This window comes from Paramisgurnus dabryanus, chromosome 18 (genome assembly GCF_030506205.2).
Source record: "Paramisgurnus dabryanus chromosome 18, PD_genome_1.1, whole genome shotgun sequence".
In the NCBI taxonomy this organism is placed as follows: domain Eukaryota; kingdom Metazoa; phylum Chordata; class Actinopteri; order Cypriniformes; family Cobitidae; genus Paramisgurnus; species Paramisgurnus dabryanus.
Window position 1 is genome coordinate 27,708,164 of NC_133354.1, and position 72,089 is coordinate 27,780,252.

Below are 72,089 nucleotides of genomic sequence, written 5' to 3' on the forward strand. Positions count from 1 at the left end.
TTTTTTCATTTGCACTTACAGAACAATGGGTTTTATCTACAATGACGTAGAATTAAATACACAAAACGCTATCAGTTTAAATTTAGCTTCGATTGGTTATTCATGTGTAGTGACACCAGCAAATGGTATTAGTGATGCAAAGATTCAACTTAAGTGTTATACTGTACATTTAGCCATCATCAAACCATACAAAATGTTTGTTAAAATTAGCGTGTGTGATTAAAGTTTGCAGTGAACTTTTCACATATTGCAATGGTAGTAAATTATTGCCTGGATATTTTCCAACTATCAGGCATACAAAAGAATCCTTTAAACCATTCCACTTCAAACTGTTCTTTAACTGTAATAAACAACAGTTCTTTCTGATCATTTTAGCATCAGTATGGAAGGCTTTGTTTTACCATTTGTGCCGTACGGTCATAGATGTGTGTATAGTAGAATGTGCCACAGACACTCACACATTCACCTGCCAAACCCTGTTTATAAACAAATTGTGTAATAAAAGTGTAGTAACCATGGTGTTTTGGTGTATTGAATACTATCAGCAAAACTGGTTTTACTACACTAACCATGTTTTTTTTTTTTGTTTAAACTGTAGTAAAACCACGGTTAATTTTCGTAAGGGGGTTAACTGACATTCTGGGCTTTTGTGTGGAAGGAAGTAGTTGACACAAAATAGGCTTTAAGACGCTCCGTTTTTGTTTTTTACACACGTGCCATTGAACTGTTGTATAAACAAAATATTGCTCTGATTGTTGTGTGATAAAGCACTATTTTAGTTTGATTATGATTGTCTACTGTACTGAACTTGCATCCTTATGCCTCTAATCACAGCTGTACTGATTTACATCTATATAACACTCCATTGATATTACTTTACCAACCATCAGCTATTAGTTCACCACAGTAATAAATCTGAAAGAAACTATTAAATGACCATCAAGACATTAAATATGTTGAAATTAACTTTTAATGTGTTTATTAAACACATGACATATGAGGTAAAATGAACCCCCAAAACAAATTTTCTTCATAAGAAAAAATAAAATAAATAAAAGAATAAAAAACACAAATTTAGAAATCGACAACAAAGAGTGCAAAACTCCGGTGTAGGTATTTATAAAACAACTTACCTCCAAAGTGCAAAAACAAGAAAATGGCAAAAAACAAAAACTGCCATACCAGAGAGTTGGTAACCTTCAAACTTATTTGCAATGCAAACTTCTTTTATAGGCAGTAATGCGGTTATATATAAAGAATTTCACGTTCTTCCAGTCACGTTTCTTTAGTGCTTCTGGTTCAGCCTTCAAACACTTCTCACAGTGACTCTTCGATGGTACGGTACAAGATGTGATGAACCGCATCATGTGCCTTTCCACTGCCTCCACCTCTGCCTTCTGCCAGGGATTTTTCTTGTTGTTAGTTTTACCTTGAAGTAGTCAGAGGAAAAAAAAACAGGATCAACTTCTTCACTTTAAGCATACATATTGTGTTGTCTTCAAACATAATAGTTTTTAGATTTTAGTAAATAGATAGAAACAGTAAATAGATTTTTTTAATACATTCCTAAAAATATTTAAAAGCTAAACTTTAAGAAAGAAGCTTCATTACATAAAAGTGACTCTGTCTGTAAAAACCCAGCTAAAGTTGTTTAATATTTACTATTTTCTACATAAATCATCCTACATAACATAAAGAACATTCTGTGAAAAATAATCTTCATTTATTTAATATTGACTGAGTAAGATCATGTCAAAGATTAAAATCAATTAAATTAATGTCTAAAATCAGACTTTTATTCTCATTATCTCAGAATTTGAGACTCTAGCCTGGTTTTCACAGACAGGGTCACAAATTATCTAGTTATCAAAGTGCCTAGTACAAGTTTATGGCTTTGGTAATTATTTATATTATATTTGATAGTAAATACTTTAAAAAAACGTTAAATCGTTTATACACTATCCCTCCTACCAGAGGTGGTTCTACATGGAATTACACCCCTGGCAAGACTCCCTTCAAACAAAAAGTTAGCACAGGGCAGGAAAAGGCTGAAAAAGCAATATATTTTGAAAAAAATATATTTATATTCTGATGGGAGAACATCTAGTGACTAATTAAGTTAAGTGACATCAGGGGCCGTATTCACAAAGAATTTTAAGGCTAAAAGTAGCTCCAAACTGGCGAATTAAGGAGCAACTCCTAAAAATAATGGGCGTTTCACTCCTAACTCCTAATTTTTTTCACTAAGAGTAATTCACGAAGCATTTTAGACGTAAAAGTAGCACCTAAGTCTGGGACAGCTTAACTCTTTCCCCGCCATTGACGAGATATCTCGTCAATTAAGAGAAAACGCTTCCCCGCCAATGACGAGATTTTCCGTCTTTCCGCAATACCGCTAGTATCCACCAGGTGGCGCACTTCCGAACTTTTTAAAACCGGAAGTATTGCCCTATGACAAGCTGCTGCATGTCCGTGTCTGTTTTAAAGATCACTCTGAATCGGATCTCTATGAAAAGTCCGTCATAAAAATGGAATTATCTCTGCTTTTTGCTCAAAATATGGTATTTTTGCAAAAACCTACCCATATTCAAAAGCTGATTGCAAAAGAACCACTAAAGGTAGGATGAAACGGTTTTTTTTGTTTGAAAGCAGAGGGTCTGTTCTTTCATTTGGTATATTGTATGTTTATATATTTAAAGAAGAACATTTTCTGGAAGGCATTAAACTTTGGTGAAAATCATGAAAAACGCTGGCGCTGGCTGGCAACTTTTTTTAAAAACGCTGGCGGTGAAAGAGTTAAAAGAAGTCGAGAGGACTCCTAACTCACTAAGACCTATTCACAAAGGATCGTAAAATGGCTTAACACGACAGTTTCACCTACTCAAAAGCATTGCATAGCCTACATAACATTTAAAAGCACACTTTAATGTAAGCATATTGTTAATGACATTTGTTTCATAATTCATTACATTCATGACAAGCAGGAAGTTTTTTAGAATTACATGAAACAATGATATTATATATTTAATATTATAGGCCAACCTGTTGCCATGCTTGCCCGTTTAAAGGCTGCAATCTCAACCCTCCACTGCGATTGTAGTGCATACCACCACCTCTCGCAGTCGTCTGGGGTCCATGACACAAGCGGGAATGCTGCATTGATCTGCAAACAAATCCTCTCCCCAGTGATGCGCGGGTTGATCCGAAATGAGCGGGTGCCTGCGGTCAACTGCAGTTACGAGTCATCCAAAAACATTTTTTATGATTTTCGGGTCGCGGTCGGTCGGGTCGTTTGAAATAAAGATGCCAGTTAACCATTTTAAACAAATACTACTTTTAAAAATTGTGTGCCAGGGAGCAGGTTGGGTACACTATTTATTTTTTATTTCTTTGCGGTCCGAATTGCGGCGGATTAGTTGAAAACGTCGGTCGGGTGTGGGTTGTTTATACATTGACCCGCGCATCACCGCTTGGCCGAATTTCCCTTTTATTATGTTTATTTTTTCCAGCACCAACTAGGCCAGCAGCAGTTATTGATTCTGCGTCCAGTTGGGCTTTCTTTTCCGTTTTGGCGAGTTCATAATCCACCGTCATTTAACTATTACATTAGGCTACTTCAAAAGGAGCAACATTTTCTTGCTTTAAGTAGTCTATTTAGGCTAATAGGATGTCAATTAACCAAGCAAGTGTTAATGCAATGTTGTTTTTCATTATTAGGCAATTTGTGGTTTTCATTAGGGTAATACGCTACTTTGATTTAATTTAATTCACAACATGACATTATATATGCATTTCAATGACATTACTATTATTATTTTGTGTAGGACACAGACATATTTCGATGTCATAATTCCATGATTTGGTGTGTCTGCGTTATGTTACGCATGATAGCCCTGTCATCTAACAACCAATCACCATGGTAATTGCGAGGAAGCTCCTGCATGAGAATTGACGTCACCCGTAGCAAGAAGACTCACTCTTAGTTTAGGAGTTATAATTTTCCTTACTAAGAGTAGGTCTGAAAGGCGTTGTGAATAACCTTTAAGAGAAAACTCCTAGCTAAAATCTTTTAGTGCGATTTAGGAGTACTCTTAGTGGTAAGATAAAATTCTTTGTGAATACGGCCCCTGGTCTATAACATGATTGGCTATAGTATAAAAGGGATATCTTTGAGATCTGTAAACAAGTGAGTAAAATTTTTTTTTTTTTTTTAAATTATGAAGTATTCCACAATTCCTCAACATCAAATTGCAAAGGCCTGCAAATTTCATAACCTACAGTGCATAACATCAAAGGATTTAGAAAAACAGGAGAAATGTCTGTGTGGACAAGGCCAAAGACCTTTATTGGATGCCCGTGGTCTTCAGACGACACTGCATCACTTATCGGCATGATTGTGTCATTACTAAATGGGCCCAGGAATACTTCCAGAAAACACTTTCGGTAAACACAATCCTGTGGGCCAAGGCTCATTTAAAAATGGACTGTTTTAAAGAAAAAAAGTGTTCTATGGTCAGAGAAGTCCAAATTTGACATTGTATGAAGAAACAGACATCATGTCCACTGGGCTAAAGATGAAGGATACCTTCCAACATGTTATCAGCATTGAATTCAAAAGTCAGAATATCTGATGGTATTAGGGTGCATGAATGAATATGGTATGGGTGGCTTATTAACCTATATCAGGCAAGAATGGGAAACTCCAGTTCTTTTCAGTGTCCTATGTCCCATTAGCTGCAAAGTATGTGATGCTGAACTTACGCTAATTTGCCCTGTTTAGTAAAACTGGCCCCAGGACTCGTTCTAGTTGTTGTCCTCCTCTGTAAGTGCAATCGGTTGGAGGACAAGAGGTCAAACAAAAACAGAAGTTCTAGTAAGTCTACTGCTTAAGGTTTGTCTAGGTCAGGGTTCCTCACATCCTACCCTGGAGAGCTGGTGCCCTGTAGAGTTTAGCTCCAACCTTAATCAAACACAGCTGAGCAAGCTAATCAATATCTTCATGATCACTACAAAATCACAGGTAGTAGGGCTGTCACGATTATGAAATTTGGCGGACGATTAATTGCCTAATACATTTTGACAGTTTTGATGATTTATTGCCTGTTTTAGGGCTTTGACGTTTAATTTTCAGATTTTTTTGTTAGTTCATGAAATTTTTTACACATTGTTGTGATTATTTAAATTCAATCTTTTGCAAGATTTACCAGGCAAGAAATAGGAATACACATAAAACATATTTAAAAAGTAATTCTTTAATGAATAAATCTTTAAAAAACTGAAAATTCTTCATAAGAAATAAAACACAATAAAGTGTAACTGAAAATACCAGAAAATAAAAATGCAATCAAAATAGACTGACTATACCAGAACAGGCCTTAAATAATAGACAATCTTACTATGGTCATATTAATACTGGACCACATGTCTGTAGTGGCTGCAAAAAAAAAAAAAATCCTTACAGATCCTTAAGAATAGCATCTAAATTTGGAATTTGATGTTTTGGAAATGTATGTTTTACCTGGCAATTCATACTGCTTATAAAAGTTCTGCAGCATTTCTTAAAATGCTGTTTTTTCACTGTATTAAATGGCTTTGCAATGCATTGCATTACAATGTCAGTCAAGGAGCACCATTAGATCCAGTCTCGTTTATACAGATGCTGCAGCTTCCCCTTGTGTTTTTAGAGAGATATGCAATCATTGCGGTGATCTAAAATATTTATTTGATAATTGTGACAGTCCTAACAGGTAGGTGTGTTTGATCAAAGTTGATGCTAAACTCTGCAGGGCACTGACTCTCCAGGGTAGGATGTGTTACCCTGGTCTAGATGGATGTTAAAGTCACTCAAATCTACCAATGGAGTGCCATCTTCAGGAAAAGAGGACAGCAGCATGTCAAACAACTGAATTTGACTAACTTGGAAATGCAAAGATAAAATCTACTTTATTTGAAAGCTAACTGCCAGTTCCACAGTCCAACAGCTAGAGATGTCTGTGCGGTACCACTACTGAGGATGCTGGTGGTGATTGAGTTTTTCCTCCATGTGTGAGAAGATCTGTGTCTGATTAGCAAGATGGCTAAATACTAGCAGCTTTTTAACAAAAGCTTATTAAGTAGTCCAGTAAAGATTCCTACTAACAAACATCAACTAGCTCAGTACAGATTAAACAAAGCAAGTACACTACAACTACAGCTAACTCCATATCAGTTTGTATCCAGACCATATGACAGCCCAAACAACCTCAAAAATCAGCAGAGACAACTACTTCACATGCGATCAGTTTCTACAGCTTGTCAAGACTTCATATCTGTAGCAGTCAATGTGCAGATCTTTGGTGAAGACCATGAGAATCAGACAAGCCCTCTGCAAAAACTCCTGGAGACAGTTAACTCCCTTCATATTCTGCTGAAGGAACTGGACAAAATATTGTAAAATATATCGTAATGCAGCCTGGAATTAAGTTCTGGTTAAGCTGGTTCATCTGGATTAAGGAGAAAAGGTCCCCTGACTAAGTCTATTATTGACTTAACTGCACAAAATCTACCGGATGAGAACTAAACCGAGCTGGAAGATATCACTGGTTTCTTAAGAGCTGGTTTATAGATAAATTAAACTATCCAATATTGGACTTTACTAAACAGTTATTGAACCAAACAGAACCAGCAATTAACTGACTTAAACAAATTGAGTCTCTACTATTTTCTTCTTTTTAGAGCTGCTTTACAGATTTTCAAAAAGGAGAATTTCTGTGGGCACAATTTATGTAATGTTGTATTGTATAAAACACTATATAAATAAAAGCCTTTGACTTGACAAAAATGTCTCAGATTCATGTGCAGGACTACTCAGCAGTTACTGAAACAGTTCAGTCCTTACTTATCAAGGGGTCACACCAAATACTGAACATACTGTACATTACTGGATCCTTTATTTCGGAATATAAATGAACAAGCATTGGATTGAGGCATTAGGTTTTAATTTACTAGTTGGATGCTTTTGCTTGGAAATCAGTGTCTAAAGAAATATCTGAATTAAGGGTGTACTCACATCTGGCACCCTCTCACATACCCATATTTTTAGTCGATCTCTGGCTTATGACAATCAGACATTTAATTGTAACTGTGCTGCACACTTCAGAAGGGCTTTTATGGAACCATATGATGTTGAATGACTGTCAGGCTACTGATGTCTTGCCTTGCACTCACACTGTTACTCAAACTGCGTCTGGGCACAGTACAAAGTGCTCACACTAGTCAAACGAACAAGGCTTTGAGGGTCAAACGCACTCAATTACGCTTTGGTTTGGATACTGTCACTACACCCTAACACCACATTCTGTAACTGCATGCTAATAGTTGGTTTAATGAGCTGACATCGGTATTTTAAGATTTTATATTCCCCCGTTTACAGCATTTGTCCAAAAAGTGGTAGACAATCATAATCAACTTACACTATATGGACAAAAGTATTGGGACACCCCCTTCTAATGAACAGGTTTGATTACTTTAATCTTTTCTGTGAGCACACATCTTAATGCTACAGCATTTAATGATATTCTAGAGATTTGTGTGATGCTAAATTTACAGCAACACTTTGGGCAGGGCCCTTTTCTGTTTCAAAATGGCAATGCCCCTATGTACAAAGCAAGGTTCAAACAGAAATGACTGATTCAGTCTGGTGTGGAAGAACTTGACTGGTATGCATAAAACCCAGGGGCCTCATTTATAAAGTGTGCATAGGGACAAAACTGAGCTGGAAACTTGCGTACGCCAGTTCCCACGCAAAGGTTGTGATCTATTAAAAAACAAACTTGACAGGAGAATGTGCGCACCTGTAAGCAAACTCGGAGCTGTGCGTACGCACATTCTGGAGACAAAGGGAATTGGCGACACAGATGGTGTGGTCATGAATTTAAGTGAGATTGAATAAGGAAATGTCAGACAAACGATTATAACTATAGATGCCACATACACATCAAGCAGTGTTATTCGTCCTTGTTCTGAGTGATAATTGTTTCATATAAGCCTACATCTTATTGTAAAATCTTAAATCAAAAATAAGTTTTAATAATTAACCTACGCGGTCTCATCGTCACAGTCCACTATGGGAGCGCAGGAGGAGAAATGGCCCGATTGCATCGAATACTATAAAGGATTAAATCATCCTACCATTAGATAACTGCAGAACACAGTGTAAATAACAATATATTTACCTTAATTACTATGCCTTTTATCATCAAATCTTAACATCTGGAGATATAGCTGTTTAACTCTTGGTACAAACGCTAGGCTACTCTACATGTCCTCATTATAATCTTCCTAACTGTGGTGTTCATAACAAAACCGTCATGTAAAATACACAAAAAAAATATTTTACCTACTCATGTGCAAGTATTAAGAAAGACAAAAATGGAGATCGCTAAAGTAAAAAGTCTGTTAGTAAAAGGAAATTATGATTTATGTTTTTTTAATTAAAATGATACATTTTTATATTTCTGCTCTTTGTAGAGCATGCTCATGCTGATGGAGAAGAACGCGCATATTAGACGCACGCACTAAAGCAGCATAAAACATTTATTTTATTTCAGTAATACCACTAATTTATGCTGTGATTTTAGCAATGTATTAACAATAAGTCTAACTCAGGGGTCTCAAACTCAAATTGGCTTGGGGCCATTTCTGAGATTGACATTTAATCGGAGGGCCGCAGAGCTATTTTAAGGTTAAAAAAGTACAATATTTCTGTAAATTTACTGTTAAAATTCTATTATTTAATGTATAATAAAAGCAGTGTTTTTTCTCTTTTAAATATACATTATTTTATATAAGTAAATCATTTCTTAACCTTCTCTTTAATAACTAAGGCCTATTAAAACCTTGCACTAAACTAACAAATATAATTTCTGTATACATTTATAAACTATTATAAAAAATTACCACAGTAAGTGTTTGTGTTTTGATTTATTTTGGATTGTGTACAGTCATAGTATTGACTTTATTATGTTCCATATTTGTTATTCCACAGTTTTAATGAATTTGCTTTTATATGTGGAAAAATATGAATAAGTGAAAGTGATCCTAAAACTTCTGAATGGGTAGTCAATGTTACATAAGCTAGTTAAACAGAAAAACATTATAATACTGCTAGGTGTAATTGCATAGCAAGCTACATAATAATATATTATACTTCATTAATATAGCAGTATTCATACTTTTATCCTCTGTATGTTTCTCCTTATCGTTCCTCTTTTAACCTGGGCACTTTGATGGCAATTTTTCTTATCTGTAGTTTATGTGTTGCATTACATTACATTACGGCTCTCCCTCATATTATGCGGTGTCTCCATTAGAAGCTGTGACTTGTTGATGTGAACCCCACCGCAGCTCTTCTCTGAGTAACAGCTGATATTAACCCGGAAGTAACAAATCTTCTCTGGATAAACACTACAAAGTACCGACCAGATTAACTGATCGCATGGTGACGATATGATTGACGCGAGGTTCAGATGAGGAATTAAAGTCCGATCACGCATTCCGTTATCCTCGCAATCACGGAGCGCGCGCGGCTCATGGCTGCGTAGCAACGGGTGACGCGACCGGAACGCAACTTCCGCTCCCGAGCACAGAAAGTAAGAAACGCCTTGACTCTTTTTAACGCGCGTTGTTAGACGCGACACGCGAACGAACCCTTAAACGTTTAAATAAAAAATTTAATGATTATGAAACAAAGTGAATAAAAATCTTTCTGCGGGCCAGATTATGTTGTATTGTTGAAAGGTGCCGCGGGCCGCAGAGAGGGGGAGGGCGGGCCGCAAATGGCTCGCGGGCCGGGAGTTTGAGACCACTGGTCTAACTGCTGTAAACATATAGGGGTGGTTGCCTGGAAAATGCTTAGCTTAAGGCAGGACTAGGCCTTAGTTAAATTAGGATATTTAAGAACATTTTAAAAACATAATTTATAAATAAACACTACTGGTGTGCATCTTGAGACACAACACTGGCACTAATATATTTTAAGATATGCCAGAGCAAGTTGTTTTTAAATCATGACAACACCAACATTTGAGTTAGTCTAATACTAGGCTTAAGCCTAAGCCTATATTTTAGGATATGTCAATGGAAGTTGTTTTCAGTTTGGACAGCTCTTACATATATTTTAGTCTAGGACTAGTCTAATTCCTGTCTGGGAAATTCCACCTATGGAGCGGTTTCCTAGACAGGGATTAGACTAGTCCTAGACTAAAATATATGCAAGAGCTGTCCAAACTGAAAACAACTTCCATTGACATATCCTAAAATACATCAGTTCTCTTTGTTTTGGCTCTATTTGCACACTAGTAATGTTTTTAGTAAGGCATTTCCTAATTAAACTAAGGTCTAGTCCTGTCTTAAGATAATCCCTGTCCGGAACACCCCCTAAATGCTGTAGTGATCCCTGTGTGTAATGCTGCGTGATTGCACTGCTGGATGATTACGCCAATGGCTTGCGTTTATTGGCAGAACGCATACCATAAAGTTGGATTTACTTAAAAAAAACTTCGTCAAGTGGGTTCCACATAGCTTTGTTAAGTAATGTCAACAAATAAAATGTAAGTTGTATTTACTAAAAAAGTTTGTGTAAAATTGACAATTTAAATGATGCATGGACTTAAGAAATCCTAGTAAAGTCACTATTATGAAACATTTAATTGATGAAAACAAAATTAAAAATAATTATTTAATAACTCCATAACAACAAATCAATCCATCAGAGTGCAGCTGCTCAATACAACCTTTATTTAATTACAGGAACAAGACTCACTCCCGAAAATGTGATGATTGACACAAAGATAACCATAGCAACGTTCTGCCGTCTCGCGTGCTTATCGCTCACAGCTTTGACCAAAATAATTAAACAGCATTGTGTTTTGCAATAAACCTCCGTCTTGGCGTTGTGTTTTGTGAGGCTGCTTCACAGCGCGCGGTTTTGCAGTGTTGTCAGGTCCTTGTCTGTTTTTGTACGTAAATACTGTTTTGGCGCTTAACCGTTTATTGCTTTTGGCTCAAGTTTTTGGTGTCAATAAAATGTGAAGGTGCCGGTCCCAATATTTTGATCTTTGAGGTAAAGCATTTAGATTTATTTCGGTTTATTATTGGATTTTTCTTGTTCGCTGTTTTTTTTAGTGCAAGATCTGGCAAGGCTTTTCCCCCTTCTAGGAATTTATTTTTTCAGAAGAGAGACCTGTCCTGTATATGATGCACGTTTAAATACTTGATTAACTACTAGTTGTTCAGTTCGGTTATGTACACACTATGCAGAGTTTTTGTAAAGGCGGTTGTCACTACCTGCATTTTGCGGGAGTTAATTCGGTTGTAGAATGCGGTTGTCAGTCCCGTAAATTGTGCGTACGCATCGTTTTATAAATCGGAATATTTTTTGGCATACGCCATTTTTGGCTTTTGGATGCATATATACTTTTAATAGGGATCCTACATACAGCAAGATCATCACTGATTCATAAAACTGTAAGGCAAAAGTGCTACCCACTGAGCCACTGTACCACGCCAAACATGTTTATTGGAAGGAGATGATGTGCCAATACTTTTGTCTATATAGTGTACAAAATGTTTAAAGTGCTCACCTTTGGAAGAAGGCCTCACACCACTGGCTCCTGCAGGCATCTCTTCATCTGGTGATGGTGGTCTTCGTCTCTTGGGTGGTGGTGGCGGCATTTCATTAATTTCTGCAGGATGTATAATCTCTTCTTGTGTTGGTTCTATGAAAAATTATCACCCATTAAACATGTTCAGAAAGATATACTTTACATGTACTACAGAAAGCAAACAATACACAACGTGTTATTTGTTGTACTAATGGTTCCCTTTTGAGAGTTAATTTGACATTGCTTCAGTTGCTAACGCTATAGGAAAGTTTCCTCCTCCTAAATCCAGAAATGTTTAAATGTGCAAATTGCATTCTAATACTGATTCCAGGGCATCATATAATACACTGCATGACTACATTACATCAAAATCTTCTACTTCACACTGGATATCATAAAGCTTCACCATAGACAGGACACGATCATAATGAATAGGCTTGAGTCCCTTATAGTGTTCCGGTGGACATTTACAAGAATGTAGAACACCTCTTGTGGAAAAGAGGCAAGCAAGGAGAACATCTACAGTCATTTCACAGATTGTGTACTTTAGATGGTGCATTTTTGTAGACAGATGCACTGACAATTGTGAATGTGCCTCTGATACAATAACCTAAAACTGTTATTCTATGAACCATTTGGTTCATACCTTTTTCACACAAAGGAACATCATTCTTCAGGAACTTGTAGATTGCGAAATCTACAGGAGGTTCTAAGAGTAACTATTGTTTGTAGCCCAACATACAACATTGGAGAACTGTGCTACATTAATACCTATGATAAATCTTCTCCCCATAAGAACTCTGGTCTAGTTTATTTTTTGCATTAGTGTAGTCAGTGTTCTCAATGTTATTCTTGGAGGCCCACTGCTCTGCACATTTGGTATGTCTCCTTTACTTAACACACATGATTCAAATCATCAGGGCCCGGTTCCCCGATAACGCTCACTCTTAGCGCGCTAAGAAGACTCAAAAAGATTTATCTTACCAAAGTTGTTTATGTTCGTAAGTGTGTTCCCCGAAGTGTCCCTTAGGAAGCTTTTTAACACGCTGCCTCTAAGATCGACGTAACAAAGGCGCTGTCCCAAGTGCAGGTGCTGAATTATTTGGGATCGATCGCTCTGGGATAGATTTTCCACTACACGCGAAGGTGCATTACGGCGTTAAGAAAGACAACGCGTTCTATGCAATTGGAACTACTCAAATTATTCCAGTAATATTTATTTTAACATAGTTTCAGTTATCCGTAAAATATAGACCATTAATTAAATTATAATTGTCAGTAATACGGTAGACAAACTGTGTATCCCTCGCAAATCATTAACCCTTTCTTATCCCGTTGTGCCACTTCTTGACATGGGTTTAACGACTTTAAAAAATTATTTTATACACTTTTATACTAATGGTAAGGTACTTTACAATCAGAACTGATTGGCAAGCAGCTGCAGTTTAATGCAGTATGGATTGCAATTGGTTAATGTTTTCAATAAAAAGCAACCCATCTACAATGAACAGAGAGAGAATTAGATACAGAATTATGGTCTGAGAAGATCCAGCAGCTCCATAATGAGTTGTCTTGGGAGGCGAAATCTTTTTAATATAGACGGTTTCAGCAATAACAACATAAACAAGCGGCTCTCGCGGTCTGCACGTAACTTCCGGTAATCTACTAATAATAAATAACCACGAAGTACTTTAAACGTAGTTTATTTATATAACAAGCAAAAAAACCAACACAGATTACCTAGGAAACCAAGACATTTGTTATTTTCGACGAGGCATTTGTTCAAGAGATCAGTTTAGCAACTAGTCAGACCATTAAAAAAACGAAACCGGAATTAAAGTTCGGATCCAGACGTGTATCACGTGCGTCAGATAAAACCGTCTATAGCCACGTCAGGCAAATGTCAAAAGTCTGTTCCCCCTATGTTTCCCTTTTGTGTAGTGTTTTTTTTATAGCGTTTTTATCACATTATACGTTTATTCTTTATATACATTGAAAGTTTTAATGGCTACTGAGATGTATGTGTGTGCATTTATGTAATGTATCTTTTTGTACAAACCAACAAAGGTAGATGAACAGTGTTCGTCCTGTATGGTCTCATCTTCCTCATCACTTTCCAGAACTTTTTCTGTAGAGGTCAAAGTATAGCTTAATGAGATTTGGCAAAAATAAAATATATTGTAAATAGAAAAAACATTACCAAAAATAACATACCATCAGGATCTATCCCAATTTCATCCAAGTTCTTGCCATGAAACTCAGCTAATCTTCCTTGTTCAAGAGCCATTAGAACTTTGCTGATCTTGGCAAGTTGCAGGGTCTTTTCAGGGAGTCGATAGAATTCACGATGGATTCTTATGTCATGTCCAAGAAAGTTTGCCAGCTGGTCCATCTCAGTGTCTGTCATATTCAGCACCGTTGAAAGGGTTGCGGCATGCTTTCGCAGTCTGGTAGATGTCAGTGCCTTGGGACACTTTGCACCACAAGCCTTTGCAAAGTCACGGAGACAGTCTGACCCTCGAAAATGTGTCATGGCGCCTGGTCTTGCAAACATATAGGTATTGTCTTTTAAAACCCCACAAATCTCTCTTTGCTCAACAAGGAGTTCCAAGGCGCTCAGCATTTTTGGAGTCAGAAGAAATGGAACTGGTCGACCACGTTTTCCCCTGGTGATAACCCTTGTGAAGTGTCTGCAGAGTTTTTTTTCCACTTCAGAGAGTGCCCAATCCACATCCTCATGTGGTTCAGAAGTGTCTCTTGATAAAAATACAGATAAAGGCATGCTCGCCACTTCTCCTTCCCTGCGTCGATTAAAAAGAATAATCTGAGACAAACATACCTTTGTCAGCTCCATCCAAGCTGTAGTAGAAGGACTTTCAGAGAGTAATTTGAAACCCTCGTCATGAGCTTCATTGAGAAATGCATGCATTTTTTGGACATCTTCAGTAAAGGGCATAAGAGTGGGCACATTCCACTTTGCTTCCCTGATATTCCTCAATGCTGTAGATGAGATCAGCTCATTCCACTTATTTGCATGGACCTCTTGAAAATTACTGGCATACTTCACAAGCCTTTGGTCATTTGAGATTAAGCCCCGAGCTTTCAAGAGTTTGCTTACTTTAACCAGGGAATTCCCAAGCTTGTTTGCAAGTGATGGAATCATGAACTTGTCAGTTTCACTGTCATACCCACATGTATACTTGACAGCTTTGACAGTCTCCATGTACTTAAATGGGTTTACACAATCTTCCAGTGTTTTTAAGGAGGTGACTCTCCTAGCATTGTGAACTAACCTTCCCAATTCTCGCATCTTCTCCCGCACACACTGTTTATTCTTGGCCGAAAGCCCACCTTTGTTTAACAAGTGCTGCCCTAGATCAGTTATTACTTTGTCATTTTTTATTATATCTGTGATTGGGTCAGGATTCATGGCACTGATTACTCCCCACAGCTGTTTGGTCATGTCTGAAGGCACAGGCCCTGTGTATGTACACATGGACTGAACCCGGTTTTTTCCGGGTTTTGGGGGGACTGACTTAGGTTTAAGTTTACAAGTACGCATATGTCGCCACAGGACCTTTCTTGTAAAAAGTCCTTGACAGTATGCACAATGCATGAACTCTTCTCCCTGCACTTTTTTACATGGCCGCTTAAATGGCACCAGTTCTCCTTTCCCTGATTTCATAACGGCTGCATTGTGAGCATAGTTTCCTTTGTTGCGAATATAATCCAACTGTTTCTTTCTCTCCTTTGAACCCTTAGGAAAACTTAGAGCTCTAGCCACATCAGTAGTATCTGCATGTGAACTTTCTAGATGTCTTGCCATCTTAGCATAAGATTTGGAGCAATACAAGCAATAATGTCTCTTGTTGTACACTCTTTTACCATCTCTTTTTTGGTATGCACTGACAACTATTCCATCGATCTCGTTCTGACTTGAACTGGGTTCTTCTCTTGTTCCAGGTCCCTCAGATGTAAAGGTGTGTGTTTTGTCTGACGTTGCTGTGCCACAATCAGGGGAACTCTCAGAGTCAGACTCACAAACATCCAGTTCATCATTAAGAAGCTGATGTTTTGTTGGGTTAAGTGTAAGGCTAGCATCACTATCACTTTCAGAAGTGGTATCTGGAATGTAATTATCAGAACTCTCTGGTGTAGAATCAAAGAGCTCATCAGAATTTTGAGCATCTGTCTCTTTCATCTAAAAAATAAATAATAATTATAAATACTCTATGTAGAACTGCCACAATTAATTAACCAATTAGTAAATTAACAGACATAATCAATGTATAATCAATGAACTTTCGGGTTCTTTCAATTTTAGATTTAGATTTTTTTTGCAGTCAAAATGATTTATCACTTATGTAATATTAATACATTAATACATTTTTATATGAGCCTACATTACACAATTCACTGAGTAATTGATGATGAGCATAAATGGTAGCTCTAAGCAAAATCCCTGATTGAAAACAAAATGACATTGAGTATCTTGTTGCAACTTACTATTATACTTTTAGTCCGTCTCAGTCTTGGAACAGAAATCTCATTTTCATTTTGGAGCTGTGTCACAATCTGTAATGAAAAGGTATAAAGTATAAACAATATTTTATATTACTGTTTATAAAGAACTCTTAAATATATTCCAGCTATGAATAACAGAATAACATTTCTTCCCTAAATAACCTTGAATTTGATTACCTGCTGTTTTTGCCAAAATATCTTGATGTATGATATTAAATCATGCAAGCAAAGTCAACAGCTTTTTAATATGTTTGCTTTTGTTTCTTTTACATGTTCATATTACCATACCAGTGGTTCTCAATTCCAGTCCTCGGGCTCCCCTCCCAGAATGTTTTAGATGTCTCCTTATATAAAACACCTGATTTCACTCATCATGCTCCTTAATTAACACATCTAGGGAGACATCTAAAATGTTCTGGGAGGGGGGCACCAAAGACTGGAATTGAGAACCACTGTCATATTTGCAGACGCGGCCTTCACAGTATGCAAACTGTTTTTATAATATTGAACTATATAGATGCAGATGCTCCAGGAGCGGCTATCAGCTCTCGAAGTGACAAAATCACTGGACAAAGATGAACTTAGCAGGGCATTCTCAGCACTCAGACACAGAAGGGTGTATTTCTAAAAAGGGCTCAAGTGAAATCTACGCCCGCCGCCCGGTGAGCTGTCCACGGTGCTGAAAAAACGCGGAGCCCATTGTTATTTATAACTGCGGTTCATTGTCAGTCAGTCACATTTTCTTCTTTGCTTTTGTTAAATAATTCAAGTTGAGGGGATGTTTGAGCTGTTTTTTTTTTAAGTAGCCCATACAGCTAAAAAAATACTGCGCAAATAAATTGAAAAGAGAAGTTAGCGTCCATGAAAGGGCGAGGCTTATTCCAACTATAACTGTATATAGTTTTAATTTAATAAGGTTGAATCATTTCTGTTGAGCTGCCTCTTTGTGGAGCTGAAAGTGCACATAATAAAATAATATACCATTGATGCAAACCAACAGGAATCCTTGCTTTTTTGCTCTATTATGTTTATGTTTTATGTGGGAAGGGGCCCCATATTAGTAATTGAAAAAGGCCCCCAAATGCTTAAGACCGCCGCTGCATAATATACGCATTGTCTATTCTTGGGCTATGGTTAGACATTAATAAGACATTCACTGACAGACACAAATGTTCATTGCATTGCTGGCCTTGTCGAGTTAAACACTACAAAGAGTTCAGAAAAAAACATATTCCTGTCCTATCAATTTCTGTGTGCACTAGTTCCGGTTCGAAGTTAATTACCCCCATACTTGTCCGTATAAATGAGTACTAAATGTTCGCAGTACCATTTTCCAGGTTTCATTTGCACCACCAGCAGGGACTCTGTAATGTATTCATAATGATGCCCAATCTGAGTACAACATCAGGCCGTAGTGATGGCATTGATCGCAGTAGATCCTTAGTATTATACCCTACTCTAAAGTATGAGTTAATTAAGTTCATGAAAAATACGGTCCTAGTAAGGGGTGGAACGGTACACAGAAGTCACGGTTCGGTTCATGCGCCATGGTTCGGTACGATGGAGGGAAAAGCAAAACAAAAATGCAGAAGGCAAAAAATGTTTAGTACTTAAGATAATCTTAAAAGCATAGGTGTCCTTATTGGTGTTATTTTGAAATGTCATGAAATGCATTTAACATCTCGTATTACAAAAATGTATACCACTTGAAGTAAACTTGTACTGCTCTTTCAGATGAGTCAGCCAACTTCGGCTTAACTTAGCACTTTACTGTATCCGTTACATTATTAATACGCTCGCTTGTACGGTTTAACCTTAGCCACTATATTCTACTTCTTATATTATCTATTGATTTTCTGTGTTCTCATCTACATCTACTCATGTAAACCTGCTTTGCAACAATAAACAATTGTGAAAAGCGCTATATAAATAAAATTGAATTGAAAAAATTGAATTGAATTTCATACAAAGATGGGTTCAAATGTATTACAAGTGTTACCTAAATACATTTTTATATTAATATGAAATATGCCTAGATGTAATGTACTTAAGAACAAAATAAATAAAATAGGCTTGTAGGATGAATTAATAGGTGTGTACGACTTTACGAGGTGCAGCAAGAAACGACAAGTGGATGACATCAGAGTAATGCGAGAGCGATTTAAAATCAGCCGCCTTCACAAGATTTCTCGCGGTACTCTGTCGATGATGGCGCTGCGTAAAGTTGAGCACACTTAAAAAACTGAAAGCAGCTGAGCTCGACAGAACTCCCCTGGGTATGCCTGCGCTTCATCCATTAATTGTATATAGCAGGACAATTTATCTCCTACTTGTCAGCGTGAGAAATACAAGGTGTGGCGTGTGAACTGACTGAAATGCGTGTGTCTCACGGTGAATGCGTGAGACTTGAGAGCCCTGATTAGATGTATTTCCACTCATATACCCAACAACTGCTGAACAACGCTGACACACAGTCCTCGTCTTTTACACCACTCTCCTGCCTGTACTACTGTAACTGACTGAAAAACCAGAATGTTCCCAAACTTGCGATCTTAAAGAGGCCGGCAGATCCTATAACTCTTGTGAAACACCACCACTTTCTATACTCGCTGTCGCTGCCATCTCTGACTCACTCACTGGACCATCAACCTGACAAAAAAACTGCAGATTGCCAGAGAATGTAGACGGGCTCTGAGAGAGCGCATACATAGGCGGAGCTCGGCTGAATCGGCACCAATCATAGCTAAAGCGGGGCTTCAGATTAGCTGTCCCTAAAGAACCTGCCTATCTAACAGTAGTTCCGCATTACATTAATTATTTTACTCAAGTTTTTTTATTTTCATACCATGTATTCTCATACCATGTATTCTCCGTTTAAATTCATGCACCAAACCGTGACCCCCGTACCCGTTCGGTTCGATATGAATACATGTACAGTTCCACCCCTAGTCCTGGTACTAAAATCGTTTACTGTTCCTGTGGTGCAAACACGCAAAAAAGTGGTAAGTCTCTTTAATAGTTCAGGGCTAGGCACTACAAAAAGGTTTCCAAAAGAGTGAAAGTGTGCTAAGAGGACATCATATCTGTCCAATTCAAAGCAGCAAATTAGCAAAGAAAAGAATCCTTGTGAAAGATAAAACTGCCCTATATATTCCACTAATCTACCAAACACACTGTTCAACTGTTTGATGTACTGATTTACACCAGAAAAGTGTAATATGAATAAAAGCACAAACATTAGACTAAAATCTTTAGTCTCCTTAATGTACCTGTTGACCAGACTTATCAAGAATCTCAGAACGTGACTGGAAGGAAGGATCAGAGTCACCAGCTGACTTGGAATTGGCAGGAATCCGGGTCAACTGTAAAACACAATACAACTTGAATGAAACACGCTTCACGAGGACCTTTCACACACAGTATAAGTCGTCCTTATGCGGACTAGATCATTAAAATCAACACACAAGTTTGAATTCAGACACTGATGAAAGTGTGCTGTGGGGACACAGTCCTTCAGTTATTAATGTACCTTTTGAGAAGAGTCATGTTGACCAGATTTATCAAGAATCTCAGAATGTGACTAAAAGGAAGGATCAGAGTCACCAGCTGACTTGGAATTGGCAGCAATGCGGGTCAACTGTAAAACACAACACAACTTGAATGAAACACGCTTCACGAGGACCTTTCACACACAGTATAAGTCGTCCTTATGGGGACTAGAACAGTCATATCAACACACAAGTTTGAATTCAGACACTGATGAAAGTGTGCTGTGGGGACACAGTCCTTCAGTTATTAATGTACCTTTTGAGAAGAGTCATGTTGACCAGATTTATCAAGAATCTCAGAATGTGACTGGAAGGAAGGATCAGAGTCACCAGCTGACTTGGAATTGGCAGCAATGCGGGTCAACTGTAAAACACAACACAACTTGAATGAAACACGCTTCACGAGGACCTTTCACACACAGTATAAGTCGTCCTTATGCGGACTAGAACAGTCTTATCAACACACAAGTTTGAATTCAGACACTGATGAAAGTGTGCTGTGGGGACACAGTCCTTCAGTTATTAATGTACCTTTTGAGAAGAGTCATGTTGACCAGATTTATCAAGAATCTCAGAATGTGACTGGAAGGAAGGATCAGAGTCACCAGCTGACTTGGAATTGGCAGCAATGCGGGTCAACTGTAAAACACAACACAACTTGAATGAAACACGCTTCACGAGGACCTTTCACACACAGTATAAGTCGTCCTTATGCGGACTAGAACAGTCATATCAACACACAAGTTTGAATTCAGACACTGATGAAAGTGTGCTGTGGGGACACAGTCCTTCAGTTATTAATGTACCTTTTGAGAAGAGTCATGTTGACCAGATTTATCAAGAATCTCAGAATGTGACTGGAAGGAAGGATCAGAGTCACCAGCTGACTTGGAATTGGCAGCAATGCGGGTCAACTGTAAAACACAACACAACTTGAATGAAACACGCTTCACGAGGACCTTTCACACACAGTATAAGTCGTCCTTATGGGGACTAGAACAGTCATATCAACACACAAGTTTGAATTCAGACACTGATGAAAGTGTGCTGTGGGGACACAGTCCTTCAGTTATTAATGTACCTTTTGAGAAGAGTCATGTTGACCAGATTTATCAAGAATCTCAGAATGTGACTGGAAGGAAGGATCAGAGTCACCAGCTGACTTGGAATTGGCAGCAATGTGGGTCAACTGTAAAACACAACACAACTTGAATGAAACACGCTTCACGAGGACCTTTCACACACAGTATAAGTCGTCCTTATGCGGACTAGAACAGTCTTATCAACACACAAGTTTGAATTCAGACACTGATGAAAGTGTGCTGTGGGGACACAGTCCTTCAGTTATTAATGTACCTTTTGAGAAGAGTCATGTTGACCAGATTTATCAAGAATCTCAGAATGTGACTGGAAGAAAGGATCAGAGTCACCAGCTGACTTGGAATTGGCAGCAATGCGGGTCAACTGTAAAACACAACACAACTTGAATGAAACACGCTTCACGAGGACCTTTCACACACAGTATAAGTCGTCCTTATGCGGACTAGAACAGTCATATCAACACACAAGTTTGAATTCAGACACTGATGAAAGTGTGCTGTGGGGACACAGTCCTTCAGTTATTAATGTACCTTTTGAGAATAGTCATGTTGACCAGATTTATCAAGAATCTCAGAATGTGACTGGAAGAAAGGATCAGAGTCACCAGCTGACTTGGAATTGGCAGCAATGCGGGTCAACTGTAAAAAACAACACAACTTGAATGAAACACGCTTCACGAGGACCTTTCACACACAGTATAAGTCGTCCTTATGCGGACTAGATCATTAAAATCAACACACAAGTTTGAATTCAGACACTGATGAAAGTGTCCTGTGGGGACACAGTCCTTTAGTTATTAATGTACCTTTTGAGAAGAGTCATGTTGACCAGATTTATCAAGAATCTCAGAATGTGACTGGAAGGAAGGATCAGAGTCACCAGCTGACTTGGAATTGGCAGCAATGCGAGTCAACTGTAAAACACAACACAACTTGAATGAAACACGCTTCACGAGGACCTTTCACACACAGTATAAGTCGTCCTTATGGGGACTAGAACAGTCATATCAACACACAAGTTTGAATTCAGACACTGATGAAAGTGTGCTGTGGGGACACAGTCCTTCAGTTATTAATGTACCTTTTGAGAAGAGTCATGTTGACCAGATTTATCAAGAATCTCAGAATGTGACTGGAAGGAAGGATCAGAGTCACCAGCTGACTTGGAATTGGCAGCAATGCGGGTCAACTGTAAAACACAACACAACTTGAATGAAACACGCTTCACGAGGACCTTTCACACACAGTATAAGTCGTCCTTATGCGGGCTAGATCATTAAAATCAACACACAAGTTTGAATTCAGACACTGATGAAAGTGTGCTGTGGGGACACAGTCCTTCAGTTATTAATGTACCTTTTGAGAAGAGTCATGTTGACCAGATTTATCAAGAATCTCAGAATGTGACTGGAAGAAAGGATCAGAGTCACCAGCTGACTTGGAATTGGCAGCAATGCGGGTCAACTGTAAAACACAACACAACTTGAATGAAACACGCTTCACGAGGACCTTTCACACACAGTATAAGTCGTCCTTATGCGGACTAGATCATTAAAATCAACACACAAGTTTGAATTCAGACACTGATGAAAGTGTCCTGTGGGGACACAGTCCTTTAGTTATTAATGTACCTTTTGAGAAGAGTCATGTTGACCAGATTTATCAAGAATCTCAGAATGTGACTGGAAGGAAGGATCAGAGTCACCAGCTGACTTGGAATTGGCAGCAATGCGGGTCAACTGTAAAACACAACACAACTTGAATGAAACACGCTTCACGAGGACCTTTCACACACAGTATAAGTCGTCCTTATGGGGACTAGAACAGTCATATCAACACACAAGTTTGAATTCAGACACTGATGAAAGTGTGCTGTGGGGACACAGTCCTTCAGTTATTAATGTACCTTTTGAGAAGAGTCATGTTGACCAGATTTATCAAGAATCTCAGAATGTGACTGGAAGGAAGGATCAGAGTCACCAGCTGACTTGGAATTGGCAGCAATGCGGGTCAACTGTAAAACACAACACAACTTGAATGAAACACGCTTCACGAGGACCTTTCACACACAGTATAAGTCGTTCTTATGGGGACTAGAACAGTCATATCAACACACAAGTTTGAATTCAGACACTGATGAAAGTGTGCTGTGGGGACACAGTCCTTCAGTTATTAATGTACCTTTTGAGAAGAGTCATGTTGACCAGATTTATCAAGAATCTCAGAATGTGACTGGAAGGAAGGATCAGAGTCACCAGCTGTCATCTGTAAAACAAAAGTTATAATGACAAGATTTTAAAGTGTGGAAACAAACACCATATGACTATAAAATAATCAAATTCAAATGTAAAACATTTCTTCATCTGACATAGTTAATCATGGTATTTTAAACAGATGATATTTTATACATATTGCCCATTTGTAGCAACATGGTCATTGTATGCAACACATAACTTGGAAGAAATAGGCTTAAGACTTAACAACCCTATTCTTTACTGTATAAATTTTAGGAAATAAAAACTTGAATTTTTATTTACAAAGTAATAGGGATCAAATATATTCATATTTTTTCACAGCAAGTTCAAATGTATTCAATCACCAGCTTACTTGACACATGCTGCTACAATGAACTATTCTGTACACCTTTTAAAAAAAACATACTTGAGATCTCCATGGGCAGTCATCTCCTCCATAATCATACGTTATTTCTTCTCCTTCTTTAATTTCCGTTAGGGCAAACAAGCAAAGGTGTGGCTTCCCATTCACGTCAACTTTCTTCATTTTACAATTTGTTTTTTTGTGGTCATCATTAGCTATGCGCCCAAATGATCCATCTTCTCTACAGGCGTCAATACTTTTAAAAATATTAAAATATAAGAAAATATTAAATACAAGCATTACAATATTACCATAAATCAGTGTCTTACTATAGCATAAGGCATATAGCTTTTTGGCCTATTGCACAAAGCGGGTTGAAGTGATTACCCCAGTAAGTTTGGATTTAGTTTTTTTTTTTTTTTGGTCTCAAGAAGGTGGATTGGTTTAAATCTGTGTCCTCTGCCATGGTAACTTACACTACACAGCTAACCTGCTGAGAGAACGCAAACCCAAACAGGACCAATCAGCTATGAGCAAAAATGAGAACTATATTGTATGGTGGGACAGCACTTAGTTTGCAGCACTTCTACCTCTTGGGCAGTAACAACATCACTCCTGACTACTCCCCCACATTTTATTTTGTGCCACCATACTTACTCATGTAACAGTCTTTAAATAGGGAAAACATGGAAGTGTTTGATGGTTTCTAAATTCATCCCTGTTTGGATCCCAAGGAATGAATGGGGCTAGGCTAAATGCTAACACATACACAACGCACTGTACAAAGATTAAGTGCACGCATTGAAAAAAGATAGGCATGTATTAATTCATCTAAGTTGAGGTAATTATTGAAAAACGGTGGTGTTTTCCTTTAACCCGAATTAAAACCCATCAATTTCAACCCGGGTTGTCCACTCAAAACTCACTCTGCCACACTGAGTTTGTTTAGTTTGCTTTTGGAACAGGCCATTGATGCAACATGATCTCTTACCACCATAATTTCCCTCTCCATTTAAACTCAAACAAAAATGCAGCACAGGCTGCATGGTAGCGTTTTCTTCTCCTCTGCAGTTCTGCATCATCAATTAAATCACCCCTGTACTCAACCACAAAATCCCCTTTGCAAAAGGGACCCTTTGCAAATAGACCGCGTCCTGCAAAATACAGCAAACACATTTTCACAAGTAAGAACATCTGGCAGATAAAGGATGCCAATTACACACAAACATACAAAAAATTATTGGTAGCTGTTTTACAATATGCTGCAGCAGGGAATTAATAATACAAAGTTTTGCATCACATGCTCCTAAGATTATGATTACATATGACAATAATAATTATTAACTGAAAATAGACATCAGACACGTACCTTTCACTGCATTAATAAAATTAATCTCTAATTTGAATGTTTTGTCAGTCTTCGACACAACATGATGCATTGCATCCTTAAGGGGGGTGATGCGTGGTGGCATTTCAGACTGACCAACAATCTATGTAAAAACAGAAAGACACGTAAAATTAAAGTATTATGTTAAAATAATAAGTATGTTACTTTAATGTAACACTGTATTGTATTATTGTAATGTATCCCTGCTGAAAAAAACAGCATCAAACCAGCATGGACCAGCATGGGAATTATGCTGGTCTATGCTGGTTTAGCTGGTGGTCACAGCATACCAGCACCAAAACACAACATATGCTGGTATGACCAGCATGGGATGCTGGTGCTAATGCTGGTTTAGCTGGTGCTAATGCTGGTTTAGCTGGTGCTAATGCTGGTTTGTTGCTGGTTTAGCTGGTGCTGATGCTGGTTTGATGCTGGTTTAGCTGGTGTTCACTAGCAAACCAGCACCAAAACACAACATATGCTGGTCTTGCTGGTATGCTGTTTTTTTCAGCAGGGATCAGCACATTCTAATGTAACCTTAATGTAAGACAAAAAATCACAACAGGTTAGTTATGTATCTAGCACAGTGGCAGACACACACCAACAAAACGTTTAGGCTGTAATTTCTCAGAAAACCAAATATTTGTTCCTATATAAACCCAGGCAGAATTGGCAATTATTTTATTACTGATTAGGACCTTAACATTCCTTACAAAAATTAACCAGGGTTTTACTATAGTTCGACCAAAAAAAAAAACATGGTTACTGTGGTAAAACCATGGATACCACAAAATAACTATGGTTTACTGCAGTGAAACCATGGTTTTGCTGATAGTAATCAATACACCAAAAAAACATGGTTACTACACTTTTACCACAAAAAAAAAACATGGTTAATTTTCGTAAGGGATTACTCTTTTGGACAATCTCACAATACAAGCCCCTGACTATTTCAACTAACATTACTGTCAAAACTAAAACTAAGTTTAATCATTTAAATGGTTAAGTTACATACACTATCAGTTATTTTCTTTTAATTTAGCTTAAATAAAATAAAAACATGAGGCCTACATCAAGTGTAATAATCCCACCACTCCCCCATCAAACGCAATTTCCACGTGGCCCGATAAAAAGATATAGCCTAACAACCCATCCCCCAACCAGAACTAATGCAAACTTGACAAACACAAACTTAATATTAGGCATATATACGGCTCCATTAGCAATCATAATGCTAAATATTTGACAAGACTAAAATTAGGTCATTAACAATCGATGGAGAAACATAAAACATTTCAGGCCAATTAGCATTAATCGTTTATTAGCGCTAATTGGCTAACCTGCTATTTATTAACTCGTAAAAAACGAATAAGTGTAAAATATATGTGCTTACCTTGTGTTTATCCTCTGCAGAATCATGCAAACAATCTTCTTTTCATGCAAACAGTACTCCGTGTAAACGATCTTCTTCTCATGCAAACAGAACTCCGTGTAATGTAAAGTGGTACAAAGTAACATTCATTTTGCTGGTTAAAACCTTCAGAACGAGGACTAGGAAGTGGGTGGTACCCAACCATATTTGGAAAATGTGTGTGTTGAGAAGTGAGTGCATTCCTAGCCAGAAATGTTAGGGGGCGCAAATGAGCACCCCTACACACACACACACAAGCTGATAAACATGTCTTATGGGCCATAGCTAAAACCTTACCAGCACATTCAAAATGGCGGCCCCATTCATTTAAATGGGTTTCCCTTATGGGGACCTCATTTTTGGTCCACACAAAGCAAGACGTCCCCATGACGTGACTGTGTAAACAGATTTTTGTCCCCACAACGTGATAATTACCAGAACACACACACACACACACACACACACACACACACACACACACACACACACACACAAAGAACAAGCACAGGAGATTCTGTTCTTCAAGGTTGAGCTGCCATGCCCCCATTAAGTTATTCTGTATGCAACCTTCATTTCATTGGTTAATACAAATTTATCAAAGACAACATCTTATATTTATTACATCAATTATTCAATTATTACTGATTAAGTAAGAAATACATTGCATATTTTATCCTGTGAATATTAAAGCATTGGTTAATAACATGGTTGCCTGTTTACTTTTCCCCCTCAGGCCTCTCTCTTATCTTAACAATTTCCAGACGTACATTCCTCGGCATATGCTGTTTCTCCCCCAACCGAAACCACACAGACAACTTTCTTGTACTCAGCACAGAAATCTTTGTTGTAACAATACACATTAATTAAGATTATAAACAGCACGATTAGTAAAACAAAATCAAATCCCACAATTCCCTCTCTTGACCTCTGAAAGAGGTCACACTTGTTCCTCCTCATCATCCTCCAGGTTCTGTAGGCCTAATAGCGGCATGCTGTATGGGGGTGGACTTTCTTTTTTCTCTATTGCAGACACTATCAGTCTGTTACACAGGGATCTCCATTGTTTATGCCAAATATTATGGTGATTATAATTACAGTTATAACTCCTACGGCCCACAGAACCTTCCAATTTCCATATAGCTTCATCTCTGTGGAAAAAATACACTTATGCCTATTGGCTAATACTCAAATAACAATCGTAAATTCAAAAAGGAAAAGAAAAATGAAATATGACATTAATACTGTAGAATTGTATAAGAAACTTAAGAAATTCAAAGGTCAAAATTCAAAGGTCAATATGGTATGTAGTTACCCAGGTTATAATGAATATATGGTAATTGTGATATTCAGGTCTCTAAACACTTCTGTCAGGATTTCCAGCACTTTGTGGAAATCCAATTTATCCAGGCCACACCCCAACCGGGGAGTGGATACACTTGTTATGTTTTCTTTCTCACACCACTCTCTCATACATCTGAGGCTGTAGGTAAAATTCTCATATGTTGGTAAATCAGTACAATTTTGTTTTATTTATTAAATGAAAAATCAATCTGCCGTCGTCCTCATGGGTAACTGCACATTCACCTGTGTGTTTGTTTTGACTTACAACCTTTTGTGTACCGTACTTTGCTTTGAATTGTACGGCTATACCTGCTCCGTAGGCACAATCTGTGCTCACACAGTGTGCTAGGGGTTCTGTTACTGGGCTGGAAAAAATGTCACCTTTTTTATGCACAATTTTACAGAGTGTTTGTTGACTTTGTTGTTGGTGTTGTGTGAGTGTTTCCACTGATGTTTCACTTCCTGTTTGTTCTCTTTGTATTCCAGCTGATTCACTTTCACTTTCAACACTCTCCCTCTCTTGGACCTGAGTCCTCAGGTCCACACCTGTGTCTGTTAGAAACCCAATCATCATTTTTAACAGCTGGGTCGTTCTCACAATTTCGTTGTTTGGTAGCCTGGCAGGAAAAATGTTTAATCAGAGCAGTTAGTTTTTAGAAATAAACATCATTAGTTAGAGGCAGGATATGGTCCTTCACCAGGGCATTCCTCGGACCCGGAAACTGACGACCTGTAAGCAATTCAAATGGTGTCAAACCAGTGATCCTGTTAACAGAAGAGCGAATAGACATTAATGCAACTGGTAATGCCTCAAGCCATGTTATTTTTGTCTGTGCACAGATTTTGTCAAGTCAAGTTTTAATGTCAAAGTCAGGTTCATTATTTCAGCTTTGCTCTAACATTGGGTTGATAAGCAGCCCCTAAACTATATTTCAATTCCAGTGCGTCTTTGTCAATTTTGTCAGATCTAACTTTGTCTTGGGAAACCATGGTTGGGGATATAAGTGGTTTATTAGGCAGTTGACAACAGCCACTTCATTAGGTACCTTCACAGCCTGTAGTATGCGTCAGGCTTTGCTAGCATTTACTATAGGCCGGCCTTTCCTGGTTTCAAACCCACCTATCTGCCATATGGCAGTCCCATATATACTGCACCAATCACATATGCAGAGTCACTATAAATAATCACCCTCTCTTCACCAGTGTAGTGCAAGGCTTTGATAACAGCTGTCATTTCCGCTCTGTGTGCTGACCGTTTACCTTTCAATCTACCACTCAGTCGTGTTACAAAATCACCCTCAACTTGCTCAACCACAGCAAAGCCTGCCTGTAATGACTTGTAAAAGACGGAAGCAAACGCAGGTGAACAATATAACAATGTTTATTAAATGTAAACAAAGAGAGAGTATTCAGAGGTAATGCGGAAGTAATCCAGTCCGGTGTTGTTGAAGGCAATGGCGACGATGACTACGGTGGAAGTTGGTGCTTTGAGTGCGGCGTTGGTGGAGTAGTGAACAGTGGTGAAATCCAGGCTGACACGGAACATCCACACGAAGACGACGACGACAATAAACATCCAACAGTAACACGTAATCCAGAGAGCACGAAACAACCAAGCAACACGGAGACTGAGCAAACAATAGAATCTGGCAGGGAACAGAAAGTCAGGTGAGTATATATGGAGATGATGTAATGATGAACAGCTGGAGCGAGACAATCAACACACAGGTGAAAGGGATTGCTCTAACGAGCACATGGCAGGGGTAAGTGAACAGCACACACACACACAAACATGACACGGAGGAACACACTGGATTTTCCTACCGTGACAGTACCCCCTCCGCTAGGAACGCCCCTCGGCGTTCCCAGCCTGCTTTACCTGTTGATTGAATTCATCAATAAGGCGGTGATCCAGTATGTCCCGAGCAGGAACCCACCTTCTCTCCTCCGGACCGTAACCTTCCCAATCCACCAAGTACTGAAATCCGCGTCCCCTCCGTCTGGAGTCCAGAATACGGTTAACCGAATATGTGGTCTCCCCATTAACGATACGAGGCGGAGGGGGAACCGGGGCAGGCGGATTAAGACGGGAAAAAATAACCGGTTTAATTTTGGAAACGTGGAAGACGGGGTGAACCCTCCTGTACGCAGGAGGAAGACTAAGACGCACTGTTACCGGATTAATGATTTTGGTAACAGAAAACGGGCCAATAAATTTGGGAGCAAGTTTATTCGAGACGGAACGCATCGGAATATTCTGGGTTGAAAGCCACACTCTTTGACCGACGACGTATCGGGGAGGCTTCGACCGGTGGCGATCGGCCTTGGCCTTGGTGCGTGACCTTGCCTGGAGCAGAGCTCTGCGAGCTCTGGTCCAGGTGCGGTGGCACCTCTGGACTAGTGCGTTTGCGGAGGGAACCGACACCTCGGATTCAGTACTGACAAAATTAGGTGGTTGGTACCCTAAACTACACTTAAATGGAGACATGCCCGTAGATGACACCGGCAGTGAATTGTGTGCGTACTCCACAATTGAGAGTTGCTGACACCAGGACGAAGGATTCTTGGAAACCAGACATCGCAACACCCTTTCGACGTCCTGATTGGCTCGCTCGGTTTGACCGTTGCTCTGGGGATGAAACCCGGACGAAAGACTAACAGTCGCCCCTAGCAATTTGCAGAACTCTCGCCAAAATTTGGACACAAACTGGGGACCCCTGTCAGAGACCACGTCTGTCGGGAGGCCATGTATTCGGAAGACGTGGTCAATGACAGCTACCGCTGTTTCCTTGGCTGATGGTAATTTGGGCAAGGGAACGAAATGGGTCGCCTTCGAGAACCGGTCCACTACGGTCAAAATCACCGTATTCCCCTTAGAGGGTGGGAGGGCGGTAATAAAATCTAGCGAAATGTGGGACCAGGGTCTCGAAGGGACAGACAGCGGTAAAAGTAACCCATCCGGAGGACGATTGGAAGTCTTACCAACGGCACAAACCGAACAAGCCAAGACGAAGTCGTGGACGTCACGAGCCATACCAGGCCACCAAAATCGTTGCTTAACTAGAAACCTAGTTCTACTAACCCCTGGGTGACAAGCAACACTGGAACCATGACCCCACTGGAGGACGTCTGACCGTAACCCTTCCGGCACAAATAAACGGTTCGGTGGGCAGCGAGCCGGGGGCGTTACCCCTTCTAAGGCTGTCAAAACCTTCGATTCGACCTCCCATCTGAGCGCGGAGATAATGATTCTCTCCGGTAAAATGGGCTCGGGAGTAGCAGTACGATCGGAACGCTCAAAAAGACGGGATAAAGCATCGGGTTTGATGTTTTTGGAACCCGGCCGGTAAGAAAGTGTAAAATCGAAACGACCGAAAAACAACGCCCACCGAGCCTGCCTGGAATTAAGTCTTTTGGCAGTTCTAATGTATTCGAGATTCTTATGGTCCGTCCACACAATGAACGGTACACCCGACCCTTCAAGCCAGTGACGCCATTCTTCCAGTGCTAGCTTGACCGCCAACAACTCTCGATTGCCAATGTCATAGTTAACCTCCGCAGGAGATAAACGATGGGAATAATACGCGCAAGGATGAACCTTTCCGTCTGAGGATGCGCGCTGGGACAACACTGCTCCTACCCCCACCTCTGACGCGTCGACCTCCACTATGAATTGACGTGAACGATCAGGGGTAACGAGAATGGGAGCTGAAACAAAGCAGCTTTTCAGTTTGGCAAACGCAGCCTCAGCTGCGTCTGACCACCTGAACGTCAAACCAGGGGAGGTCAAAGCGGTCAGAGGTGCGGCTAGTTGGCTGAAATTGCGAATAAAACGCCGGTAAAAATTGGCGAACCCCAGAAATCTCTGCAGGGCCTTGCGAGACTCTGGGGATGGCCAATCTACCACAGCCTTAACTTTCTCAGGATCCATGCGAACACCCTCAGTCGAAATGATGTGTCCTAAAAAAGAAACCGACTGTGCATGAAAAACGCATTTCTCCGCCTTGACAAAAAGCCCATTCTCTAGCAACCGCAGAAGCACTCGTCGTACGTGTTGCAAATGTTCCTGGAGAGACGAAGAAAAAATCAATATGTCATCCAGGTAAACATATATGAACTGATCTACCATGTCTCGCAACACGTCATTAACGAGTGCTTGGAAGACTGCCGGCGAGTTCGTTAGCCCGAAAGGCATCACGCAGTACTCAAAATGGCCACGAGGGGTGTTAAACGCAGTCTTCCATTCATCCCCCTTCCTGATGCGAACCAAATGATATGCGTTACGTAAGTCCAATTTAGTGAAGACGGACGCTCCCTGCAACCTCTCGAAGGCTGAAGACATCAACGGCAAAGGATAGGTATTCTTTACCGTGATGTTGTTCAACCCTCGGTAGTCAATACAAGGCCGCAAGGATCCGTCCTTCTTACCCACAAAAAAGAACCCCGCCCCCGCTGGAGATGAGGAAGGGCGAATGAACCCCGTTACCAGAGAATCAGAAATATATTTCTCCATGGCCTCCATCTCCGGAACGGACAGAGAGTATAACTTGCCCTTAGGCGGAAACGTACCTGGCAATAAGTCTATCGCACAGTCATAGGGACGATGAGGAGGAAGAGAATCAGCCCGCGACTTACTGAACACCTCCTTCAGGTCGTGGTACTCCGCGGGCACGGTAGATAAATCCACCGCCTTCCCCTGAAACACAGACTCAGAAACAGAAACACAAGCAGAGACAAGACAGGACTTATGACACTCCTCGCTCCAGCTGGTAACAGAACCCAGTTTCCAGTCAATTCTTGGGTTATGGGAATGAAGCCAAGGATGTCCAAGAACTATGGGGGAGAGAGCAGTGTCAGTAATAAAAAATGAAATAGTCTCTGTGTGGTTGCCGGAAGTGATGAGTGTGATAGGTGCTGTGGTGTACTTGATAGTGGGTAACTGATGTCCATTGAGGGCGAAGGGCGCAATCTGGTGGGTGAGTGAAATGAAGGGTAACTTGAGCTTACGTGCTAGTGAGCTGTCGATGAAGTTGCCCTCCGCCCCCGAATCCAGCAGTGCGTGCCCTGAGTGTGACATAGTGGACCACCGTAGTCTCACCGGAAGGAGAGTAGATGTAGTAGAGGTCTTCTGTGCGGAGATCCTGCCCGATAGTAGCCTCTGTTTTACTATCGGGCTTGGTCTTTTACCGGGCACCTCTGGCATTGGTGACCCGACTCGCCACAGTACATGCAAAGACCCAAGGATCTCCGCCGCTTCCTCTCCTCCCGGGGTAACCGAGCTCGACCCACCTGCATGGGTTCCGGATCTGAGAGACCACCGGCGGAAACTTCGATGGGCTGATCCATGGACTCTGCCTGACGTAGGGACGGACCTCGAGTCTTCCTTCTGGCAGCGGTGGAGAGGCGTGCATCAACCCGGATCGCCAAGTCCACCAACCCGTTGAGCGACTTAGGTAATTCCACCGTGATGATCTCTCGATGGATCCGATCCGCCAACCCATGCAGGAAATGATCCCACTGCGCTTCCTCGTTCCACCTGCACTCCGCCGCCAGGGTACGGAACTCGATGGCATAGTCCGAGACCGACCGCTCCCCCTGCTGGAGATCCGTGAGGAGACGGGCGGCCTCCCTCCCGGCGACGGAGCGGTCGAAAACCCTCTTCATCTCCTCTGCAAGCGAGGTGAACGAGGAACAACAGCTGTCCTTGTTTTCCCATACCGCCGTCCCCCAGAGGGCAGCCTTGCCGGAGAGAAGCGAGAGCGTAAACGCCACCTTTGTCTCCTCGAGGAAGAATGTCCGGGGCTGTTGGGCGAAATGTAGAGAACAATGAGAGAGAAAAGTACGGCAATAGTTGGGCTCACCGGCATATTTCTCCGGGATAGGTAGTCTCGGTTCCTGGATGAAACTACCCCCTGGAGGTGAAGATGGTGCGGGCGGTATGGGTGGCGCAGTGGGAGGCGTGATGTCCGGAGATCGCTGAGAGAGCTCGGAAACCTTCGCCACCATTACCTGGACGGCCTTCCGCATATCTTCGATGGCTTGATCCTGATGATCCATACGAGCCAGCGATCGTTGGAGAAACTCCTCCAACGTGGAGATTGGTTGACCACCTGCTGCTTCCATGTTGGCCAGATTCTTCTGTAATGACTTGTAAAAGACGGAAGCAAACGCAGGTGAACAATATAACAATGTTTATTAAATGTAAACAAAGAGAGAGTATTCAGAGGTAATGCGGAAGTAATCCAGTCCGGTGTTGTTGAAGGCAATGGCGACGATGACTACGGTGGAAGTTGGTGCTTTGAGTGCGGCGTTGGTGGAGTAGTGAACAGTGGTGAAATCCAGGCTGACACGGAACATCCACACGAAGACGACGACGACAATAAACATCCAACAGTAACACGTAATCCAGAGAGCACGAAACAACCAAGCAACACGGAGACTGAGCAAACAATAGAATCTGGCAGGGAACAGAAAGTCAGGTGAGTATATATGGAGATGATGTAATGATGAACAGCTGGAGCGAGACAATCAACACACAGGTGAAAGGGATTGCTCTAACGAGCACATGGCAGGGGTAAGTGAACAGCACACACACACACAAACATGACACGGAGGAACACACTGGATTTTCCTACCGTGACACTGCCTTTAGCGAACCATCTGATGCTCTAAAACAACCACCATCTGTAAACAGTATGATTACCGGTTGGGGAGTTGTCAGTGGTACCGCGAACAAACCATCTCTCAATTTGTTTGCTTTTTCAGTCAATGGTATAACAATTTCAATTAATTATAATAATAATAATTTTTATATCAGTCAATGGTATGCAATCATGTGGCTCACCCTCAGTGATTAGATCTGCCATGTGAACACCTTCATGCACATATATGATGTCTGGGCTGTCAATTTCCTTAAATACAAAGTTTGTCACAATAATCAGTTATTTTTCTATTGTCACAGCTTTTCTTGTTTACCTTTTATAGTGTTCTATGGTGTTCTTTTTTCTTTTTCAATTTATTTCTTTTATCTATTTTAATTTCCTTTCTTCCATAGCTGTTCTATGCCATCTATATTTGCTTTTTAGCTTAGTACCATCAGTGTATTTCTGACTTCCTCTGTAGATACTAAATTCAATCATGCATTTCTTCCTGTCAGATCAATAGGAGTCTGATTTGATTTCAGAACAGGTAGTCACACCTAACAACAAAGTTCTTGATCAGCCTTTAAATGTATCTAGCTGATTTTCTCATAAAGATTGTCTGTGTCCCTATAGTAACAAGGTCTTTACTAAACATAGAACGGCTGTTTACTCTTTCCCCTTTTTCACTCAAAGGCTCGTATGAAGATGAAAAAGTTCAGTGTCCAGTGAAGTATTGTCCAGTTTCTCTTGCCTCCAAGAACATTATTGTCTTTTGAGTCTTTCTGGACTCCACTCAGTCTTTTTCTGAACATTGTGCAGTGCCCCCTTCACTGCTTCATATAGTCCCATTCATATAGGATGTGTCCACAGTTAACAGTCTCACCCCATTTCGTCAATATTTGACGACACTTGACCATTCGTCAATATGTGACGCGGAGGGTATACCTTTCGCGTCATTTTTTGACGAACTGGGGACTTCAATACTATTACGTCCGTTGCATTCTCTTCTCCTATTTTCTTACCAATTTCGCGTCGGTTTAGGGTTAGATTACGCAAAATTAAACCGTGTACGCGAAATTAAACAGTTGTCACCTGGCGTTGGGGTTAGAAACAGTTGTCACCTGGAGTTGGGGTAAGAGTTAGGTTTGGGTAGGGATGTCATTATGTAAATCTAACCCTAAACCGACGCGAAATTGGTAAGAAAATAGGAGAAGAGAATGCAACGGACGTAATAGTATTGAAGTCCCCAGTTCGTCAAAAAATGACGCGAAAGGTATACCCTCCGCGTCACATATTGACGAATGGTCAAGTGTCGTCAAATATTGACGAAATGGGGTGAGACTGGGTTGCCACAGTCCAGTTTATGAGTTACTTCTCTCTTTGCAACTCCAACACTTTGATGTCACACAGTTTTTGCCATTGTCTTTTCATTGCCAGCTTTTATTCACTTTCTTGAATGTCAAAGGATTGGAATGATCAGCCCACAAGGTTTCAGCTTGACCCATGCAAAATATTGCCTTTTGATTTAAAATAAAATTTATTTTGTGACCACCTTCCATCATCAGATGAAGACTCCTCTTCATTTTGTAACAATTTATCTTTGTATAATTTATCTATGTCATTCACCTTTTAACAATTTTTCTGTCCTTTTTTATTTTTCATCTTTATTTCCACATTTAATAACGTGGTCTCTACTCTTTTCTCCAATTTGTTGTTTTTCTTTCAAAGCTTCGACTCTGTCTTTCTGCTAGATTTTGCTTAATCCCATTTATGTATTTAACAGACTCACTATATCACAGACACACTACATTTTCACACAAATAAAATCTACATCTACATTTAATTCACCGCTATTGATTTGAAAAACAGGCTGTTTCATTGGGGCTTTGGCTTTCTCATAAGGAGGAGGTGTGTGCAAGGAGGGGCAGATCGATTTCACTGGGGGTGGAGCTGGAGGAGGAGCCGTAGGTGTCACACTTGAGTCTGGCTGACTGTTTCCTTGTTTAACTTCCTTTGGCTTTGCAGCTGCACCACTGTCAACTTCCCCTAACTAATGCAACCTCTTTTTGTCTTTTCTTAACATTTTTAGGATCAGTTTGGGCCATCATTAATTTAAGTATTTTTTGCCATTGCACATACACCGGTGAACACACATATTCATCACACTCTTTTTGAAATTCAGCCACAATATATATCAATGTTCAATACACGGTACAAATACTATTACAATACAATTTCTCAGACAAAACCACAACAATAACAGTAAGACGTCAATTTTCTTTTTCAGTATTCGTGGGCCTTACACCTCACGGGCTGCTGTACACCCCCTACGGCTACAACCGAGTCGGTATTTTATAACACCTAATGTATTAAAGGAATCCTCAACCTTATATTTAATTCTGTTAACTTACACCGCCATTAACAGTATTCATAGGAATTTCACCTAACGGGCCTTTCACCCCTCTTTTGGTACTTTATAGCGCCTAATGCACTAATGGCCTCCAACCATAAATTACAATATTCGTAGGATTTTCACCTAACGGGCCTTTCACCCAAATTGGTAATTTATAGCGTCTACTACGCTAAGGGCCTCCAACCCAATTTTAATAAATCTCTTAATATCTATAAAAATAAAAGTTTTTCACTCTGATCATTTCGTATTATTTAAATAATTAATTTCAGTTCGGAGCTCCTTATCAACACAAACAATTTGGTATATTCAAACAGCAGAATTCGATAAAACAGGTTTCTGCTTACCTTGTTTTAGTAGAGCGCTCTTTTTGTGTTGAAATGGAGCCCTCCCTTACTCTGGTTTCTTCAATGTGAAACCCTCCTTCCTCTCACTCTCTCCTTTCCCTCCACAAAAGCATAATGGCACATATCAATTATAACATGACATACTGATTAATAAAACAACATAAAAATCCCACACCCACCAGACTGTAATTACACTCCCCCCTTTTTCAGCCCTAGGGACTGTCCAAGGGAAATGCTCTCACTGCCTGCCAGATGCAAGGTTTATTTAACACACACTGACTCACTCACGCACTGCAGCTTGCAAACCCACTCAAAAGTCACACACAGACACAGAGTACTCCAAACACTTAACACCGAAAAACCACACAGTTTAACTTATACATCAAAACCAATTAATCATTGCACCTCCATCAACATGACTAATAAACAATATACAGATAAACACTTTATATAAACTTGTAATATTGATAACACTTCCTCCCACACAATATTACCTTATGTGCCAATATCACTTCCCCAACATGACACACAAACAATATACAGATAAACACCTTCTCAACACTGTATATTACCTCATACGCGTTCTCTTCACTTAAGAATCTGTGCCAATTCACTATGTCATAAAAGCCAACCCATCAGTAAGTCAATACAGATTCATGCATGCATGCCTTTGTTAAATTATACCCTTGAAATAAAAACCCATTTCACATATATGGTTCTTAAATTTAGAAGAGCTTAGATATCTCACCACTTTGGGCAATTCTGGCAAACAACACAAACCTAATAAATAAGCAAAAAGTGCTTACCTTAGTATATGGCCATACGTTGTTTGTGTTGTTCGTCAGGTCCGCCCAGGTGGTGTGACTGTCGAGCCCTTTTCTATCCCGGGTTTCGGCACCAAATGTTGTGGTTTTCCTTTTCCTCAAATGAAACAATCTTCAGTCTTAGGTTTTGATTTCAAAGATGGACTTTATTGTTAGCAAAATAAAGCCGTGAGGAGATCTTGCAAGATCCACTAAAGTTTTACTGTATCACAAGTGGTATATATATATGGTGGGAACCCCATCCCATAAATGTAAACTCCATACATGTACTCCATACATGGTCTAATATTCAGAAACATATGGTTTGTATCTATGGAAAACATATGGCATCACTTTATCAAGATCCCATTCCTGGGACAGTACGTCTTTTGTCTCGGCCCTCAGCATGTAGACTCTTCACCATGTACATGAACAGACTGCAATGCATGCTGGTAAATTTCCTACACACACACACACACACTGGTAAACTATATAACTGGTTATATTCATATAGAAAAACATAATGGTAAAGCAAGATTATACTTAATTCCTTTATATTCTGATTAAAACAAACTTCGTCAAGATCTGGGTTAAAGATCCGAGTGAGTCACGACTCAAACAGGTCTAGTATCTGTACAAATAGGAGACCAACTAAACAAGTTGTATGTGTCTGAAAAAAATGCTCCTATTACAGCAGACTTGGCCGAGTAATGTTCTCCTATAATGTTAAAGGGGTCATCGGATGAAAATTGCACTTTTTTAGCTTTTTATGCATGTAGTTATGTCTCTTCCATGTCTGCCAACTCCGTAAAGCTGAAAATAAAACACGCAGACAGTGTCTTATATGCTTTCCGAGTCTGAAAATTTGCCATTCAGCAAGCTGTTTCAAAATCGTGTTGGTACCTACGTAGGCAACTACCTATTTGAATAAAACCACCCCGAGCCATATTTGGAGTCCCTCATATGAGTGCAGATTGCGCCCCTGCCTTACGTTTTGCAGGTGGCATAGCCAAGCTAATGAAGGTACAGTTAGTGTTTGCAGCAAACAATGAAGAGATCGTGGCGTGCAACGTTCTCCGTGTTTGGATGCAGTGGCTCAAATGCGTCGCTTCATCGACTACCATCCTCATATGACGTTAAGTCAAAATGGGTCGAGTTTATATACAAAGGAAATATTCCTAAAAAAAAATTGGGGGAAAATGTGCTTGTGTGTGCCAAACACTTCACGCCGGACTGCTTCATTAACCTCGGCCAATTTGAAGCTGGACTCGCAGCAAGGCTCTATTTAAAAGTCAGAGCTGTGCCATCAATTCATCTAGAAAATGTAAGTTGTTCTTTTTGTTACATGTTTCTTTTGGTTAAACCTAACAAATGCCGATATCTGAGGTAGCAGCGTTTAGTTGACGAGGGAATGTTTTCACTACATGTGCTTTATTGATTATTTGGATAAAGTGTTTGGCAGTTGCTACTATAAACAGTATTAATTGACATAACAGTATAATACCAAAGGCCGTATGGGGGTTAGGGCAAAAAAGTCGCCTGCGATTCTCATGCATATCTCATCAGTAAAGCCGGTTCGGTGTTTAGAAGTAAATCGCAATCACATTCTTTCAGATGGAGCAGCATTTACTACACCGAGCCGTAGTTTACAGAGGATCTAGGCAAAGTTGCATAGATTATCGGAGTCGATTTTCCTCGATTATGAATGCGATTTTGCCTAGACTCTCTGTGAAACATGGTTCTGTTTAGTAATTGCCGCTCCATCTGAAAGCAGGTGATGGCGATTAAATACTGACCACCGAATCCGGCTTTACTCATGAAACAAGCGTGAGAATCGCAGGTGACTTTTTGCACAGCCCTAGATAATAACATATGATTGTGAAGCGAGCAAACTCAGTAAACGTTACTTGCAAACATGTTTTATGTGCTCTTATCTGTTATTTGCAAACAGTTACTTGTAGTTTGTCTCTATGTATGTGTTTCTGTTAATATGTGCATTAGTATGATATTACAGTGCTAGATGTAAGCAGTGTTATGGCTGTTATATTCTTGGGAATTATACAACTAAATTTTAAATATTGAATTATGTAGCTTTTCTGGGTAAAACATATATAAGAACGCATTGAGTGAGTTGTCCTTTGCAATACTTTATTAAAAAACAATACATATATGTATTACTAATTGTAATTACTTCTCGTGTAGGCGTGCACATGTGAAGAATTGGCCAAGGTGCGTCATGTGGCCTGCCAGACAGACACACCACCTGTTAGAAGAGTTAGCACTCAGCTGTCAATAACAACTCTACGACCTCACTACCAGAGCAAAGGTTTGGTGACCCAGTCACGTTTTATTCCTGTTTGTGTGAATTTTCAAAATTGTAAGTGGTATTAAAGGGATAGTTCACCCAGAAATGAAAATTCTGTCATCATTTTCTCACTTTCATGTTGTTACAGACCTGTATAAAAGTCTTTGTTCTGTGAACATGCTTAAAGATATTTTGAGGAATGTTTGTAAACAAAGCAATCATGAGCCCCATTCACTTCCATAGTATAAAAAATACTATGGAAGTGAATGGGGCTCATGTTTTGGTTACAAACCTTCCTCAAAATATCTTTATACAGGTCTGTAACAACATGACAGTGAGAAAATTATGACAGAATTTTCATTTTTGGGTGAATTATCACTTATATTTTTGTCACATTATTTATTTGTATTTAAATGTCTAATATTATTTTACTTTAGGCATACAGACACAGTTCTGCCCTGACGTTGGTGTTCACACTGCATATCCGCTGATGTCCTCAACACCAATAAAGAGGGTTAGTAAGAGACCTCGCTTGGAGCTGGAGGAGGAGGAGGAGGAGCAGCAGCAGCAGGACCCTTTGGAAGGCACATCAAGTAGTACCATTGAAGAACCACTGGATTCTACATATGATCCTGCAGACTCTATTTCAACTTTGACAGAGCCTGCGGATGTGACGTGAGTGTATTGTATTTGGTAGAATTTTTTGTGAACAACAATTTAGGATGTTGTATTGTGGAAGTTGGCTGCTATTCTAATAATTCTTTATTATCTAAATAGACTGGAATCTTCAAAGCCGGCTCATAAGACAGCAACATACATTGTGTATGAAAACTGTCTGCTGGAGCTCTTTGAGAAGTGCCCTATATGTCAGCGGGTTTCAGATGTGCAGACAAGAAGGGTTGGCACATTCCTCTCTGTGTTACAGCAGTGCCCACACTGTGAGTTTTCTAGGAAATGGAATAGCCAGCCAGTTATTGGAAGCACTCCTGTAAGTAATATCCAGCTGTCTGTTGCAGTATATGCCACTGGTGCATCTTTCTTCAAACTTGAAAAGGTGTGTGATAATGATTTTCCTGTATAGCAAATAATATACTTTGAATTTTAACATGACAAACTACATGTATGGATGAAAATGAACGTACTGAGTCTGAAGAGAAAATAAATAAAAGACTCCTTTCTTTCTGAATCAGATCTTCCGGGCAATGCAACTGAAAATGCCCCACTATGACACCTTCCGAAGACATGCCAGGATGTACATTGACCCTGCAATTGTACATAGCTGGAAGACAGCACAGGATGGCATGTTGCAGCAGCTCAGTCAACAGCAGAACATTGTCCTAGGAGGTGACATGAGGGCTGACTCACCAGGTAACCCTGACCACATGTCTTATAATAGAGATTGCTATGAAGGCAAGACATCATAAAATGACACATGGATTGTAAAACCAATTAAAGTATGTTTATCTTTAAAGGACATTCTGCAAAGTTTTGCAGTTACATGGTGATGGACCTAAGGACTAGCACTATTATTGATTTGCAAATTGTTCAGGTGAGTGTAATAACATTAGGGGTGTCCTCGACTAAGGATTTACATATTCGAATCAGAATTTTCGAATCTTTCCATAGTCGACCGATAGTCGAATCATCTACGTTTGTGTGCATGGGTTGGGAGGGGGCCAGACCAGGTACAAATTGGTAACTTTTATTTTCTTTCACAAGCAGCACACATAAACAACTGTCTGATAAAGTGACCAAAACTGTCTTTCAAGTAATAAACGAAGACAAAACTGACGATGCATTTATATATATTTTTTTAAGGTAAAATGTAAGGCAACATTTGTTTAATAATTCCTCATAACATTTTAAAGCCACGATCTACAGAACATCACACAAAAATACATTTGATAACTAAACCTAAAAAAATAACAAAGGTGATCCTGCCTTGGAAACTCCGGATACAATTAAGTGTTTTTATTTAATTTGGAGATAGCGCGTCAAAGCAGTCATGACCAAAAAACCCAACAAATGAGAAATGACAAATAATTTGTGATTGTGACTGTAAATGATAAAAACTAATCTTTATATATAATTCATTAAACTTTAATTTATAACAAGAAAAACACTGAAATTAATGATTTTATAGACACTACGCGTTATTATTTAGCACAGAAATACCTGCTTGCTTGCTTTGACTTTGATCATCTCTGTATTCACTTTAGATACAGAAAGACCGGATGATATTATTTATTTCAGGAATCTCTTTGCTATCATTTGAAAGTGAACACCGACTGACCATAATATTAAATCACAAGAAAGACATTCGTGTCAGGCAGAAATAGGTTCGGTGCAGATAGTTTCCGTTTCATCACCGAAATAAAAAAACGGCTTACCTGTTTTGTATTTTAACTTTAAGATAGACAATATAACCACTCTGTTTTAAATACATTTTAAAAACTTATACTCGTCGAAAAACATCCGTTTTTTAATGTTTAGTTTGATGAACTCCTAAATATGAGACGCATGCAGAGCACCTAGCCCGTTCGGCTAAATTACATGCGCAAGCATGGCCAGCACGCAATAGCGCAACATCGATACAACGAAAAGCTATCCAAAATTTACAGACTTAAATTAGATCGGAATTTACGTTTATAATAAATACAATTTTTAAATAAAATAAGGTCAGAAGTAACAAAGTGAAGAACAAATATGCAAAATGCCTCAAGTGCACGGAAACAAAACACAAGCCAAATAGTTAAATCAGATAACCCAAAGTGATTTATAAATAAAATAAAATATAGAAATTATTAAAAGAACGAAAGTCATAGTTTAATTTGCCAGCTTTGTCTTTTAAATGTCGAAACAAAGAGGCAAGGCTTTATTAACATAGAGACCTCTTATGGACGTGAAGCCCGGTCACAGGGGTTGTTGGATTTATTAACGCATTTAAAAAATATTTATTGAAAGCTGCTACTTCACATATTATTTGCAGCATTATCATAATATGCAGTATATTAATATATTGTGAGAAAGCTGTTATATGTGAAATCAGATAATGTGTGCACCCATACGGCCAAAATAGAATGATCCTCATTTCATAACACATCTGCGACGATTCGACTATGAGATTGGTAGTCGAATCAGGCTTCTCCTATCGATGCATCGAATCTTCGACTATTCGGGGACACCCCTAAATAACATAGACAGTTTAAAACTAATTAAGTAATGTAAATTAATGGAAATTCTCATCCTGGTGAAACCTGTTTAAAAGGATAGTTCAATGTCATCATTTACTCACTCTCTTGTTCTTACAAACCTGTATAAATTTATTTATTCTGATGAACACAAATGAATATATTTTGACTAATGTTTGTAACCAAACTGTTTGTGTACCCCATTTAGTTCCATAGTATTCTTTTTTCCTACAATAGAAGTGAATGGAGTGGACGAACAGATTTATGCGGGTTTGTAACATGAGAGTAAGGAAATTTTGGGTGAACTCTTCCTTTACCAGCCGCATAATATACACAGATCAGTCATAACATTACGACCACCTGTGTAATATTGTGTAGGTCCCTGTTTTGCCACCAAAACTGCCCTGACCGGGCAAGGTATAGACACCACTAGACCTTTCTAACACAGCATTCACTTTTTCAGCATTTTCAGGTAGATTAGCTCATCTTTTGGATTGGAAAACACGGTCCAGCCATCGCTCCCCACTTGCATCAGTGACCCTTGGCCGCCCATGACCCTGTTACCGGTACATCAGTCAGTACCTATCAAAAGTGGTCCAATGAAGGAAAAGTGGTGAATCGGCGACAGGGTCATGGGCAGCCAAGGGTCATGGATGCGCGTAAGGAGTGAAGGCTGGCCCATGTTGTCCATTCTGACAGATGAGCTACTGTTGCTGAAATAGCTTGAAAAGTGAATGCTGATTGTTATAGAAAGGTAAAGTGGAGTCCATGCCTTGAGGAGTCAGGGCTGTTTTGGTGGAAACTGGGGGACCTACACAATACTAAGCAGGTGGTCATAATGTTATGGCTGATTGGTGTATATAGTTGTCACAGGTGACGTTGTGAATGAACGACGGGCGGAACCCGGCTTCCACATTTTGAATGAACGACGGGCGGAACCCGGCTTCCACATTTCATTTCCGGGGTTTCCCCGAAGTCAAATTAAGCCTGATTGCGCGCAGGTGGGGATAATTTGCACAGCGGTCGCTGGTAGGCTGACGAGGAGAAGAGTCAGCGTATAAAAAGACCTTTGTAGACATCAAACGGGGTGCTTGTGGTGTACTTGTCTACACTGTGTTGCTGCTTTGCAGACGGACCAGGCTGGTTGGATCGTGTTATTGGGGAAGAGAGAAGAAAAGGGACAGTCAGTTGACGAAGGAATATTGAGGAGTTTCATCAGAGAAGGAGTGAACACAGAGCCATCAAGAGTGTAGCAAATAACAGTTGTGGACAACTAAGCGTGAGTAACCGATGCGGTACTTATCTGAGCCATACTTGTACGAAGAGTTGTTTTGGTGTGTTCCTTTGTGTTTTTGAGGTCCCTGGCCCCACTGGAGAGGACAGCGTGGGTGAGCCGCGGGTTGACCGGAAGTACGGACGAAGGACCTGATGGGAAGCACCGTTCGCTAGTAGAGCAGTGGCCCTGTGGGGAAACAGAAACACAGGTGAGCCAGGGGAGAGAAATCAACACGCCGGGCCTGTGAATACACACATCTTACTCTCATTGGCGGTCCAGTTACTGCCCAACTATCCTCTCGAGGTCGTCGTAGCCAGGTGGCAAGGGCGATTTAAAAACCACGTGAAGTTTATAAGAGTGCTGTGGGTGAGTTTCACTGATTGATGGTGTTTACGCTTTACTTGCTGTGTGTATTCTGTGCTTATAGCAAATACCTACCTGTATAAGTGAAGCCCTGTGTGTGTACGAAGATCCCCAGTGCTGTGAGTAACGTGACCTGTAAAGTAAACCTGTTCTGTGCTTATAGCCAATACCTACCTGTACAAGTGAAGCTCTGTGTGTGTACGAAGATCCCCAGTGCTGTGAATAACGTAACCTGTGGAGTAAACTTGACCTGTGTATAAACCCTTACTTACCTGTTCTGCCGAAGGTCCCGGGTGGACGAACAGCGTTTGACATCGAAGTACTTTGCCTTGTTTGACTTTTGTTTGATTCTGCCTCCAGGAGAAGCGGAGCGCGCCACGGATTGTTGGGCCAGAGCCCCTACGGAGCCCCTGTCCCCAGTCTTTCCCTCAAGTGGCCCTGGAGGCGAAGAAGAGACACATTAGTTTTAGATTGCCCTTCCCCCTTTCCCCCCTTTCCTTTTAAATATTTAATAAAGTTTATTTTAATTATAGTATACTCGTCTGTCTGGTCATTGGGGTGGTCTTGGGAAACTCCTCGAGGTGGAAGAGTTGAGAGGGGTGTGACCCTTAGCATAGTTGGGTCCGCCCTCGGGGTGTGACATAGTCAAGCAATGACAAATAACAAGACAGGTCAACCATGCTCATGTATACTTTCTTTTGTCCTTAGAGTAATGAAGTCGGAGGAAGCAATAACATGGAGAAAGAAGGTCTGAAGAGGAGCCTTGACATGTTAAGGGCACATGCTGTCACATTTGACAGTATAGTAACAGACCGGCATCCTCAAGTCCAAAAATTCCTGCGAGAGGCGAACATTACACACTTTTATGATGTATGGCACATAGAAAAAGGTATGGGATTTATGTGCTTCATGAATTTCATAGGATCATTGACTGGTTATTTCTAAATAAATGTTTCAAAATAAATATCTTGTTATTTTTAGGACTGTCCAAGAAAATTCTGAAGATTTCTCAGAGCAAAGACTGCGAGAAACTTCAGAAATGGGTGCCTAGTATAAAAAATTAGTATTAAATCCCCATCATGATGGCAATTTAATGCTAATCAACGAACCGGCTTTACTGATGAAACATGCATGAGAATCGCAGGCAATTGTTTTGCACACCCCTAATACACACGCATATACACTAGGGATGCACGATTAATGGCATGCTATTGTCACACGCATCTTGTCAGTAAAGCCGGTTCCTTTATTTGTAGTAAATCCCTGTCACCTGCTTTCACATGGAGCAGCATTTACTTTATAGAGTAGCTGTGAAATATCGCATTCATTGTCGTGGACGAATCTATACGATTCTGAATGCAATATTGCCTTAGCTTTTCAGTGAACTACGGCTCTGTGTAGTTAATGCTGCTCCATCTGAAAGCAGGTGACACATTTATAAAATGCTGCACTTTAATCAAGGATACTAATCAAGGTACCATCTTTACTGATGATATGCGCATGACAATCGCATGTGACTTATTGTGCAGCCCTGACACACACAGACACACGTAACCTAATGTAAGTTACATTTTGTTCCTTTACAGACTCTACCTGGCAGCACTGCATTTTAATGAAAACACTGGGCGTCCTCAAGCAACAACAGCAGCAGGTGAACCAGTATTCCAAGTTAATTGTCCTAAATACAAAAAAAGGACTATTTTCTGCAAAGCCAGTGAAAGCAGATCCAACCTTTCGTGAGTTTCAAAATCTTTTATTTAAAATACAAATTTTTAAGATAACCAAACTTTTTTTTTATACTTTAAATAACAAAGTGAAGTGTGCATCATTGCTATACAGTTTTTCTATTAAATAAAAGGTAATTACAATATTTTTTAAAGATTACTTGGACAGCCTGTTGAACCTTATATTTGAAGAGGTAGTTGTACACCCGGACCCGTATGTGGATGAGGTGCTGAAGATCTCGATTCCTGAGGACCCCACAGCCCAGTTTGACAAACCAGACAAGCTGGAACTAATAGCCAGCTATGTCTCGAGGTTTAATCGAGGGCAGGTCTGAACCCCACATACCTTGTCTGGCCATCAGGGAACTCTGTCCTTATTCTTGAGACCACACATGAGGGTAGCACCACCCTGATCCTCCGTCCCAGAAATCCCCAACACCAGCTGACAAAGCTTCGGTACGCCAAGAACCTGTACCAACTCAAACACAGCAACAAATGTCTTTACCAAAAAAAATTGTACAATAAACTTTTTACAACAACAGTTTTGTGTGCTTTCAGTACTTTGCATTTTGGATTAAATGACTTGTTTTTGTAACATAAAAGTTTAAGATTTATCATTTATATTAAAAACTAAGGAATCCAGTGCAGTATATAAAACTTACGTCTCTATGCCTCTTACACCTAAATGCCCGTAGTCTGCCCTATAGATATTTAATGCATTCTGTAGAGAGAATACATTTAAACAGACTGGTTCCAAGCCAGGGTGAGAAACCATACATTCTGGTTGAGTTTGCAGCTGTTGTAATCGTCTTACGACCTTGACAACGAGAAACGGTAAGTGACATGGTATTAATAAAGATGATTGCATGACAGCAAATCAATTAATTAAATTGACACTACCTGTGGTATCTCCCTGCAGCATATATTCTCGGCCTCTGTAGGCATTTTAGTACAATTGCCACATAGACACCTTTAACAGAAGGAACAACTAACGTTAACTGAACATGCTGATGCAATTCAATAAAAAAAAAAAACGGACGGTAGCGAAGACGCATTAGAACAAACAAGGCTACTCTTTAACCCCTCCTATACCCGTTATTAATGTCCTGACATAACGTTACAACAAAAATTCACACTTAAACAGTGCGCCGTAACGTTCGTTTTATTTATAAGTCTACGCTAATAACCCGTTTGTATGACCATTAGCTGCATTCTAGACATATCGTTCATGCACATACACTTCACGTCATGTTCAAGTAACCGGCAGTACTTCATGCACAGTAACACTGGTATTATTTACAAGCAAGTTAATATCATAGCCTGTTTTTTATAACTATTAATAATTTTACTAACTGCATCACAGACTATCGTGAAACACATTGCGTTCGTTTCACCAACATTACATTAAAAGGTACAGTAAAGATAAAAAAATTAACTCACCATTCAGAAACATCCTGTTCCATCCTTAATTGTTGCACTACTTCAGATTCCTCCTGTTCTGGGTCTGACTCCGGCTCAAATTGATACGGTTGAACCAACGTGTTTTCAAAGCCTCCCGCTGCCATACTTTCGCCAGAGCACGTGTGTTGTGTTGACACACAGGACGGAAGGGAGGGTGGGGTGAGCGGTCACTCATTATCATTTAAAGAGAAATGCACCAAAACGGGTTGCTTTGAACTGGGCGGGGTTTAATATAGCCAGGAAGTATATTTTTTACAAAACTAAAAAGGAATTTTTAACAAAGTATGATACAGACATTTCACGAAGGCACTAGTAAAGCATACCAATTTGTTTAAAACTGCCATCCAATGACCCCCTTTAAGAAAAATGCCTGGTATTGCCCTTGCTCAATGCCAAGAAAGTCTTGTATTCACAAGGCTGTTTCAAAGTGGCATCTCTTTCACCGTCACAAAGAATTGTTTAAAAAGCTGAAAAGTGTGGAGGAAGTTCCTCCTGAATCACCTGAAGGAAAGAAAGATGATGACAGCTATCCACCGTTTGACTCAAACATCAAAGAAATGATCCACTACATGATGGAACACAAAAAAACTTCCTGTTGAGTTGCCTGAGACCTTACTAGATCATTCCAGAGATCTAAAGTCCACCAGTCCTTTCCAAGACATCTAGTGCCCACAGAATTTAAATGTACAAAGTGCACAACCCAAAGCTTATGTGATCCAATACTCATCACAAAAGATGCCAAGATACTGACATTTTCTGGTGTAATCCAAGGTATGTATGATTATTGTAATTACATTTTTGTATCTCGATATGTTAGATTCATGCATTTATTTACTTTATTAGGATTATGTACTTACTACAGATAGTGTCCAAACTGTGTAATGACATATAGGTACCAAGAGTGGTCAGACTCAGATGGGATACATAATTTCAATGATCACATTCTTTTATCATTGCACTTGTGTATGGTTCTACGGAACTCAATACAGGTATGTCATAATCCTAATATGTTGTTTTCTTCAGAATTTTACATAAACTTTTCAAGTGACTTTTGTTGATTTAATTATTTAAATGTTTTGATTTTTCACTTATTTATTTCAGAACAATACTGCTGTAAGTAGGGTAATGGAAAATTACATGCAACTGAAGGTGGGCCTTTCCCTAAACATGAACTTGTCCTACAAGCTTATTTGCACTTTGAGGCCATGACCGAACTAGACTACAGTTACAGTTGTGTTACCTGTGGGCACTTCCCTAGTGTAGTCATAATGGACCTGCACAAAAAGGGAGCCTTCGGCATGCCTGGTATGTTTACCTTTTAATTTGAGTTTATACATTATAGTTTAATTGATATATTCAAATTATTTAAGAGAGCAACAGGAGAGTGATGGCGCGATGATTTAACATACAGGTCCATGACGGGGAAAAGCGTTCACAAAACTCTCTCTCAAAGTTAGATTTTTTTGCTTAATATCATTGGACTTATTTATTAGTTCTAGAAAGTTTTTTTTACCCGCTGTTACTCTGTTTACCCGCATAAAGCATAAGCATGTCACCTTTGTTTGTTTACCTCTTGTAATGGTTTTGTTCTGTGTTTGCTTGTTTTCTGTGTAGTTTGGTATTTTGGACTTTTATTTTGACATCCTGTTCTGTTCTGGCTTTTATTTTGAAAACATCATGCCATGTCACGCTTCACACTTCCTGTTTGTTTTTGTATATAAGTCACTTCCTGTTCCCCTGTTCCTGTCTGAATATTACAATAGTAAGCCCAACCTGTTACCTGTATGAATCTGTTATCTGTTGATCTGTTAAACCTAGTGAAGGCGAAGTGAAGCTTTCTTGAAGCAGTGAAGCTTTCAACCCAATTGTATCGGAAAAATGTTCATTACTCGAAGCTTTTCAAATCAGAGCTCAATGAGGACCTCTGCTGGTGAAAGTGCTGTTTCACAACATGTTCCACAACCAAACAACGTATTAATTATAAATGCAAAAGTTAATGGATTGACAAATTAAGGATAGATTCATAAATAAATGTAACAATATATTAAATACATGACCAAAGTATGTTCCATTTCATGCGAATGGTCCTCCAAACAAAAAACAAATTAAGGATAGACCTTGAAGTATAAAGTATAAAGTGTGAACCAATTAAAAAATATATCATGATATTAAGTAAAGCAGAAAAGGCTTTTTACTACTAATATATATATATATATATATATATATATATATATATATATATATATATATATATATATATATATATATATATATATATATATATATCTCATAAACTCACTATACAGTAATCGATTCCGTGTAATGCAATACTCCAATACAACCCATGAGGGCGCGCCGCGCATCGCACAATTCTAAACCTTTGAATCAGATAACGAAGCAGTCACGTGGGTGTGTGTGAAACGAAGCTTCAGACGTCATTGGTCACGTGATTTTGACAGAACGAATCAAGCTTCGATACAAAGCTTCAATGAAAATCGGTTCGTTTTTTTGACACACGCTTCGGAGCTTCGGTGTCACTGGTAACATCACTAGTTAAACCTGTTACCTGTATCTGTTCCTGTTTTTTGACCATTGCCTGTATTTGGATTTATTGCCTGTTTGCCGCCTGCCTTGAACTATCGCCTGTCTTTTGATTACGATTGTTGGATGACCCTTATTGGATATGTTTGCTGACCCTATTGGGATTTTACAAATAAACACCTTTTGCACATGGATTCACTTCTCACTCGCTTTCATTAAAGCGCCCGTTACAGAATATTCAGCCATAACCCGGAATCCAGCAAAGGTTTTTAACTTCCCACCAGCAACATGAAACTTGTTTTTGCCCTGTTAGAACTCCGTCAGAACCACCGGCCCATTGAGGATTTTGTAAGTGACTTTTTGGAATTGAGTAATCAAGTACATTTTGATGAGGACACTTTAAAACCAGTTTTCTACAATGCCCTGGATGAATGGTTGCGTTTGTGTATGCCCCATAATATGTCTGCCTGGTCCCTGGAGAGTTATATTGACTTTGCATTGCTGTTGTGTGGTTCTCCGTTCACTGTGGGTGTGGTGGATAATGAACCAGGGAATATTCACCACACACCTAGCCATGTTCTGCCCGTTCTGCCCAAACCTGTTAAGGTCTTGCCTGTTCACAAAATGGCCGCCACCATGCCTGTTCACAAAATGGCCGCCATCCTGCCTGTCCCTAAAATGGCCGCCACCCTGCCTGTTCCCAAAATGGCCGCCATCCTTCCTGTCTCTGCACCTGTACCTGTTTTTGAGAAAACCACCACCATTCCTGCACCTGTACTTCAGAGAGCCATCATCACAACCACACCTGCGCTCATGAGGGCTGTTATTCACCCAGCACCTAATGTCAAGATGGCCGCCCTGCCTGAACCGACGACCACAGAGGTATGTTCCATTGACTCCATACTGCCTGAATTTGCAATAGCCCTGTGGTGCGTCTGGTCTGCCTTCTGCTTTATTGTTCCCGAGCTTCGTCAAGGCCCTGCATCTGAACCATCTGATCTGCCCGACTCGTCTGATCCGCCTGACTCGTCTGATCCGCCCGATTCACCTGGTTCATCTGATTCACCTGGCTCGTCTGGTCCACCATCTGGAATATCGTCACCCTGGTCTGTGGAAGCTTTTCCAAGTTTTTTTTTTTTTGGGGGGGGGGGTAGTACCCGGACACAGGAAGGAGGCAGAGGACACCGAGGCGGAGGCCGAAGTGTACTCTGATCCTCCCTTTCCTTGTGATCTGGGTCTATTCCTGCCCCATGACCCGTGTCTATTCCTACCCCATGACCCAGGTCCCAGCCTGCCCCATGACCCAGGTCCCAGCCTGCCCCATGACCCAGGTCCCAGCCTGCCCCATAACCCAGGTCCCAGCCTGCCCCATGACCCGGGCCCGGATCTGCCTGATGTTCTGGGACCATGCTGGCCTCATGACCCAGGACCTCTCATGAACTGCCCTGCCATTGCCAAGAGGTCCTGGCCCGCCCGCCCACCCTCTATTGGACTTGATTATTTGTATGTTGGGCTCCGGGAGTCGCCCTTTAGAGGGGGGATTCTGTAATGGTTTTGTTCTGTGTTTGCTTGTTTTCTGTGTAGTTTGGTATTTTGGACTTTTATTTTGACATCCTGTTCTGTTCTGGCTTTTATTTTGAAAACATCATGCCATGTCACGCTTCACACTTCCTGTTTGTTTTTGTATATAAGTCACTTCCTGTTCACCTGTTCCTGGCTGAATATTACAATAGTAAGCCCAACCTGTTACCTGTCTGAATCAGTTATCTGTTGATCTGTTAAACCTGTTACCTGTATCTGTTCCTGTTTTTTGACCATTGCCTGTATTTGGATTTATTGCCTGTTTGCCACCTGCCTTGAACTATCGCCTGTCTTTGGATTACGATTGTTGGATGACCCTTATTGGATATGTTTGCTGACCCTATTGGGATTTTACAAATAAACACCTTTTGCACATGGATTCACTTCTCACTCGCTTTCATTAAAGCGCCCGTTACACCTCTTTGCTGGCTAACTTCCAGGTGACGCACTTACGTTTGGGAGAAGTAAAACACTGACATGTGGTTTTCCTCTACCTTCGCTCTTTTTTTTATCTTTGCTCTGCCCTGTCTATGAAGCGCTGAATGCTGCAAGCAACAGTGCGCGAGAGAGACCGAGTGTGTTCACTTCGCTCCTCGCTTAACTAAAGTTTTTCTTTTTTTAATAATTAAACGTATCTGCGTCGAGTGACACAACGAATCGATTATGAAATTCGGTGCCAACTAATTTAGTAAGTGATTTTTTTTATCGATTTAATCGATTCGTTGTTGCAGCCCTAATGTGCGCTCTCTTTATTTTCCATTTTGTATTTCCAGTTCCAGTATGTTTCCTTTTTTTTATCAATAACAACATTGTCCTTTTAGAGTAGTTTATATCTGATAACAAGCAAAATAAACAACAGGTAGATTACATTGGTTAATCGAATCACAGCTAAAGCGTATCAAAAACTTCACTGAGCTAACATACTGTGTAAAATGTGTAACGTTACTATAATGTATACAATGTTAACTACAGATCGGCAACCAAACCTTCCTTCACATAGCTGTGATCCATGATTGCCATCTTCCCTCGCTTTATGGAAACAAAAACATTTTATATTTTTCACTATTTTTTCCAGAGGTCTTTGTAACATTTGCTCAGTCAGTCAATGAGAACATTGACAACGATGTTCCCAGAAGCAATGAAGTCCGCAGTTGCAAATTAATATGTGATAATCAAGCTAAAGTCATCTTTGGTGTGATATACTGTTTTCCACATAAACTCACCCTACAATGTAAAGAACATTCTGTAAAAATATAATCTTGATTTCAGATTTCAGACAGTTGATCAGTGATGATAAATGAAGACCAGCAGTCAAAGATGAAATTAATAGAAGAAATTTTACTGAAGACAATTCTTTGCAGTTCACTCAGCAGAAGTCAACCGCTCTGCTCATACATTACAATACAGAGATATTTGTACTCTAACAGAGATAATAAAACTACATCATTATGTCAAATGTCATGATTCTGATTGGTAAAGCTATAGATAAATGTAGAGAACTTCCACACATGGACATCATGTTCAGAGCATATGTGCCACATTGTTCACCTCCTGTAACAATAGACTGAGGACACACACACACACCATTCTCAAGGCTGACTTATTCAGAGCTCTCTTGTTTGTTTTTGGTACATTCAGTACATAATGATAAGTAATCACAGGAAGCACATAGTTACGAAGATATCTAAAAAGTAATTATATGATGAAGAGGAGGCAGATCTCAGTTATCCAATACTTCAGTCCCCCGTTTTAGACCAATGTGGGGTCCAATACCCCACGTCTGGTCTAGTGAGGTTATTCTTTCTCACAAGAGGGCGTTGATGTTGCCTTTAGCCATCTGGCGGTTCAGATGATAATTCAGCTTTGACAGCCGCATATCCTCCTCAGTTGGGTTCACAGTTCTACAAGCAGACTTCCATACAATCATCCACAAACAAAAGACACCAGGATCACTCCACAAATTCCCCCCACTACATACAAAGCATATCTCCCTATTTCCATAGCCACTTCTTCTGAAGCCTCAACAAATTCCTCCCAAGCTTCTTCCACAAATTCTTCAACTGATTCTGTTACATCCGTAAACAGAGAACCTATGGTAAAAGCAAGCATCCAGGCTATAGCAGAGGGTTCTTCACAGTCAGATAACAATGGGGAACTCTTTGATCTTAACCATACAGAATTCAGATATTCATGTCCTGAAAAAGCCTCATTAGTCTTTATTTGATCCAAGAAATTCTGTACGTACTTCTTTTGGGCAAATTTTGCTTTCAGTTTAGGGAAATACTTAGTTTCATTATTCAGATTAGCAATACATGAGTCAAGTCATATTATTCATTAGTCAATATTCATATTTCCAATTTTCAGCAGGATACCAATCGGGCCTATGGCATGCACAGTTTGATGTGCCGCAAACTTACTAACTCTCTGCATCATCTGCAGTTCCCTCGTGTCTTGTACTGAAGGAATTGGTCTCAGAATCTGGCGAAACTGTTTTTCCCTGTCAAACCACTCATCACCCATTGCAACATCTGAAACTTGGGGCCACATAAATACCTGAAACAGTTGGAAAACTTTCCATATTAAATCATCAATAGTAGTGGGAACTCGTGAGAATGTTTTCCTACTGGCTACAACTTCCAAACACAAGTGGAACATATTTAAATGCAGACATTTGTCATTTGAGCAGACCTGCCAACCTGTACGCATTTTGCGTAGCAGGTACTCATTTTGACCTCAAAGTACAGTGGTACGATTTGTCACTCTAAACTATGCAAAAACCTGATGACGCCTCTGCTGCGCGAAATACTCAAAACAAGCAACAGAAAAAAGAAAAATATGTCCAATCATAGCACTGGGCTCATCCACAAAATAGAAAGTGGGGATGATTGAAAAGTCGTATGGCCAATCAGTAACAAGAGTCTGCTATCGACGGAATCACAAAATCCTGCGTGATCTCCTTCCTCCACCCGCAGTTTCTAACAATCTTTTTCAATGGAGAGTCAAGACGTCTGACCCCCTAAGGTAAACTGGTCAGGGTGGATGTGCAAAGTTGAAATAATGATTTAGCTTAATCCTATGAAGTCGACGGTCGCGTGGGCTCCGTTTCATAATGTGCACTTGACCGCAAGATGCGCTAACATTACTTCTGATTTGTAAATTAACATCATTTATAATTGAGCGCTTACGAAAAAGTACCATGATTTTACCATGGGGGAGAGCATCTAGTTTTAGTTAAATAAAAACGGAAAGTTCACTGTCAGTGAAGGGAATCCACCTGACATCCGAGTTGTCTAATTGTCAATAAAATAAAACGTCATATACAAACCACATCAAATAAAGTTTTATACATGGAGAATATCTCGTGTCTCGAGCACTCACATGATAGGTGCCTATGCCGTACTGTACTGCACTGTAAACAAAGCTACAATAAATTAAAGACATACATACAGTATACAGCAGTACTGTAACAGTTATGGTTGAATTTAAAGCAGTGTTAACTCTAAAATGCTGTCTTAAAGGGATAGTTTACTTAAAAAATTAATTCAGTCATAGTTTACATAACAGAACAGACCGCCCAAACCTTTATAAGTTTCTTTATTGTGTGGAAGACACGTTTTTATGAAGAGTGTTGGTAACCAAACAGTGTGTCTGGCCCCACTGCTCTCCATTGTACTTTTCTTAGTCAGGGAAAACTATCTTTTTGTTTGTGTTTCACTCAAGAAAGAAATCATGAAGGTTAGAAGTAATATAAGGTTGAGTAAATTATAAAAGAATGTCATTTGTGTGTGAACTATCACCCACTATTTAACAGGAATATCACTTTAACAGTGTTTGTGCAGACATGCTAAGCTTTGAAAAATACAGTATTTAACATTAACTCTTTCACCGCCAGCGTTTAAAAAAAAAGTTGCCAGCCAGCGCCAGCGTTTTTCATGATTTTCACCAAAGTTTAATGCCTTCCAGAAAATGGGAGTACAGATGTATCTGTTGTTAATAACACTTTATAAGGCCCATCATATTTGGGGCCGAGTGGAGAAACAATTTCTCTTTGTAACATTACACAATCTCCTATTTCAGGAAGCACTGGCAAACTCTGTTGTTCTTTGTTATCTTTATCAGCTTGCCTGACACAGACTTTAGATAATTTTGCAGAGCATCTTTTAATGGGCTAGAGGGCCCTCATGTTGCAAAGGAGCATCCCAAGGAAGATGCATAGCGCCCAGTCATGATTTCAAAAGGGCTGATCTGAGTGGTTTTGTTAAGGCTGGCTCTCATGCTAAAACGAATCATGGGTATGGCAGCATGCCATCCCTTTCCCCACACCAGAAATATTTTTCTCAAGGCAGTTTTTAACGTGCGGTTGCGTTCCACCAAACCACTAGATTGAGGTCTAAAAGCAATGTGAAAGTGCTGAGTTACCCCTAGTGATGAGCGAGTCACTCGAAACTCGGATCATTTAACCCGATCCCTAAAATGACTCGAGAACCATGAGTCCTAGTGACCATTAACCCGAGTCAGTTGAGTCCTCTCAGATTTTGCATTAAGAATGAGAAATTGTATAAAATACAAAGCTCTTCAAATGTTTACAACATAATTACAACAAATAACTCTACAGGTTCTATAACTTGCAACAACAAGTTAATTTATATCTCCAAATGTCAACTGGGGGTACCGAGTGAGCAAAAAGCTGCTATTCCGGATCGTAATTTCCTGCAGCTCCGAGTCCGAGTACAAAGGGATGCGTGCGCGCGACAATGAGTTGGTCGGCGGCTCGGGGATTCACACAGAGAGTGACTCAACTCATAGAGCTTGAATCCTGGACTAGGAAAAATGAGCCTTGCTCGTGTTATTAACCCACTGACTCATGTAGGCTAATCTGTTGCAATATTTGACTGGCACAATGTTTTGGGTAGAAGCTGCAAATGTTTAAACATTTTAAATCCGAGGACTGCTGCAGCAGTGCTGCTGGAAAGATCCATCACCGACGGACATACACAGCTCCTCTTGTTGACTGAGTCACTCAGAGTGACGCGAGTGGTTCACTCACAGGACCCGTGCAGGGGCGGGCGTCTCTGTCTGGGACTCAATCACAAGATCATGTTCTTGCGTGGATGAGTGACTGTGTGGCTGCATTAACCGAAACCTATCGTGGATCTTTTAAGTCAATCTGAAACAGGACATGTTCCTCTCACATCCAAGTCAACAAAGCCTGACATCTTCTAAACGTGGTGTTGATATATTTGTCATTATGAAATGAAACTAAACACACCGAACTTTTACAATTATGTTATTGATAATGTTACCACGGACATGCATGTTTTTTACGAGTTCCCCAGCCGTTTTTTCCGAGCAGAGGAGTCGTAGACTCGTAGCTGCATGCGTGATCTGAGTTGCTTGGTTGGCATTAGTATGATTTAGGGATTGGAATTGGAAGTGACTCAAGTGACTCGAGTGACTCGCACAACCCGGATCATATTATTGAGTGACTCAGAATAACCCGAATCCTTAAAAAGATCCGGGTTGACCATCACTAGTTACCCCCAATAGCTTCATTGTATTTTTCATAACCTTGCCCGTAAAATGAGTGCCCAGTTCTGGATCAAGTTGTAATGGTAAGCCCCATCTTGGAAAAAAACTCCTTTATTAAGACTTTGATTGTTGCGTCTGCGGTGCAGTTTTCAGGGGAAAAGCCTCAACCCACCTTGAAAAGAGATCAATAATCATGAGAATATATGTGAATCCTCCACTAGGAGGTAAATGACAAATGAAATCTATTTGTGACCATTCACAGAAAGTAGGGACACAAGTCAGATCTGAGGCATTTTGAGTTATTCACAGATTTTGAAAGGGGAGTTTCTAATCTTTCTAACGATGTGAAACACATGGAAATCTGATAAGATTTGAAGAAGTTGTGGCCATTTGAATGTAGGAACTCAGAAAACTCAAACAGAGAAAATAGAGACTAAAGGTTACACTTTCCTCCTGCTGGGAGAGACACTATGGCTCATTTACATCTCATTTAGCTAAGCCATACCCCCTGAGACAGAGATGTTCTAGCATCATATGTAGTATTTTGTGACAGAAGTCCAGATGACAACATGCAAAAATAAACAGGACTTTTTACCTTTCTGTTGATCACAAGTTGAATCCAGTCTGTTTCAGATGTGTGAATCATCCAATGACCATTTTTGTCCACAAATGCTTATAATCTGTGAAATATAGATATATAGTCTATTGTTTACATCAGATTTCGCATTAACGTCTGGTAATATACTATATAACACTGTATATGAGATTACAATTTACATTCCGGTAAACACATGAACCCGCCTTCAAAGTTTGTATTTAAAAGTAGGGAGGTAGTATAATAGATAATCCAAACCGCGCTGTCAAAAAGGTGACGTCCTTTAGGGATGTAATCAATCACTCGCTCGTTCCTCCACAAGCCAATGACTTCATGGAAAATATTGATAGACAAAACATGTAGCCAATTAAGTTCAACGATCTCTATGTAACTTGTTTGACTTCATGCTGCATTGCAAGAACTGACAGGCAAATGAGATCAAAGTATTGCGAGAGCGAGTCGAAATTAAACTACTCTGTAAGATTTCTTGAATAGCTTTAGTGGTACTTTGATGTCATCCGACTGTGGCGGCGCATAAAGTCGAACAAGCCAGTTAGGCGGCTGATGTTATCTGTTGCGCCCCTGCTTTTGTTTGTGCGTCCGAGCTGTGTTCTGAAGATGAACGAAGGTCTTCCGAGATTAGAACGACATCAGGGTGAGTCATTAATGACATTATTTTTATTTTTGGGTAAACTATCCCTATAAAGTAGCCACGCTGTTCCCTTTAGGGGCGGGGGCAAAAACAAAACAAAGAAAAGACGCTCATCCAGTATGTAAATATACACAGACAATGACAATGCTAGTTGGCAATGCACAGGTCTCAATAAGTTCAACAAACTGCTGTTGATGAGAAATAGGCAGTCCAGCAGTAGTTAAAAATCCCCTGAATTTCCACACAGGCCCGAAGTTGTGGACGACTCCGAAACCAATACCTGCTATCGGTACATTTATCCTTCTTCCTTTTCCGAACTGTAGGGCTCATGTGAGCACAACCAGTTGTGCAACCTGAGCCCCTCCGCCTGAAAGAGAACCACAGTCAACAGTTTCACCATGCTCATTTACCACGGCCCAGTTTGCCTGGTCCTCAGGGGCTAAAAGGCAGGTGCGATTCCAGGATTTTATAAATGGGGGGGCACAGGGGGGACCAAGAACTAGTCAGGGGGGCCAATCAGAAAATTAAACTGAAAAGAAGTACTGGTTTAGAAAATATTAAGCATGAGTTCCAAAATGTTGTGCAATATCACATGCTCTTATATAGATGGTATTAAGTTTTTGTATTTTGCATGGATTAGACGACACAGTTCTGTTACAATAAATAAAAAATAAAAATCACACAGACATTATTTAGAAATTTATTTATTTACCTTTTTACATTACTTAATTTTTAACACAAAAATTAAGTGTGTGTGTGTGTGTGTGTGTGTACCTGGTAATATCACATTGTGGGGACATTTTGAGGTCCCCATGAGGAAACAAGCGTATAAATCAAACAAAATTATGTTTATTCATTCCAGAAACACTGTGAACTCCAATAGGCTGGTGAGGCTTTTCATGGCTTCTTTCCTTTTCCTCTCCAAAATCCTTTTGCCTTGGTGCAGCTCATGCTTCAGATCATCCAAATTTGACTCATAGATCTCTGCAAATGAAAAAAGGGGTGACTCTTGTAGAAAGCTGTTGCTGTTAGGATGGTGTGCTTGAACACCACTCATTATGTAGCAGTTGGGCTTGGAGAAACATTTCTGTAATTCCCCAATAATAGAGTCAAGGATTGGATAGAAGATGTTTTTCATAAAGCTATTTCTGTCATCTTGGTCACTTGTATGCCCACCAACAGTGGATGTCACTACAGATCCTTCAAGTCTAGAGCTGGTCTTACATTGCCTTTTTATCACACTTTCAATGCTAATGTTACACTTTTGAGCTGTGTTTAAGATTTCTCTCCATAGCTCATCACAAAAGGATTCTTCTCTGTAATTCTTAAATGTAAGAAGTGCTTCAATAAGCTCTCGCTAGGTCTAGTGATGGTGATTGAAGCATATCAGATAGAAGCTTGGTGTCACCCAGCACTTTGCAGAATGTTGCTAGAAGCCTAATGAAAGGCAAGTCAATTTTGGCAAGAAGACCCCGTGCCTCCACAGATCTGTCCCCACTTTTCTCTTCAGCAATATCTTTAAGGACACAAAGCACTGCAGGTAACCTGTCCATCATATTACGGCGGGCAAAGTGCCTGCATGCCTATTTTGTGTCGCTAAGCTTCTGAAGCTTTCTAGGCTGACCTCCATACATTTCTTTCTGAACTTCAAGCCATTTGGGGTGAATGTATGAGCCTGACACGAAGATATATATTTTTTTCCAGTAAAGAAAAGAAACATGATGCCTCAGGTACTGACTTGACTAGGGTTGTGCCAATGGACGATATCATTGTCCATCGTGATGGTTGACTGACATCACGATGGAGAGACACCATCTTGATGCCAAGCCCCCACCCCACTCCACTGCGAGTCGACATACACTAACTCTCTTCTATAGACTATAGTTAACCTAAAATCTTTGCAGGAGTTGCATTAAAAATTAAATTGAAAATAGAACGTCTCGGGTTACGTATGTAAAACTTGTTCCCTGAGAAGGGAACGAGACGCTGCATCAGAGCTGACGCTATGGGGAACACCTACAGCGTGACGGCGTCTGAGTATGTATATCAAATTCGACCAATGGTTGGGCGTGACATCATAGACGGAAGCCAGAGAGCATAAATACGGCAGAAAAGAACGCCCACTTTATCTCGCATAAGCCGAAGCAGGTATTCAGGCACGCCGGAAGTATGGCCAGGAAGACACAGCGTCTCGTTCCCTTCTCAGGGAACAAGGGTTACATACGTAACCCAAGATGTTCCCTTTCGAGGGAACTTCGACGCTGCGTCAGAGCTGACGCTATGGGGAACGTTATACCCAATCCGCCAGACTACAAGTGCCTGTCTGTGTGTAGAAAGCACAACTGAGACCAAAGCACAACTGAGACCAAAGCACACGTTCACCAGGAATAGAGTTGAGATCCAACTCAAAAGTGTACAAAAGTGAGCGGTGAGGACCTGCCTGCCGCATCACAGATATCCTGGATTGAGGCCCCTGCCCACAGGGCCCTATATGCTGCCATACCTTAAGTTGAATGCACTCTGACGGTTAAAGTAAAGGGCCGTCAAGAGGCTTCATAAGCACATGGGATAGCCTTGGCTATCCATCTACCTAAAGGCTGCTTGGTGGCCGGGAACTCAGTCCGGGCCAAACCGAAGCATTTAAATAACTGCTCTGTTCACCGGCAGTACTATGCACATACATGTCCAGTGCATGCACTAAGCATAGCAAAATAAGCGCCCTCTGGCTAAATCCTTAAAAGATGGAGGCCTGAAAGCCTGCAATATTATGGGGCATGGAATATTATTCCGAACCTTAGACCCGTAATCCGACCTAGGGTAGAAAGCCTTCACCATGCCTGGAGCGAACCCGAGGCAAGTGAGTGAAGCAGAGAGAGACAATAAAATTCCTACCCTCTAAAGGGAGGTAATAGCTAGGAGAAATATAGTTTCCAGAGTAAGAAACTTTCTGAAATGGTATCAATGGCTCAAATGGTGCCCCTGATAAGTCCTCCAGGACCACAGACAGATCCCATGCAGGGATTCTAAAATGATGCGCAGGCCTCAGTCTCCGAGTGCCATACAGGAAACGCATGAATAGATGGTCTCTACTTAATGAGAGACCGACCACTAAGGTATGAAAGACAGATTTAACTGCCACATATGCCTTAATGGTTAAAGGAGGCAGCCCTGCTGCAAAGTGCTCCTATAAAAACTCCAGAACTGTACCAAGGGGCAGTTAACTGGGTCATATAAGTGCTCTTGGCACCACGTAATTAAAGTCTTTCTTCAAATGGGTATAATTTCCTGGTGGAGGGAGCTCTGGGAGTAAAATAGTCTGCACAACCTCAGTTGAGAGACCCGTTTCTATGAATCTGTCCTCCTCAGAGGCCAGCCCCAAAAACTCTAAGCAGGGGTAAAACACAGTGCCCCTTGCCTGAGACTACTGATCCCTCTAGATCGGCTCGTGAAATGGGGAGCCGTCTAGAAGGGAGACCATGTTCGAAAACCACACTCGGGTCAGCCAACACGGGGCTACAAGCAATAGCTGTGCCTGTGCTTCCGGACCCTCTCCAGAACTCCCGGGAGCTGAGCAATTGGGGAAAAACACACCGGAGGCCCTCAGACCCTTCCGGTGTCATGGCAACCAGTCTGAGTGGGACTGGGTGAAAGAGAGAAAACCAAAGAGTACAATGTGAATTCTCCTGAAATGCAACAGGGCAGCTTTCGCTTGGCCAAACCTGAGCCAAATTTGCTCCCCCACATGTGGGTGGAGTCTTCATTCCCCAAGCTCAACGCCTGCCTAAGCAGAACGTCTGCTACATGTGGACTTACATAGATTTTGACCTTATGGTCTTCCATAGCCACTTCCTGGCCTTAGAGGGATGCATCTGTTGTAAGCCTGATGTGACGACCCTGAGCCCCCAATATTGGCCTTCATGGGAAAGGAACTATGGTTTCTTCCATAATACTAAGGCACAAAGCATCTGCGTGTGACCTTGATCATGAGAAACGGGTTGCCCCTCAGGGAACCCCATGGTTAAAGGATGGATTCTTTACGAGCATGAGACAACCGTGCCTGCAGTCGTTAATATCCATACCACGCCCACGTATAATTGCACAGTTGTTTCTGTTATTGTTATATGTTTACTTCACATTTGCAAAATAATGAGCAAAGAAGAAACATTTTTGCATTTTCATAAACAAAGATTTTTTTTATTTTTTATCTTTTGTTTTTACAGTATCAGAAGTACAGAAACCTTTAAATGTAACAAAGGGTGCTTTTATTTAAAAAAGATTAGTTAGTGTTGTAAAACAAATACAAAACATGTTAAACACTTTGCTTTCCCAGCAATAAAGTTTTTTTTGTTACAGAAGTCAGCTGTAATCATTCAAGTCAGTCAAAACATTAATTTAACATTTTCAAAGGTCAACCCTGGCTACTGGTATCTTTTGCTATGACCCCCTTAAATAGGCTACATATGAACAACAATTTGACTACTTAAATTACAATAAAAAACAATTCAAGTAACATGTCACCAATTTGACTCAAAAAAGTCTACAGAAAGCCTTCAATTACCTCTACAACCTTGAAAAATAGGCACACAGTGCATTTCTAATATCCTGACCCCTCCGGTCTCCAGCCTTCTTCCAGATTCTCTCAGTCATCCACTTCATTAACTTCACCTACATTCTCGTCACAGTCTCCCCCATTAAAATTTTCATTGTGGACTTCGCAAAAGTTGTGTAATACACAACATGCTGAAATTATTTGGCTGACCAAAGAAACATGTGCTTCACGTTGCTTAAGGAGGCATATCCATCGACCTTTCAGTCGCCCAAAGGCTCTCTCAACAGTCATTCTTGCCTGACTCAGGCGGTGGTTGAAGTTGATCTGTTCAGCAGTCACTCCTCTGCCTTCTCGGAATGGCTTCATAAGCCAGGGGAGTAATGGATAGGCAGCATCCCCTAAGATCACAAGAGGCACATTTACTCCCTCAAATGTTTCAGTCCATTGTGGCAACAGTCTCCCACTCTGGCCCCAATCAAAAAGAGAGGAAAGAGCATAAACACGAGGGTCATGGACTCTTCCTGGTTGTCCAATATTTATGTCCCAAAACTTCATTTTGTTGTCTACCACAGCTTGTAGGATGATTGAATATTGCCCCTTCCGATTAAAGTAGTCTGCTGGTGTGTTGGATGGAGCTTTGATAGAAATATGGGAGCCATCAATGGCTCCAGCAACTTGGGGGAATCCACACTTATCCCTAAAACCTTGTACTATTGTTCTCAAATCAGCATCAGAAGGTGTTTTGATGTACAGTGGTTTCAAGATTGTATTTATGGCAGTGACTACTTCTTGGACAACGAGGCAGCAAGTGGATAAACCAAATACAAACAGGTGGGACATTGACCTGTATTCTAGGTTAGTTGCTAGCCTCCATAGACAAATTGCTAAACGAATCTCTACAGAGAGTGGTCGTCTGTATTTGGTGTGCTGGCGGGTTAAATAGGGTCGGAGGGCACCACAGAAATTATTGAATGTGCCTCTTCTCATTCTGAAATTCAGTTACCACTCTATGTCAGTCCAGTTTCTATTGATCTGTTGCCACCAATTCTGAGAGCGTGGATTGACCCAAATTCTCCTGTAGGGAATGAGGAAGAAAGCAATATTGAAAAAAGAAAGAAATGTTAAAAGGTTTAACTGACCTCTAGGCTACAAACAGCTTCACATAAAGGGGAACAACAGGCATATCAATTAACCATATAGGCAGTCTTTATTATATTTATTACTCAAGAATGCAGATTGTGTCTTTAATTACACTGATAACTAAACAAGTTTGGAGACAATTGCGCTGTGTGCCTATGCACAGAGTGACAAGGTCAAATTTTTATAATGAAATTTGGGGTAACTCTTTGGGATAGCAGTACACATAGTATACTATAAAAAATTATTTTGTGGCTTAGATAATTTAACTAAATAAAATAAGTAAATACTATAATTTTACTATTTTACTATAATTACTATAAGTTATTTTATGCAATTCCACGTAAAACTTATTTAAAATAGTGTATACAAAAATGATGTACTATATTTAAATTTTTAATTAAATCTTGCATATATATATTTTTTTAAAATGTATTATGCAATAATTTTAGATAGTAAGTAAGTAAGTAAAGTTTATTTATATAGCACATTTAACACAGCTGCGCTGACCAAAGTGCTGAACAAAGCAAAGAATAAAAAAGCACAGATAAAACAGAGAGCACAGACAAAAACAACATTAAAACAGCATATTAAAAGACAGTAATTTAAGATGACAGTGAATTAAAATGCCTGGGAATACAAGTATGTTTTCAGCAGTGTTTTAAAAGTTACAACAGAAGATGCAAGGCGGATGTCCAGTGGCAATTGATTCCAGAGACGGGGAGCAGCAATTGAAAAAGCTCTATCACCCTTTGTTTTTCGTCGAGACCGAGGAAGTGCTGAAAGAGCCTTATCTGTGGACCTTAGTGATCTGGAGGATGAACAGGGAGTTATTAAATTCTTAATATAAGATGGAGCTTGACCATTACGAGCCTTAAAAACAAATAAAAGAATTTTAAATTGAACTCTAAAATGAACTGGTAGCCAATGAAGAGAAGCTAAAATTGGTGTAACGTGATCTGACTTCTTTGCCCCGGTCAGCAGCCTTGCAGCAGCATTCTGTACCATCTGTAAACGTTTGATGGATGACTGAGGTAAACCAAAATATAAAGAATTGCAATAATCAAGACGAGAAGTAATGAATGCGTGAATAACCCTTTTGAGGTCTTGAAACTCCAGGAATGGTTTTAATCTTGAAATAATACTTAGCTGATAAAAACTGCTTTTAACTACATTATTAATTTGATTTGTAAAACAAAGTTCAGAATCCAAAATAAAACCAAGGTTCCTAACCTGGGGGGAACTGAGGGAAAATGTGCATGAAGCTCATTTAAAAAGGCAGTTCTTAACTTAAGGGGACCAAAAGCAATTACTTCTGTTTTACACTCCTTGAGTTTAAGAAAACTACCAGACAGCCATTTCTTAATGTCTGCTAGGCAGGCCAACAGAGGTTCAATGGTATCACCAGCTTTCAGGGGTACGTATAACTGGGTGTCATCAGCATATAAGTGAAAAGAAACATTATACTTCCTGATAATATCCCCCATAGGTCTCATATATAAATTAAAAAGCATTGGCCCCAAAATGGATCCCTGAGGCACTCCACATGTAATGGGAGCAACAGATGAAGACAACTTACCTAATTCAACGGAAAAAAAACTATCACTAAGATAAGAGTTGAACAATTTCAAGGCGGTTCCCCTGATACCAAATAAATGCTCTAACCGCCAAAGAAGAGTAGCGTGATCGACTGTATCGAAGGCAGCTGTAAGATCAAGTAGGAGCAGAACTACATTCTTACTTTTATCAACTGCTAGTAAAATATCATCAAGTACTTTAATCAAAGCAGACTCAGTGCTATGATGGACCGAAAAACCAGATTGTAGAGGTTCTGTAAGGTTCATTTAGTTCAGATAAGAGATCAGCTGAGAATAAACAACCTTCTCTAAAAGTTTGGATAAAAAAGATAATTTAGAGACGGGGCGGTAATTCTCAAGACAATCTTCCGCTATGCCTTGCAAACTCAATTCCTTTTAAGGATCCGGGTTATTGTGAGTCACTCACTAAAGTGATCCGGGTTGTGTGAGTCACTTGAGTCAGTATTGCTAAATTGCCAAGGAAACTCAGTACAGACCCACTTGTAACCAGCTGATCCACGCGACTCGAGATTCTCAGAGCCGGAAACATTGCAGACTCGCAGACCATGGACATGATACTTGCTCTACAGATCTACAGAGCCGGTTAGTGGATCTATAGAGTGACTGAAGTCTCCTCAAAAGCAAATCCACAACAAAAGCCTTTCACTTCTGAAATAACATGCTTTTAGGTTTGGTGTGTATGGTCGAACATTTAAAAAATAAGCCTAATAACAATAGCATATAGAAAATATAGAAAAAAACTGTGTCCTGCTTATGTAGCCCCCAGAGCCGGAGAGACAGTTCGCGCAGATCAGCCGGTTACGGATCTGCCGGTTACGGATCAGCCGGTTACGAGTTGAGAGATTCTCGAGTCAGAGCAGATTTGCATGTCTCTCGAGTCTGCATTGTTTCCGGCTCTGAGTGAGAATCCCGGGTCAGTTCGCGGTTCGGGTCAGTTTTCTCAGCTGGTCACAGGCAGCTCCCATCTCAGTATTTCTAAGAGGGTTTCCCGAAACTTTAATTGGGGCATACATACCCTTTGGGCCGGACAACACGATGTTCCAATTTCACTGATCCGGTATCACCGTGTGGAAGGGGGTTATAAATGCGCATGCAGACTGAGGCCACATGTGAGACCTCATGTTATCTCCTCTCTGATACATGCCGGTTATCATAGTGTGTTACATCACCTGCATAAAAACAAATAAACATGGACAAAAATATATACACATTTTTATTAACATACATACATACATGCATAAAAACATGTGATTAATTCTTAACATTATGGATATACTTAATGGAAAAAGTCTCTCAATATTACCCTGAGTGTGTGAAGCTGAGGCCACATGTGAGACCTCATTTTGTCTCCTCTCTGATACGTGCCGGTTTTCATAGTGTGTTACGTCACCTGCATAAAAACAAACAAACAAACATACACATGCGCATTTATATATATGGATGTATATGGAGAGAGAGAGAGAGAGAACTTGAGAGTTCTAAAATAGAATAAATTTTTTATTTAAAAAAAAAAAAGTAGTACGGACGTCTCCAAGTTCGGCTGGTAATTCCTGGGGATTTATCAATCATACCAACTTTATCCAAATTTCACCATGTTCACGAAAGCGATTATCACCTGTGGAAGACCAAATATTGATGTTCCTATGCAAAATTTAGTGACACAACTGTAACATTGAAGATATCGAACTCAAAGGCCATACAATTAAAACAGTCAAATCAAAGATAGCATTAGTCTGACCTACTATCATTGTATTTTTTTACGAATTGTAGTTACATCAATTAAAAGAGGTTACTATCCATTTTCTTGCATAGCCCAGTAGATTGTAAGCACTTTGTCCAAATTTGTATTCTTGTATTTTGTTGCTCACTTGACCTCAATTGTTTATGAAGGACTAAGAAACTGCAATTGCTTATATTTAAAGCTGAGGCAAATGGTGCCCAGCCGGCATTTCAACGTTGACGTCAGGTACCAACGTTGAATCAACGTTGGATTACCTTTCGGTTTTGCAAAAAATTTCAACGTTGAAATCACGACGTTGTTTCAACGTCACACTTTCAACATAGGTGAATTATGGTTGATATCATGACACAGTTTCAACCTTCTATTTCCTTGTTGTTTTTAACACTAAATATAGATTTTTACTTTACACTGCAATACTCACTAAATTATTTACTGTAAACGTGTCATTTTTAGTGCAATTATCATATGAATGCAACTTGCTACGCATAACTTACAGTACAACCCCATTTATAAAACTAAAGTTTAAATGTGGACAAATAAGATGGCAGGTGCCTACCCTTTCCAAATAAACATGAAAGCAGCTGTTAAAAATATTTTTTTTATGGATAAAAACACATTCTTTCAAACAGTTAGGTTTCCAGTTAGTAGTGCAGAAGTGGAATTTTCTAAATATAGAATAAAATCATAAAATATTAAACAAAATCATGTTTAAAAGTAATTTTATTAATCTGAATAGAAAAACTTTATTCAAGAAAAACTGCAAATATGAATTTTGTTGTTGGTTTAGTTGACAGTCTTCTTATGGCCACCACCACCCATCTATTCTGGCTCATGCTGTACTTAATACGATGACAACATCTAAAGAGGGGGGATATTTAATTTTAAATATAAGAGATATTTAATTTTCAAAAAATGCTGCATTTTAGCCCATGTACAAAAAAATCTTGTTATTGCACATCAGGGCAAGATGCGTTTTCTTTGATAGTCTGACTTGAAACATTGCATAGCCATCTGATGAAAGAACAAAGCTGTTGTGTTTACGAAGATGACAATGAGGTTCAATTAAGATCATCTACAGTGCATTCAGAAATCATACACCTTTCACTTTCAATTTTATGTTGTTGCATGATACTGTAATTGTTTAGATATTTTTACAAAGTAAAAACAGAATTTTAGAAATTTTTGCAAATGTATGAAAAAAGAAAACATATCATATTTACATTATACATATTCAGACCCTTTGCAACAACATCTGCAATTTAGCTCAGTTGCCTCAAATTTCTCTTGAGGTTGCTGAGATGTTTCTACACCTTAAATCGTCCTGATGAACACAAAGATTTTTTAAGGAATGTCTGCAACCAAACTGACCAGAAGCACTTTAGTAGGATAAAAGAATACTATGGTAGTGAATGTTGCTTCTGATCGATTTGGTTACAAATTAATCCAATACTGAATGCTTAAGTGATATTAACTTTATATTTTCAACACGCCCAAATGAGATGCTTAAAGCAAACACTGACAGGTTGCTTTACGTGTGGGTCAAACAGCCTTTTGTGTACTCCCTTACCAATGAAATCGAAGATGGACTTCAGAACTGCTGGACTGTCTGTGTAAGACTTTAAACTCGCTCAGACCAGCAAGGCATCTTGTTAGCAGACCTGATCAAAAACTTTTGATTAGGAGATGTTATAATCCTATTTTTAATATATGTTTTACAAACTTAGGGGAGAGTGGGGTAAAGTGAGACATTTTTTACATTTGCTCCCCTCTAAGCGAGCTAAAATGATATATCAGTCAAATTTACACATTTCCCATTAATTCAGGATGTTTCCTAGCTATGGAAATTACCAGAATGTATTCAGGACGAAGAGCAGTGAAAATATGATTGTTTTAAAAAAAGTGGTCTTGTGTCTCACTTTACCCCACCTTAGGGGTAAACTGAGACAGACAAGAAAAATCAAGGGGGTAAAGTGAACCAGCTCGGGGTAAACTGATCCACTTACTTTTTCCACTCTGAAACTACCATAACAGCACATATTGTAACAGATAAAATCCTGACGGCTAGCTTGACAACCACACATTCCAGAACTAATGTTGGACTAGTAACAGAATCAAGGGGATTGGTCAATTAAGAACATTATTTTTCTAAACACTTGAAAGTACAGTAACTCTGAACCAAAATCAAATACAACATAACATAATTCAAAAGTTATATTTTTTGGCCAGTTTTTGCCTTTATTTAACAGTGAGTTTTGGAGAGGACAGGAAAGTACAGGGAGGAGAAAAGGGTATTGGATCGGCAAATGACCACGAGCCGGGAATCGAACTCCCAGAAAGTGTGAAAGCACCACATGTCGGAGCGCTGCCCACTGTAGACCATTGGCTCCGACAAATCAATTTTTTTTAATTAACATTCAAATGACATATAGAACCAGTTAAATTAGAACGCAGTCTGGGGGTCAGAACAAAGGACCCTTAGAGCCAGCTAGTGTCTGCGGGTCAGCGCAAAAGACAATCAGAACCATCTATCAATATTTCTATCCCTTGCAGCTGCTCTTACTGTGGGTTCACACCAGACGTGAGTTCAACGATTTGTGCAAGTAGATTACATTCAAAGTTAATGCAAAGACACGATCAGATGCAGCCTCGCCTGGGGCGATGCGAATGACGCCATATGAGCGGAGCATTTGCCGCGAAAACACGCACTATTCACCTCAAACATGTCTTCGCCCAAGTTGAAAATATTTATCTCGAACGAAAAATTAGCATGACACAATGTTAAATCCCGTGAGTAATCTAGAGTGAATAATGCTACGTACACACCAAATGCGGGGCAGTGCGTTACTTGATCTAGATTACTCGCAGGATTTAACATTGTGTAATGGAATTTTTCGCTCAAGTTGAATATTTTCAAATTGGGCGAAGACATGTTTGCGGCGAATAGCGCGTGTTTTCGTGGAAAACGCGCCACCCATAATCACGTCATTCGCATCGCCACATGCGAGGACGTGTCTGATTGCGTCTTTGCATTGACTTTGTATGTAATCTACTTGCGCAAATTGTTGAACTTGTGTCTGGTGTGAACCCACAGTACCATGATGCCTCGCGTTTGGTGTGTACATAGCATTAGAGAATTCTTTCCTTCCTTGACCTAAGCAGCTGCACTCTCCATCTCCTCAAGGGGTGTTTTTCCCCAGGCTGTCTTCCTGGTGTATTGACTAGGCATAATGGTTTTTCTGCAATGTTTATAACATTAAAAATAAAACATATGTAATGTAATATTACATTAAAATATGTTTTAGACTAAACTGAACTTGTGCCTCGTGTCTCACTTTACCCCACATCATTTGTCTCACTTTACCCCACCACCACATTTTGGAAAAAAACTCTCTCTCTTGGAAATTCTTGCTTATCTTCAGCTAGCATCAACACAAGGTTTTATATGTTGGTAGTTCATAAACATGTGTGATATAAGTTTTTCTACCTGAATTAATTTGCTTTGGCACAACAGTTGATTAAGTTGACAGCAAGAAAATTTACTTTTACAAGCAAAAAATATATTTTTGTGAAAAAAACATGTTAACCACAGCAGCATGAGGTCCTGTCCTTCATGGCCGAGGGGAAATTTGAGGGGCTTAAAAACATAATGGTCATAGGACCACAAATGTGTTCCGTTGCCTAGATACAGGGGGTGTCTCACTTTACCCGATGTCTCACTTTACCCCACTCTCCCCTACCACAGGTGATCTGGCAAAGCGACTTATGAAACAGCATCTTCCCAAATCTCCTCTTCAGGCTCATCTTAGCGATCATTGCATTTGATAAAGTTTGGAAAAAGAAAAACATATTTCATTAGTATAGAAATATAAATGTAATCTTGTGGTAAGAAATATAGAAAACTGTGGCCCAAGTACAACTTTTAAAGAAATTAAGAATGTTTAAATTTTTTGTCATAACACTATTCATTACCTTTTAAGGGGGAATGATTTGGGAATCTGGAAAGACACACTACTTCACCTCTCTGTATTTTATCACACGTCTTCAAATTGCATGTTGATCTGCCTACAATTTAAAACACATAATAAAATAAAAAC

General features: G+C 39.9%; 1 protein-coding gene across 1 annotated transcript; it reads right to left on the minus strand.

Annotated features, from left to right (window-relative positions):
- Positions 1-974: 974 nt before the first annotated feature.
- On the minus strand, positions 975-20,370 carry LOC135776965 (uncharacterized). Its single transcript, XM_065287869.2, has 9 exons — positions 20,246-20,370; positions 19,971-20,078; positions 19,696-19,803; positions 19,436-19,528; positions 16,149-16,217; positions 13,857-15,843; positions 13,702-13,770; positions 11,622-11,756; positions 975-1,429 (listed from the first exon to the last, which is right to left on the minus strand). The coding sequence occupies exons 6-9, from the start codon at positions 15,841-15,843 to the stop codon at positions 1,206-1,208; spliced, it is 2,415 nt and encodes an 804-aa protein (XP_065143941.1). The 5' UTR covers positions 16,149-16,217; positions 19,436-19,528; positions 19,696-19,803; positions 19,971-20,078; positions 20,246-20,370; the 3' UTR covers positions 975-1,205.
- Between the last annotated feature and the right edge of the window lie 51,719 nt (positions 20,371-72,089).

Bases quoted from the DNA above. Each gene is read 5' to 3' on its own strand.
- LOC135776965 (XM_065287869.2), bottom strand. From the start codon at position 15,843: ATGAAAGAGACAGATGCTCAAAATTCTGATGAGCTCTTTGATTCTACA. The intron at 13,771-13,856 runs GTATGTTATTTT...TGACCTCTACAG, and splicing joins AATTGGGATAGATCCTGATG to AAAAAGTTCTGGAAAGTGAT. The intron at 1,430-11,621 runs GTGAGCACTTTA...GACTACTTCAAG, and splicing joins TGTGAGGCCTTCTTCCAAAG to GTAAAACTAACAACAAGAAA.